Here is a 70,750-nt window from a genome sequence, read left to right as displayed (position 1 = left end):
CTAGCCTCCTAAACTGTGAGAGAACAAATTTCTGTTTGTTAAAGCCTTTCACTTATGGTATTCCTGTTATAGCAGCACGAGATAACTAAGACAGTTGTATTAACTGATCTTCCTTGTAGGTGTGTGGACATTATCCTATCACTGACAGCATCGTACTTCAGGATAGATCTTTGAACATTCTTTTTTTATGATGAATGCAATTTCATTCCTTTTCAATTTGTCACTTCCCTGGCATAGTAGACTGTATGATTGTCAGATTCAAATTGGCCAATACCAGTCAATTTCAGCTCAGTAATGCCTAGGGTATCAATGTTTGTGCGTCCTGTTTCATTTTTGACGACTTTCAATTTTCCTAGATTCATACTTCGTACATTCCACTTCCAATTATTAATAGATATCTGCAGCTGTTTCTTCTCATTTTGAGTCATGCCACATCAGCAAATGAAAGTCCCAAAAGCTTGACTCCATCCACGTCATTAAGGTCGACTCTATTTTGAGAATGCAGCTCTTCCCCAGTTGTATTTTGAGTGCCTGCTAACCCGAGGGGCTCATCTTCCAGCACTATATCAGACAGTGTTTCACTGCTATTCATAAGGCTTTCACTGGCCAATTTTTTCAGAAATAGACCTCCAGGTCCTTCTTCTTAGTCTGTCTTAGCCTGAAAGCTCCACTAAAACCTGTCCACCATGAATGAGCCTGCTTGTATTTGAAATACCAGTAGCACAGTGTCCAGCATCACAACACACAAGCCACTACAGTATGACAAACTGACAGACGAGTGGTGAGGGGATCTCATATTGCCAGAAAATAAGTAGTACTAACTCATACACACACACACACACACACACACACACAGAGAGAGAGACATACACAACGATGGGGTTAGTCAAAGGGAGAAATATAGCTAGAATGATTTGAGCAACAAAACAGATCACAGAGTAATGGGTTATCCATGTGTGCATACCAATATGAATAAACAATTGATTAAATAAATAGAGACAATACCCTCATGCAGAAATGTAAATAATTCATGTATTACTGCCATGTCAAGGAGGTAGAACATAAATCCTGCCCCCCCTTAAGTGTGTGGTGCACATAGTGATTTCCTTCCAAAGAGCACAGTATGGGAGACAGTGAGAAGAGTAAGCTTACAATGGAAAAATCTGACAAACACTTCCTCAGTCAGACGCTCAGGGTCAACATCAACAGTGATATGTCCCTGTTGTTGAAACCATGTACCCTTGATATGATGTGATGAGAATGACAGTTTGCCTCAGTGGTTTTCCTCTCAAAATCCCATAACCATTTAACTGTGAGAAAAACATCAGGCAAACCCAACTGAAGTGCATTCTACAAAATATCTTCAAAACTATCATGATCTTCAAAAACAAGGAAACTCTGAGAAACTCTCACAGATTAGAGGAGTCTAAGAAGACATGACCACTAAACATAAGGTGGCGTTCTGGATGAGACCTTGAAACAGAAAAAGAGCAGTAGGTAAAAAACTAAGGAACTCTGAACTTGGTATTATTAATGGATCAATATTGGCTCATGAGTTGTGACAAATGCATCATAGTGTTGTAAGATGTCAATAATACCAAAAACAAAACCCAAACCCACTGCCGTCGAGTCGATTCCGACTCATAGGGACCCTATAGGACAGAGTAGAACTGCACCATAGAGTTTCCAAGGGGCGCCTGGTGGATTTGAACTGCCGACCTCTTGGTTAGCAGCCATAGCACTTAATCACTAAGCCACGAGGGCTTCCAAGATGTCAATAACAGGGGAAATTAAAAGCGTAGGGTATATGGGAACTCTGTACTATCTTGATAGCTTTTGATAAACCTGAATCTATTCTAAAACTAAAATTTCATTAAAAAAAGCCTTCTCAAGGGGGTGGGTCAAGCAGAGTAGAGGACACCTTTAATAGGGCACCATGATTGGACTGGATATTTTCAAGAGTTCCCTTTACCCAGAGGTGATCTCCGAGTTATTGTGTGTGCGTGTGTGATGTTGTTAGATGCCATGGAGTCAGCTCAGACTCGTGGTGAGCACATGGACAACACAACGAAACGTTGCCTGGTCCTGCACCACCTTCGTGACTGTTGACAAGTTGGAGGCAATTGCTGTAATGCCTTCCAACCTAGGGTGGTCATCTTCCAGCACTGTGCTGGATAATATTCTGTTGTGATTCGTAGGGTTTTCATTGGCTAATTTTCAGAAGTAGGTCACCAGGCCTTTCTTCGTAATCTGCCGTAGTCTGGAAGCTCTGCTGAAACCTGTCCAGGCCAAAAACAAAACCCATTCTTGTCGAGTTGATTCCGACTCATAGTGGCCCTATAGGACAGACTAGAACTGCCCCATAAGGTTTCCAAGGAGTGACTGGTGGATTCAAACTACCGACCTTTTGGTTAGCAGCTGAGCGCTTAACCACTGCGCCACCAAAGATGATCCAGCTGATATTTGAAATACCAGTGGCATAGCTTCCAGCATTGTAACAACATGCAGGCCACAACAGTACAACAAACAGATGGGTGGTGGGTGTGTGAGATAGATGTGTCTACATGTGCACTCTTGTCTCTTAGACATTATAAATGTACATTATGAAATCTCTGCTAAGGAGTTTACAGTACACCCTTATTGAAAAAATAATAAGCGTGAATGTACGAGAGTGTCCCCAGAGCATTGTAGACCAGCGTCTGATGTTGCAGTAGAATACACCCCAGCACACATCTCTTTGGCTGCGTAATTGCTGTGCTGCCTGGTAGTTAGACATAAATAGCAAGTAGGTCATGTGGGTGACTTTACTTGGTGATGCTCTTTTGTCTTTTTTCATTAACAAACTGGTGTTTTTCCAGGATGGTAAAAAAAAAAAAAAAAATGGAGTTATCATTGCTGGTGGGCAAGCAAAATGGTGCAACCATTCTGGAAAACTATTTGTCAGCTATGTAAAAAGATAAACATACACTTACCATACAACCCACCTCTTCCACTTCTAGGTACTTACCCAAGAGAAATGAAACCATATGTCCACCCAAAGACTGGACATGAATGTTTACAGCAGCTTTATTCTCAACGGCCCCAAACTGGAGACGATCCAACTGTCCATCAACTGTGAATGGATAAAGTGTGGTGTATCCATAGAATGGAATACTAGTCAGCAATAAAAAGAAATAAACTATTGTTACGTGTAACAATGCAGATGAACCTCAAAACCATTATGCCAAGTGCAAAGAAGCCAGAAGCAAAAGGCTCTAGGATTCCATTTACATCTAATTCTATAAAATGCAACCAATCTATAGTGTCAGGAAACAGATCAGTGGTTGCCTGGGACCAGGGTGGAGGGAGGGATGAACTGCAAAGGGGCATAAGGAAACTTTTTGGTGCGTGGAAACGTTCTGTACCTTGATTATAGTGGTAATTTTACAAGGATATTCATTGAATTGTACATTTTAAATGTATACCATTTATGGTCTATAAATTATAGCTCAACAAAGCTTTTATTTTTTTTAACTTGAATTGTCTGGGAAGCAGTGAGTTTCTGTTCATGGTGATGGGAAACTTGGCATCAATGAAGGGTAATGGCTGCACAATGTGATTAATGTAATAGATACCACTTATGGGGTTGGGTGTACACCTGAAAAACATGGAATTGGCAAATGTTGTTTTATATATATCTTTACAACAACAACAAAAGCTTGAATTATTTGAAGGATGCTTTTCTAAACCCCATAGCCTGAAAGAGAAGGTAATATATATTAAACCAGACCTGATAGTGTGCCAGGCAATTTTCACACATTTGCCATCTCATTTGATTCTCCCAACTCTCTTAACAGAGTAAGAATTGTTAGCCTGGGTTTAGAGATGAAAAAAACCAAGCTAAAGAAAGATCAGGGACTTGTCCACAAGCCGATGAGTGGCAGAAGCGGTATTTGAACCTGCCTCTAGCTCCAGAATTCTTGGTCTGCCCACTATTCTCTGCTGTCTTCCTGCCCTCTGGGGAACTCCATGTCTGGTACTCTTTCTACTGGCCACAGAAGAAAGCACATTTCTGCAACCTGGGCCTGATGTCCTTTCTCCATGCTCTACCTTCTTTAAAGGTTTGCCCAGGCCAATAGACTCAGAATGTGTCCTGGGCATTTCCCACCCTAATCTCAGAAGATGAGTCAAAGATGGCTGCTGTCCAAGGTATGGGGGAGTTCCTGGGTAGTGCAAATGATTAACACGCAACCAAAAGGTTGGAGGTTCGAGTTCACCCAGAGGTACCTAGAGGAAAGGCCTGGTGATCCACTTTGAAAAATCAGCCATTGAAAATCCTTTGGAGCACAGTTCTACTCCAGCACATATGGGTTCACCATGTGTTGGAACTGATCAGACAGAAATTGGTTTTTCATTGGTCCAAGGTGTGGGGATTCCAGCAGGTGGAGGGAGAGAGGCCAGGCCCAGGCCTGCCTGGCTTCCTGGGATGGTAGGGGGGAGGTGTCTGCAGGTATGGAAAACAGAACCCTGGAGACCCTGGACCAGTGGTGCTGAGAAAAGCTGGCATCCGGACTCCTCTATTTTTCATCCCAATTCAAACATCAGCAAATCCTATTGATTTGTGTTCAATCTCCTGTGTTCAAAATATAACCAGAATCCATGTCCTTCTCTCTACTTCCACTGCCCCTGGCCTGGCCCAAGCCCCATCATCCCTTCCTGGATGGTGCCTCTGTCTCCTCACTGGTCTCCCCTTGCTCCCTGCAGTCTATCGTCCACATAGTGGCCAGATTGATCCTGTTAAAACATGTGCTTCCTTCATGGTCAGATCATGTCACTCTTTCCCTGGGTGATGTAGACAGTTAATGTGCTCATCTGCTAACCAAAAAGTTGGCAGTCTCAGTCCACCCAGAGGTATGTTAGAAGAAAAACCTGGCAGTCTACTTCCAAAAAACCAGCCAGTGAAAACCCTATGGACCACAATAGAACATTGTCCAGTATAGTGCTACAGAAGATGATCCCCTTAGGTCGGAAGACACTCAAGGTACATGGTGGCCACCATTGACCTCAAGTATTCCGATGGCTGCGAAGAGGGTGCAGGACCAGGCAATGTTTCATTCCGTTGTACATGGGATGACCGTGAGTTGGAGTCCACTGGACAGCAACTAACAACAACGATAGGTATGTAATGGTATCCCACTGATATTTTAATTTGCAGTTTCTTAATGACTAATGGTGTTGAGCATCTCTTCATGTATTTATTTACCATCTGTATATCTTCGTTGGTGAGGGTTCTGCTCAGATCTTTTGCCTGTTTTTAAATCGGGTTGTTTGCTTTTTTATTGATGAGTTTTAAGAGTTCTTTATATTTTTTATACACAAGTCCTTTACCCAACATGTGATTTACAAATATTTCCTCCCAGTAGGTGACCTGTCTTTTCATTCTCTTAACAGTGCTTTTTACCAAGCAAAAAATTTTAATTTTAATAAAGTCTGATGTATCAATTTTCTTTCATAGATTGTGTTTTTGGTGTTGCATCTAAAAGCTCGTCACCACACCTAAGGCCACGTATATTGTCTCCTATTTTTTTTTTCTTGTAACAGACTCTGGAAAACATCAAACTCAATCATGGTGCCCCTGGTAAGAGTATCTTCTAGCCTATCTGACTCCGCCATGAAAAGAGGATTTTCTCATTTAAATAAACTACAGAAATGTGACCAGGAACACCACAAAATGAACCTGAAAGATCAATCACTAGAAAAAGACATCACATCTGGTAAAGTAAAAGGCCAGTGAAAACAAAGGAAACTCTCAATGAGATGGACTAGGACTAACACAATAGCTGCAACGATGGACACAAAAATACCAACGATCCTGAAGATGGCGCAGTACCTGGCGACGGCTTTGTTCTGTCACATGGGAGGTTGCCATGAGTCAGAGCCAATTCAACAGCAACTAACAACAACAAAAAACATAACTGATTTGTAATTCTTTTCTTTAAAATGTTTCACATACATCATCGCAAGCAAATGTACACATTATATACGTAATTAGAAACAATATTTTCTTTCGTAGTCACATTCCTGAGTTTTTACTACCTTAAATGTGAACTATCTAGGTTCCTTTCTTTCTTTTTTTTTTTTTTAATAACATTAAAAAACAGTTAAAATAATTCAGCTGCTGTTTATCCAACAGAAAGAAAAAGAAGGCATCACACATAGAGCTCCTCTATGCACAACCTTTCCACCAGGAGTTATAACAGGCTACCCATTCCCTGCAGCTATCTCTCTCCCTTTGTGGGTGCCCTCAAGCAGAGTCTCAGGGCTGTGGGTAGGAGCCAGCACTCCTGGGGCAACCCGAGCTCCGCCACCTGCTGGCAGGCAAGGTGACTTCAACTTTGTTTTTACTTGGTGATCTCCAAGTCTGGGCACAACCTATCTACTCTTGTGAAATTTTATCAGAGTATGGCCAAAGGCTCTTCATTCAGGCTGTGTTTAGAGTCTGAGCAGGAACCCTTAACCCAGGAGAGGGAGTAAGGGCAGGCAGGCAGGGATTGATTGGGAAAATACAGACACCAACTGAAAACTGGCTGGCGTTGCATTCTGCATGCCGAGTCTCTCCTGACCTGGCACATCCAGCCTCCCCCCACCGGACTGAAGAATCAGGGTCCAAACTGGGGGGTAACATCTGGTAGTCATACACTCCTCCCTAAAGCCTCTGGGTATATCTGCCCTGTGCTCTGAAGCCCTCTGCAGCTGAAGGAAGGGGAGTGAGTGGCAGCCTGTGTAGAGTAGGGGAGGTCGGTCAAGATGACTGTCCATCCCCATAAGAGCTGAAGTTGACCAACAACTTAACAGCATTTTGAGGACTGGCTTGATGAGTAGCACAGGGCCAGGCAATGGCTTTTACCAACACCTTGAATGGTCTGTGAGTCAGGGCCGCTTATGCTAACTTCTGTAACAAACAGCCATCCAATCCCAGTGGTTTAGCATAATGAAGTTGCATGTACTGCCTGCATCACAGTCCCACGTGAGTCAGGCAGCTCTCCTGGGGGCACTACTTCCAAGAAAAGGCTCAGTGTTTGTAACGGTTAAGGCTGTGTGTCAACTTGGCTGGGCCATGATTCTCAGTGGTTTGGCAGTTATGACGTAGTTTGGCAGTTATTTAATGATGTAATCACCTCCATGATGAGATCTGATATAATGTAATGATGAGATCTGCTATGAGGAGTCAATCGGTTGGAAGAAAGTTTCCTTGTGGTATGCCCACATGCAATATATATGGGCTTTCTTGCAAACCTTGTTGGCTTTTACTTTGCTCTGGATCCGCATTCAGCGTGTCGTTATCTGAACTCCAGTTCTTGGGACTTGAGCCAGCAGCCTGCCATCTGACCTGCCCATCTTGGGCTCGTCAGCTCCTGCAGCTTTGTGAGTCAGGAGAAGCCTCCAGTCTGACGCCTGACCCACGGACTTGGGACCTTCCCGCCTGAACCAGCACTCTGGGTTTCTTCCACATGGGGATGCTGAGATCTTAAACATGTGGCTGCAGAAGTCACTGCAGAAGGGAAGAAGATAGCCAGAGGATGGTGCAAGGATGTTTCCAAGGCTATATTTCTTCTGCCCACTTTCCAATGGCCAGAACAAACTGCGAGGGAGACTGGGAAATGTAGTCTTCCTTTGTGACAGGAAGGAAGCAGTATGGTAAACACTTGGTGTTCTCTACCACAGATAAGGACACTAATTTTGTTACCAAGCCTGCAAATGTTAGGATGCTGAGGATGACCTGACAGATGGGATGGAGATTCGGCCTCCAGAATTGGGATAGCTGAACTGGCTGGGACAATCACTTCAGTCTAACAAGATAGCAGGAGAGTTGGCTTAGCAGCACACAGGGCAAAAGTTGGGGACTTACTTGACGGTGAATCTGGTGTGAATTAATGGTGGAACTCCTTAGGGGAACTCTTCAGAGGGGAGGGTGAAGCGAGGAGCGGCATCTGGAATTGTAAATCCCACTGTCGTATCATAAGAAGTGCTATAACCCTACAATGATGAACAGAACAGGTGTCATGTTCTGACCTAGACACACCTGACCCTCTCCTTCATCCCTGTCACAGGTCTCAGGCCTGAAGTTGCACAGAGAGCTGGTCTGAGTCCAGATATTGGTGGCAGCCTCTCTCAGCATCCTCACTTCCACAGCAGAAGTAAGATCAGTCCGCTGGTGCATCTGGGTTCATCTCTTCTTTCTTACATTCATTTTCCCTTTGCCTTTTACTCCCTCTGCTCAGAGTTATTTTATACTGTTTTGTATATTTATCTAAGCCATCTTCAATCCTGCCTAGGATAAGACAGGATGTTATAATAAACGTAGTAGACCTACATTTGGAGTGTTGGCGATATTGAGAAGTTGCCCTTCTGATCAGGCATGGACCAGTAACTTGAAATTTGCCTCCAAAATTGGAGAGCACCAAGAGACCAAAGAAAAGGTACACAACTCCAGTGTGGTGGTGAAGGAGTCTTAATTAGGGAGATTTACATGTTGGGGGTGGACATACCAAGGCAGGTGGTCCTGGGTGGCCACAGGACTAAAGCAGTTCTCCATGCCCAGCAGCAGGGGTCTGGAGGTTTTACAGTGGTCAAGGACAAAGGTGGCCCAAGCCAGACAGCTACGTAAGACTGCCTCTGCAAGGTCACATAACAGAGGCTTGGAAAATAGCAGTGAACAGAAACAGGAGTGAACTAATGGAAAGCATGACAGCAGCCATGTTTGGCCTCGAAAAGCCTATTTTCCCCTTCACCTTCCCATTTCTTATTCCCATCGCTCCTCTCCCAAACAAGCTAGCTTTAGATGGTGAGATGGTTAATTTTATATGTCAATTTGGCTAGACTATTGTCATGGATTGAATCGTGTTCCCCCCCTCCAAATATCTGGCAGCTTGGCTAGGTCATGATTCCAAGTATTGTATGATTGTCCACCATTTTGTCATCTGATGAGATTTTCCTATGTGTTGTAAATCCTATCTCTATGATGTTGATGAGGTGGGATTAGCAGCAGTTATGTAAACTCAATCTACAAGATTAATCTACAATTTAAGCCAATCTCTTGAGATATAAAAGAGAGAAGTGAGCAGAGAGACAGGGGGACTTTATACCAGCAAGAAAGCAGCTTCAAAGCAGAGCGCGTCCTTTGGACCCAGGGTCCATGTGCCTGAGAAGCTCGTAGACCAGGGAAACATTGATGACAAGGACCTTCCCCTAGAGCCAGAAGAGAGAAAGCCTTCCTCTGTAGCTGGCACCCTGAATTTGGACTTCTAGCCTCCTAGACTGTGAGAGAATACGTTTCTCTTTGTTAAAGCCATCCACTTGTGGTATTTCTGTTACAGTAGCACTAGATAACTAAGACAGCTATGGTGCTCAGTTGTTTGGTCAAACACTAGTCTAGATGTTGCTCTGAAGGTATTTGCATATGATTAGCGTTTACAATCAGTTTACTTTAAATCAAGCAGATTACGCCTCCATTGGGCATCATCCAATCAGCTAAAGGCCTTAAGAGTAAAAACTGAGGATTCCCAAGAGAGAAGGAACTCTGTCTCAAGAATTTAACATAGACATCCTGCTGGAGTTTCCACCCTGCACCTGGCTCACGGATTTTGGACATACAGCCTCACAATCATGTGAGGCAATTCCTTAACATAATCAAAATCTATGTCTCTCTCTATATATATACACATACACTTATGCATATATATAGACAGAGAGTATATATACATATACTTATACATATATATATAGAGAGAGAATTTATCTCCTATTGGTTCTCTTTTTCTGGAGAACCCTGACTAATACAGATGGGTACTTGGGTGTGTGTGCATATTAGAGGGAGATTTAGCTCAAAAGGAGCCACCTTTTTGGACTTTGATCTCCTAAGTAGACTTTTGTGCAACTATTGAAAAGACCCACTAAACATCTGTCAGTTTGTCATACTGTGGTGGCTTGCATGTTGCTATGATGCTAGAAGTTATGCCACTGGTATTTCACATAGCAGCAGTGTTACCCAAGGTGGATAGGTTTCAGCAGAGCCTACAGACTAGGAAGAAAAGCCTGGTGATCTACTTTTGAAAATCAGCCAATGAAAACCCTATGGATCACAACAGAACACTGTCCGATACAGTGCTAGAAGATGACCCCCCTAGGTGGGAAGGCAGTCAAAATACACAGTGGCCACAATAGACTCGAGCATACCAACGATGGTGAGGACGGCACAGGACCAGGCAACGTTTTATTCTGTTATGTACAAGGTCACCATGAGTCAGAGCCGACTTGATGGGGACTAACAACAACTAACAACCTTAAAAAAGCAAAGGCCTAGAAGCCAAACAATTTTTTTCTAGATACAAAAGCTGGGGCTTTTGGAAGAGGAAAAAAAAAAAAAATGATCGGAAAATCTTATAGTTAAAGGCAAAACTAGAGAGACAGTAAAAAGATCAGTGATTGTTAGGAGCTTAGGGGGAGGGAGGGCAGGATGAGTAGGTGGAGCACTGAACATTTTTAGGGCAGTGAAATTATTCTGTATGATACTGTAATGGTGGACATAAGACATTATGCTTTTGTCCAAACCCATAGGACTGTACAACAGAAATGATGAACCCTAATCTCAAGTGCTACGGCTGCTAACCAAAGGGTCAGCAGATCAAATCCTCCAGGCGCTCCTTGGAAACTCCATGGGGCAGTTCTACTCTGTCCTAGAGGGTCGCTATGAGTCGGAATCGACTCGACGGCACTGAGTTTCCTGGATTTAGTGTAAACTAAAGGAGCCCTGGTAGCGTAGTGGCTAAAACACTTGGCTGCTAACCAAAAGGTCAGCAGATGGAACCCACCAGCACAGGAGAAAGACGTGGCAGTCTGCTTCTGTAAAGATCTACTGCCTTGGAAACCCTACAGAGCAGTTCTACTTGTCCTATACGGTCACTGTGAGTCAGAACTGGAACTGACTGCACAGCAATGGGTTTGGTTTGAATGTAAACTGTGTACTTTAGATAATAACGTATCAATATTGCTTCATCGACTGCAACAAATGTACTACACCAATCCAGATGTTAATAACAGGAGAAACAGTGTGCAGAGGGGAGAGGAAGTATATGGGAACTCTTTTGAAGTCCCTGGGTGGTACAAATGGTTAAAGCACTCAGCTGCTAACTGAAAGGTTGGAGGTTCAAGTCCACCCAGAGGCACCTCAGAAAAAAGGCCTGGCAATCTACTTCCAAAACACCAGCTGCTGAAAACCCTTTGGGGCACAGTTCTACTCTGACGGACATGGGGTCGCCATGAGTCAGAATCTACTTGATGGCAACCGTTTTTTTCTGTACTTTCTGCAAACTTTTTCTGCAGACCTGAAACTGCTCTAAAACAAAAAGTATATTTTAAAAAAGAAAAAACTTATGGTTTACGCCATTAACCATCAAGCAGGCCTGGTTGCACCAGGAGCGAGGGCCTTTTTCACACCCCCAAAGAAGTAGGCGTTTGAGCAGTGGGCCAGTAGGGGTGAATCAGGAAATAGCCCCAGAGGGGCAGGCTTGCTGCCTCAGGGGAACCTGGGTCCCAGGAGCCAGGCTGAGTCCAGTTGTGACGAAACAAAGGAGCTGGGTTTGGAACAGCTGACTTTGTGGCTGTGTGATCTTGTTAGCTGCACCTGCTCACCTCTGGGGGCTACACCCCACTCTTGAGGGGCCCATTGAAGTGGGCAAGGGACGCTCTTGTGTACCCCAGACACCTCACCATCTGGTCCTCTTGATTCCGGCTAATGTTCAGAACCACTTGGGACACGCAGGCTCAGAGTTCCCCGGCCCAGGCAGCAGAGTTTCCAGGGCCTTCCAGCTGATCTGGGGCCCCCCCAGCCAGTGATGCAGTGTCTCTAGCAGGCTCTGGTGGGCAGCTGCCCTGGTGGCTTTCTGGCCCAGGTGAGTCATCAGAGCCTGGTGTCAGAACTGGGTGCCAGGTGCCTTAGTTCTCTAGTGCTGCTATAATAGAAATACCACAAGTGGATGATTTGAACAAAGAGACGTTTATTTCCTCCCAGTAAAGTAGGCTCAAAGTCCAAATTCTAGGCGTCAGCTCCAGGGAAAGGCTTTCTCTCTCTGTCAGCCTTGTCAATCTTCCCCGGAATAGGAGCTTCTCCGTGTAGGGACCCCAGATCCAAAGGACGCACTTTGCTCCCGGCACTGCTATCTTGATGGTATGAGGTTCCCCCTCTCTGCTTGCTTCCCTTTCCTTTTTATCACTTGAGAGATAAAATGTGGTGCAGGCCACATCCCAGGGAAACTCTCTTTACATTGGATCAGGGATGTGACCTGGGTAAGGGCGTTGCAATTCCACCCTAACCCTCTTTAAGATAAAATTACTATCACAAAAATGGAGGACAACCACTCAATACTGGGAATCCTGGCCTAACTAAGTCGACACATATTTTGGGTGGACACGATTCAATCCATGACACCAGGTTAGGGGGTGGGGCACATCTCACCTTCCCTGGGGACATTTCACAGAGTCTGTGGGGGGCTCACTCCAAGCCTTGCTGCTTTTCTCATTGGCCTCACCTGTTCCAGCCCCCTGGGGAGGTTAGAGAGCCCTTCCTTTCTTTGGCTTCCATGATGCCCTTTTTCCTGCCTCTCCTCCAATTCCTCTGACCAGCTCCTCTTTTTCTGGCTGCACTGCAATGTCAGCCGGTCCCAGCCTCATCTCTCTTTACACTTTCTGGCTCTTCCTAAGGAATCGCATCCATTCCAGGTGACCTTGCAGAACTGTGTGACTGCAGCTTTGTGGCTAAAATTTCCTTCTCCTTCCTTTGGAGGTACATTTCCTTGTCCAGGAGACGGCTGCCAGGAAGGAATTTTATTAATAGATTTGCCTTTGAGTCTGGGAAACGAAAGACAGCCACCCCAAGTTAGCGCCATGCCCCCGTTCCCAGCACCAGCCTGGCCCTTTCTTTCGTGAGGCTTTTCCCATTTGTCAGAGCAAAGAAGTCAGTTATGGTGGAGAAGCCTGTGTCTCCATGTGTGTAGGTGGGGTCCCCAGAGTGACTCTTCCACCAGCACCCCATGTTCCCATTCTTGTGCCTTCATTCATCCTGGCCTTCATCTCACCTTTTCACCATATTCCTCCTGTTGCTCCAGACATAACAACTTACTAGATGCCCCATTGTTGACTGCATACCCCACATCCATGCCCCTTCCTAGTATAACCCATACATCCCTTCTGGAACCCTTCCCTCCCCTGAGCACCCCAAGTGCTTTGGGGGAAACTGATCGTACCTGCAGCTTCAACAGGGTGCCTTGTTGAACCAACCCAGATGGCACTTTCCATTCTCCTGTCCCAGTCGCAGGTTCGGTGGTAAACCTCTGACCCAAGCCAGCTCAGTCGAGATGAATCGCAGCACCCCTGCTTGGCATGCTGGAATCAGCCCGGTATAAGTTTCTTAGAGCTGCTGTAACAAAATACCACAAACCGGATGGCACATAAGGGCAGAAATGTATTGTCTCTCAGTTCTGGAGGCTGGAAGTCTAAGATCGGAGTGTCAGCCCTCTTGGTTCCTTCTGAGGCTCTGAGGAAGAACCTGTTCCTGCCTCTCTCCTAGCTTCTGGTAGCTTCAGGTGGCTAGCAGCTGCAGCAACACATGGTGTCCTTCCTCTGGCTCCCTGTCTGTATCTCTCCCCCTCTGTTATAATGATACCGGTCATATAGGATTAGGACCCACTTACCATATAGGGTTTGATCTCACGTTAACCTACCTGATGACATCTTCGAAGACCCTCTTCCATACAGGGTTACGTTCACAGGTATCGAGGTTAAGACTTCGACATATCTTTTTGGGGGGGCATGATTCAGTTCATAACAGACCTCCTTTCTCACTTCATTGGACGTGATTGTGGGAGCATGAAGGCCCATCTGTAGCTGGATTAAACTGTTGTGAGGATTAAAGCCCACTCCAAAATGGGATCATAGCCCATTGTTGTCAGCTCCTGTGGAGTCAGTTCTGACTCATACTGACCCCATGCACAACAGAACAAAACACTGCCTGGTTCTGCGCCATCCTCACAATCGTTGTTATGCTCGAGCCCATTGTTGCAGCCACTGCGTTAATCCATCTTGTTGAGGGTCTTCCTCTCTTTCGCTGACCCTCTACTTTACCAAGCATGATGTGCTTCTCCAGGGACTGGTCCCTCCTGATAATATGTCCAAAGTACATAAGACAAAATCTTGCCATCTTCCCTTCTAAGGAGCATTCTGGCTGTACTTCCAAGACAGATTTGTTTGTTCTTCTGGCAGTCCACGATATATTCAATATTTTCTGCCAACACCATAATTCAAAGGTGCCAGTTCTTCTTCAGTCTTCCTTACTCATTGTCCAGCTTTTGCATGCTTACAAGGTGATTGAAAATACCATGGCTTGGGTCAGGCATACCTTAGTCCTCAAAGTGACATCTTTGCTTTTTTGACACTTTAAAGAAGACTTTTGCAGCAGGCACAGGGGTTAGGATTCACAACACATATTTTTAGTGACACAATTCAATACATGCCATTAAGTCACTTGCTCAAAACCATACAGCTAGAAGAAGTGGAGTCTGGATGGAAACCCAGGCAGTCTGATTCCTGAGCTCACATTCTTAACTGCCATGTGGCCTCCCATTCAATGTCTTCATTCTGGAGTTACACTCATTTCTGTCCTTAGCAGAGCCCGCGTCAGTCCCGACTCACTTGATCTTGACAGTGTTAATAATAAAGTCATTGACTCTGGCACACTAAACAGAAGTTTCCATTCCTTTCTTCCCCAAGTCTCTGAGCACAGCCTTTGCAATGTTTTACTTTGTCTTTTTTCAGCCTCTGTCTGCGTAACTTGTAAAACAAACAAGTGAAGCACCCATCATTCATACTTTATATGAGTGAGTGGACCACCCTCCCTCAGTCAGCTCATTATCTCTTGCTTTTCGGCCTTTTCTCCAGGTTGTCAGCTGACTTCTCTTTTGTGGAAATGTCTCATGGGTCATCCCAACTCAACGTCCAGGTCTGGATGCTCCTCTAGCCCAGCACTGCTAGCCAAAGGATATCCAGGTTCCAGTTGCAGAACTCATTCCTGGCCTTAGTTGTTGTTAGCTGCTGTCGAGTTGGCTCTGATTTATGATAACCTTATGTATAACAGAATGAAATCTTGCCTGGTCTTATGCCATATTCGTGATCCTTGAGTCCATTATTGGGCTATTGTGCCTGTCCATCTCATGGAGGGTTTCCCTCGTTTTCACTGGCCATCTACTTTACCAAACATGATGTTCTTTTCTAGTGATTGGTGTCTCTGGATGAAGTATCCAAAGTGAGTTAAGTCTCACCATCCTTACTTCTAAGAAACATTCTGGTTGTAATTCTTCTAAGACCGATTTGTGCGTTCTTTGGCGGTCCCTGGTATAATCAATATTCTTTGCCAACACCACAGTTACAACACGTCAGTTCTTCTGTCTTACTTTTTTATTATCCAACTATCCTGGCCTTAATAAGGCAGAAAACTAGAATCTCTGTTTTGAGACATTAAGACGGTATTTTCAGATAGGATCCTCAGATTTAACAAATAAAAATACAAGACACTTAGTTAACTTGAATTTCAGATAAATAATGAGGACTTTTTTTTGTATAAGAGAGAATGCCCGCATTCTGTCTGGCAGCCCTGATCCAAGAGAGAAGAGAGGTGAAGGTGAATTTTAGAGTTGTGAGCCGGAGCAACAGAGCACTTGGGGTGAGAAGAGCTCAGCAGTGCTTGGTTAACTGGCTAAGAAGAGGTCAGAACTGAGGCAGAAAATGGTGAGTGTAAGGAGGAGGAAATGGAATGTGTGGCTAATTGGCTCCATGGAACCATTGCCTCCTTTGCTGTGAGACCAGAACTGGATGGTGCCTGACTGACATTGGTGAACATTTTGATCAAAGATTCCATAGAAGAATCCTGATCAAAAGGGGGAAAATATAGAGCAGAATTTCAAATTCTCATGGAACCCAGACTTTGATGAACCCTGAAACTATTGCCCAGAGGCACTCTTTAAACCTTAAACCAAAAATAACCCCTGAAGTCTTCTTTAAACTAAACAATAAGTTTAGCTTAATTAGTAAAGAATGTCTGCCTTGGGCATTGTGGTCTGTTGAAGAACTATCTACATGTGATCAAATTGACAATCGCAACTTGAAAGGTAGGAAACTTAGGGGGCAGTGAGTTTATGTTAATGGGGGAGGAATAATTCAGAAAAGGGGGGTGAGAATGGTTGCATAACTTGAAGAATGAAATCAATGTCACTGAATTGTACATGTAGAAATTGTTTAACTGGTGTATGTTTAGCTGTATATATTTTCAACAACAAAAAAAAATTAAAAAAAAAAGAAAATGGAGATTCCGCCCTGACAACCCCCCTTTACATGGTGCTCAGCCTGAGCACAGTTGCTTTAAGGGGCAGAAATCACAGTAGCAAAAACAGAGCGAAATTTGGAGGTGTAAGTTGACCTAATATACTTTGTGCTTGGAGCTGCCTAGCAGTGACACCTTGTGGCCCCACCTACTGGCCAGAGGAATTCTGTTTCAGTCATATCTAGGATATAATTTTCTTCCATTATAACTCATCATCATTCATGTAACATGTTTGTACTGAGCACCCAGGCATTAAATAGTTGCTGCTGATACAACTATAATAGTTAGGAAACACAGACCGAGTCATTGCCCTCCAATAGAAAATTCTTCTGTTACCTTCCTTTTTTTTCTTGATTTCTCCATTGTAAAATTCCTCACAACCAACAAACCACTGGTCGTAAACAAGCATCGTGTGCTATTTGTCCATTGCAAGAGTTTCTCTTGCAATGAAGTCCTGTATTCCATTTCCCAAGTATTGCCTCAGTCATTCCAGTGGGGACGGGAGATCCTGGTGTAGAAGGGGTTGATCCTGTCAACTGATCTTATAGCAGGTAAAACACTGATATCCCAGGCCTAGTTTCAGGGCCAACAGGAAGGTTTAGAAAAGCTCCAAGGAAAGGTTATTTGTTGCATGTTTCACAAGCGATACAATCCTTTGTCTCACACTGGAATTAAATTCTTGGTTTTCGGCTTACGTAGCATGTTTCTTCCTGTGCCATTTACAAAATACAAGCGTCAAGGTCTGTACTTGGAGGTTTTTGAAGAACAGAGAGAGAAATAAAATGCCAGACTCACATCAGTTTCAGTAACTGACCAACCTCTGAGAGATTTATCCTGAGAAAATAATTAAACTAAAAAAAAAAAAAAAGCTATGAAGGTGTGTTAATTGAAAAACTATAATACTGAAAAGTAGGAAATAATACAACTGTCCAATATAAGAGAAGGCTAAGTTCATTGTATTATTTCCCTGGATAATAATTAAAAATATCTAGACTGATCGAGGAGAGACCTGATGGCGCAGTGGTTAAGCGCTTGGCTGCCAATTGTAAGGTCAGTGGTTTGAACTCATCAGCCACTCCGCGGGAGAAGATAGATGTGGCAGTCTGCTTCCGTAAAGATCTAGAGCCTTGGAAACCTAGAGCCTTGGAAACCTTATGGGGCAGTTCTACTCTGTCCTATAGGATCTTTATGAGTGGATATAAGGGCAATGGGTTTTTTTTTTTTTTAAACATTTACATGAATATACAATTCACACATACGTATCTATCTATGAATACACAATAATGAAGTAGCAGTTAAGATAGTAAGATAGAGTCTTTTTTCTTTGCTGTTATCTATTTTTATAACATTTAACATGAGTTTAGAAAGAGGTACATGAGGTGGGAGGAGACGAGCTGAAGGAGTACGTGTTTCCGTTACAGTTAGGATGTTTCAGTTGGAAGTCCCGTAAAACGTAACTCAGCATGGTTTACACAATAGAGGGGATTTCTAGCTCATTGGACTAAAATGTCCAGCTGTGTGTGGTACAGGCTTCAGGTACAGCTCAGTCAGAGCTCTGGCTCCACTTCTGTGACTGTTCGTTCTGTCCCCTCCCATGTGTTAGCGTTGTCCTCAGGCTGGCTTTCCTTATGGCCCTGGATGAGGGAAGTGAAGTCACAGGCTTCTCCTTTAAAGATCTTTACTCTCCCAGGGAGAGAGGTGGCATCCTCTCTTACAACCTTTGAAGGAGAATCCTAGCTTCATTCGAATTGGCTCACCCGCAGGGGCAGAGGTTGCGTTTGTTTCGAAAACTTATTGTAATAGGAAGGGCAGTATTATCCTGATTGGCTAAGACCAATTAAGGCCCACCCCTGGAGCTGGGGTGGGTTCTTTCTGATCCAAACAGCATTTAGGGAGAGGTGTGGCAGACACCGGAAACCCTGGTGGGGTAGTGGTTAAGTGCTACAGCTGCTAATTCAAGGGTCAGCAGTTCAAATCCATCAGGCGCTCCTTGGAAACTCCATGGGGCAGTTCTACTCTGTCCTATAGGGTCTCTAGGAGACACCTAGGGTAGTTCGGTGTCCACCTATGCCATTTGTATGCAGCAGATTGTCATGAAAAGCAGGAAGTGCGTTGGAAGACAGTTGAGAATTTAATACATAGTGTCTTGGTGAAATACTTTAAATGTCTCCTTTCCCTCCTGAAACGATTTTGGTCATCACAGGAAAAAATTCCAGATGAAGTGGAGATAAAAACGTAAATCAACTAGAAGAAAATATTCTGGAATATATTTTGGTGTGTGTGTATGCATATATTATATATGCATTTGTAATATTGGCTCAAAGAATATCTTGTTAAACAAGACATAAAACACAAAAGCCACAAAATAAAAGGCTGGTAAAGATTTGACTACATCAGAATTTAAAACCTCTGTGTGATGACACCATAAACCAAGTTGAAAGATATGCGACAGTCGCAAAAGGACGAATACTGCATGATCTCACTTATAAGAAATAAGCAAATGTATAGAAACCAAAGATTATTAGTGGTGTCTTAGTTATCTAGTGCTACTATAACAGAAATGCCACCAGCGGATGGCTTTAACAAACAGAAATTTATTCTCTCACAGTCTAGGATGCTAGAAGTTGGAGTTCAGGACCCAAGCTCCAGTCTTTGTGTCATTTCTGGGAGAAAGGCCTGTTATCAATCTTCCCCTGGTGTAGGAGCTTCTCAGCACAGGGATCCTGGGTCCAAAGGACACGCTTCTTTCTTGGTGGTATGAGATCCCTCTCCTTTCTGCTTACTTCTCTCTTTTATTTCTTAAAAGAGATTGACTCAAGATAAGACCTAATCCTGTAGATTGAGTCCTGCCTCGTTAACATAACTGTCTCCAATCCTGCCTCATTAACATCATAAAGGTTAGGATTTACAACATATAGGATAATCACATCAGATCACAAAATGGAAGACAACCACACAATACTGGGAATCATGGCCTAGCCAAGTTGACACACATTTTTGGGGGACACAATTCAGTCCATAACGAGTGGTTACCAGGAGCAGGGGGGAGGGGGAAGGGGCAGTTATTGCTTAGGGGACACTGAGTTGATGTTATTGGTGGTAGAATGATTTGGAAAAGAATATTGAGAATGGTTGCACAACTTGAAGAATGTAGTCAATGTCACTGAATGATACATGTAGAAATTGTTGAGATGGTGTACGTTTTGTTGGGTATAATTTCATCCCATTAAAAAAATAAATAAAAAAGCAGATTAGACACAGAAGTGAGCACATACTTGGGAAGACAGATGCCGCGGGAGAATTGTCTACAAGCCAAGAACACCCAGGGATACCAACAAGGAAGAAATCGACAGAGCCGAGACCCTGATTTGGAATTTCAGCCTTCCAGAACTCATGACAGCCTTAAGTGTGTCAGAGTAGAAAATAAATTTTGATTCTTTAAAGTGACCCACTTGTGGTATTTGTGTTAGAGCAGCCCTCGGAAACTAAGAAGGAAACTAAGACAAGGGCGTTCCTGCACATGGGTTGTTGCTGGCCTATGTCGGGGGCGGGCCAGGAGGGGTCGGGAGTTTTTGCCCTAGGAGTGGTTGGGTGACTACTCCAGCTCCCCTGCCCCTCATGGGACAATTCTGAGGCCTGTTCTGTGGGCCTTTGCAGAGGACCCCCAGTGGAACAGCATCCGGTTGCCCACAGTCGCATTCTGCTCATCAACATCAGCTTTCGTGGCTTTCCAGCCCTTTATCTCTTGCTTCTGCAGTTCCATCACTGTGTTTCCTGAGACCATCTCCTAAAATAAGCTACTTGTACCAAATCCTTGTTTCAGGGTCTACTTTTGGGGGAACCCAAACTAAGAGAAGCAGCTTAGGCTGTACCTTAACCAACCCACAAAATATGTAAATAAGTACTGCAAAGCCACAAGATAATGTCAAACAACCCAAATAAAATCAAAACCAAACCCAGTGCCGTCGAGTTGATTCCGACTCATAGTGACCCAATAGGACAGAGTAGAACTGCCTCATAGAGTTTCCAAGGAGCGCCTGGCAGATTTGAACTGCCAACCCTTTGGTTGGCAGCCGTAGCACTTAACCACTATGCCACCAGGGTTTCCAACCCAAATAAAAATGGACAAAAATATTAATAGGCAATTGGCTGTTGTTGTTGTTGTTAGGTGCCGTCAAGTCGGTTCCGACTCATAGCGACTCTATGCATAACAGAATGAAACACTGCCCGGTCGTGTGCCATCCTCACAAACGTTGTTATGCTTGAGCCCATCGTTGCAGCCACTGTGTCAATCCACCTCGTTGAGGGTCTTCCTCTTTTAATTAAGGTTGACTCTACTTTGAGGGGGCAGCTCTTCCCCAGTCATCTTTTGAGTGCCTTCCAACCCGGGGGGCTCATCTTCCAGCACTGTATCAGACAATGTTCCGCTGCTATTCACTGGCTAATGCTTTTCAGAAGTAGACTGCCAGGTCCTTCTTCCTAGTCTGTCTTAGTCTGGAAGCTCAGCTGAAACCTGTCCTCCATGGGTGACCCTGCTGGTATCTGAATACCGGTGGCATAGCTTCCAGCATCACAGCAACACACAAGCCCCCACGGTACGACAAACTGACAGACACGTGGGAGAGGCAATTGGCAGTAGAGGAAAAACAATTGGCGGATAAACATGTAAGAAGTTCAACCTCACTAGAAATTGGCCTACTGTAATTAAACCGGCATAGCCCAGTAATGAAAAGCACTGATCCTGAAACCCGGCTATCTGGGTTTGCATCTGGCTCTCATACTGTCTCACTCTATGACCCTGGGAAAATTATTTAACTTCCCTATGCCTCAGTTTCTCCATCTATAAAAGTGGCAAAATAATAATGCCTACCCCTTAGGATTACTATAAGGATGAAATGAGGAATATTTAAATTTTTTTCTAGACACTTAAGAGCAATTTCATTATTTGCTTGGGGGAATTTTTTAATATTACAGAGAAAAATATTTCAGCTGAGACTCCTGATAGCACCTCACTTGGTTGAACAGGTTCACAATAATAGACGTAAATAGATGTCAGCCCTCTAAACTTCTTTTATGCCCTGATAAATATTTATCCATGTCTTTTTTTTTTTTTTGATAGGTCTGTCCGAAGTCTCGACCCTGAAGTCTCGACCAAGGCGGGAGGTGGAGAAGGACATCTCCAAGTGCAGCTGGTAGACCAAGGGTGTGGACTTGCTGTTCCTATACAGAAAACATTGTTTCATTTTTATAGTTTTTCATCCAGAAATTTTATACACAAATAGCTTTAGGAAATGAGTTGCAATTCTTCCCCTTTCTCTTTCCACTCTGGGTTCTCAGTGTCCATTCTTCCAGCTTTTCTGTCTCTTCCTGCCATCCTGTCTTTGCTTTTGGGGAAGCGTTGCTCATTTGGTCTCATATACTTGATTGAACTAAGAAGCACTTTCCTCACGTGTTTTGTTTGTTTTATAGTCCTGTCTAATCCTCGGCTGAAAGGTGGACTTCAGGAGTGGCTTCAGTTCTGAGTTAGCAGGGTGACCAGGGGCCACATCCCAGGGGTTCCTCCAGTCTCTGCCAGGCCAGTAAGTCTGGACTTTTTTGTGTGAATTTGAATTTTGTTCTATGTTTTTCTCCTGCTCTGTCCAGGGCCCTCTGTTGTAATCTCCATCAGAATGGTCGGTGGTGGTAGCTGCGCACTGTCTAGTTCTTCTGGGCTCAAGCTGGTAGAAGCTGTGGTTCACGTGCTCTATTAGCCCTTTGGACTAATATTTTCCTTGTGCTTTTGGTTTTCTTCATTCTCCTTTGCTCCAAACGTGATGGGACCAATAGATTTATGTCAAATGTCCACTTGCCATCTTTAAGACCCCAGACACTACTTACCAAAGTAGGATATAAAACATTTTCTTTATGAAGTATGTTATGCCAATTGACCTAGACGTTCCCCAAGACCATGGTCCCCAGCCCTCAGCCCCTCAAGGGGTTTGAATGTGTCTGTGAAGCTACTACGACTGCCTTGGTTATGTTGTCTTGACTCCCCCTAAATTGTGTGTTGTCTTTCCCTTCATCAGAGTTAACACTTGTCTACTACCTAGTTAGTGGTTTACCCTCCCCTTTGGCATAACCATCAAAGATTGTTTTTTTCTGTGTATAAACCTTTTCTTGGGTTTTTATAATAGTAATCTCATACAGTATCTGTCCTTTTGTGGTTGACTTATTTCACTCAGCATAATGTCCTCCAGATACATCCATGTTATGAGATGTTTCGTAGATTCATCATTTTTCTTTATCATGGCGTAGTATTCCATTGTGTGTATATACCATAGTTTGTTTATCCATTCATCTGTTGATGCGCACTTAGGTTGTTTCCATCTTTTTGCTATTGTGAATAATGCTGCAACGAACATGGGTGTGCATATGTCTATTCGTGTGATGGCTCTTATTTCTCTAGGGTGTATTCCTAGGAGTGAGATTTCTGGATTATATGGTATTTCTATTTATGGGTTTTTAAGGAGGTGCCATATTTTCCAGAGTGGAAAACATTCGCACCAGCAGTTCCAATCTCCCCACAATGTCTCCAACATTTGTTATTTTCTTTTTAATTAGTTTAAAATTTTTAAGTACTTAGGACAGTGCCTGGAATACAGTAAGTACTATATGGGTGTTTGCTAATAAAGAAATAAAATGCCATTTCACCTAAATGTTGGCAAGTGTTTGGAGAAACAGGCTCTCTCATACATTTTTAGTTGAAGGGCAATTTAATAGTATTCATTAAAAATTAAAATGCCTGTATATTTTTTGGTACAGAAATTCTACTTCCTTGTAACTGCCCTAGAAAAATGATCCTATTTGTGTGGAATGAAGCTCACGCAGTTACTTCCACTGCAGCTTTGTTTGTAATAGTAAACACCGAAACTAACCTAAATGTTTACCAATAGAACAACGCAATTAGAGGTTGCAAACTGGTGACCCCTGGGCTAAATTTGGCCCGCAGGTGTGTTGTGCTTAGCCTGAACAGTGTTTTAAAATCTTGACTTGGTTGCCAACATTAAAAACTCAGGAGATTCATGTTGTAAAATACAGATTTCCACATGCTCGTGAAACACTGAAGTTCTGTATCCATTAATTCAAGTTAACGATCCTTGGGCCAAGCAGCAGCTACTTCCGCTTGGGACAAGGGAACGACTGAAGCGAGCCATAGAGTTTTCTTTTTTTTATTGTACTTTAGGTGAAGGTTTACAGAGCAAATTAACTTCTCACTAAACAATTAATGCATATATTGTTTTGTGACATTGGTTGCCAACCCCAACGACATGTCAACACTCTCCCCTTCGCGACTTTGGGTTCCCGGTTACGGGCTTTCCTGTCCCCTCCTGTCTTCTCATCCTTGCCCCTGAGCTAGTGCGCCCATTTAATTCATAACGTTTTCACTGGCTGATTTTCAGCAGTAGATCACCAGGCCTTTCTTCCTCGTCTTCGTCTGGAAGCTCTGCTGAAACCTTGCAACACGCAAGCCTCCACTGACAGACTGGCACTGGCTGTGTATAAGGTGTATTAGCCTGATTCGAACCCAGGTCTTCTGCATGGAAGGTGAAAATTCTAACACTGAACCACCACTGAAATACATGAAATACATAGAATGAGGTAAATACAGTGTAGTAGATCTATACGTCGTGGTGTGGAAAAATTACCAAGACATATTGTTTAGTGAAAAAAAGCAAGATGCAGAACCATGTGTACAATAAGATGCCATTTCTAGAAAACAGCATATTATATACGTACATGAGAATGTGGACTCCATAAGACTCAGGAATTTTTGTCTGTTTCGTTCATTGCTGTGTTCTCAATGCTTAGAAGAGAGGCTGGCACATGTTAAGTTCTCAGTACATATTTGTTGAATGAATAAACCAAAAGCAAACCCATTTGAGAGGGCCCTGAGCAATACAAGACGGATCCTGCCCACAAAGGAGTCTGGGAGAGAACTAGAGTATCTCACTGAGCAGTGATTTGAGTCAGGAAAAACGTACCAAATACCTGATGTCATGGTAACATCAATTGGAACCCATTAACAAAGATAACCCCCTCCATCACAGTCAGCATGTTTTTTCTGGGGTCCCCTGCACATATCCTTGCATGTAAGTACTAAGTATATAAACCCCCACCCCGAACTGCTGTGTGTGGGCTTCTAATCAGGTGATTCGGCATGACACTGTCCATCTCGGAAATCTTGGCACCCACCTCTGCCTGTAAATTCCCAAATAAAAGTTCCCTCTGATCAACCCGGCATTTTCCTGCCACTTTTTTTTTTTGAAATCTGACTTGTGCCCCTCAAAGCCACTCCTGCTGCTGGTCTCGTGGGGCGAGACCCACTGCCATCGACTCCATTCCGACTCACGGTGGCCCCATGTGTTCCAGAGTAGAGCTAAGCTCCGTAGGATTTTCAATGGCTGTGTTCTAATGGAAGTAGACCACCAGAGTTTTCTCCTGTGGGGCTGCAGGGTAGATTCAAACCGATGGACATTTTTGTTCGTAGTTGAGTGCAAAATGTTTTTGCCACCCAGGGACCTGTTGAAGACACACGTATAAATGCACAGAAGAGGCTTTTGGAGAATACACGTTAAAAAATCAATTGCCCTTGAGTTGACTCCAACTCATGGTAACCTCGTGTGTCAGAGTAGAACTGTGCTATACAGGGTTTTTAATTGCTGTTTTTTTTTTTTTTTTTTTTTCCAGAATAGATCACCAGGCCCTGGAAGAAATGTGACTTCTGAGGCATCTCTGGGTGGACCTGAACATCCAACCTTTCAGTTAGCAGCCAAATATGTTAACCATTTGCATCACCCAGGGACTCCACACACTAAAGAGAGTGATTAATTCTGTCAAGGGAGGGCTAGTGCTCAAGGAAAATTTTTGGTTTTGTTTTGTATAGTTTTACTCTTTTACAAGAACACAATACTGTATTACTTATATAAATTTTTAAGAAAGGCAACAAAGCACAAAATATGATAGGTGATCAAACCAAGATTCAAAGTTAGTCTCAACTGAAACCATCCAAGGAAAAATGAACAGAGTTAAAAATAAAGTTCCACATCGATGAGCAAAAAAGGCTAATTCTAAATATTTAACCCCCAGCTCAGTAATAACCAGCAGGGTTGTTGCCGGGTGGAAACCGCAGGTTTTGCTCAGTGAGACTCCTTTTAGCCAATAAACGAGAGACGGAAGTGGGAGGTCATTGTACAAGGAAAGGAACAGTCGGGGATGCTGCTGCCAAGACTGCTCAGTTGGGGCAAGAAGGAAGGTTACTTTTATGGGGGTTACTAGCAGAAAGTTCATACAAGTCACGTCAGCAACATTTTTTTTTTTACTTTTTTTTAAATAACTTTTATTGTGCTTTAAGTGTAAGTTTACAAATCAAGTCAGTCTCTCACACAAAAACCCATATACACCTTGCTACACACTCCCAATTACTCTCCCCCTAATGAGACAGCCCGCTCTCTCCCTCCACTCTCTCTTTTCGTGTCCATTTTGCCAGCTTCTAACCCCCTCCACCTTCTCATCTCCCCTCCAGGCAGGAGATGACAACATAGTCTCAAGTGTCCACCTGATCCAAGCTCACTCTTCACCAGCATACCTCTCCAACCCATTGTCCAGTCCAATCCATGTCTGAAGAGTTGGCTCCAGGAATGGTTCGTTCTGGGCCAACAGAAGGTCTGGGGGCCATGACCACAGGGGTCCTTCTAGTCTCAGTCAGACCATTAAGTCTGGTCTTATGAGAATTTGGGGTCTGCATCCCACTGCTCTCTTGCTCCCTCAGGGATTCTCTATTGTGTTCCCTGTCAGGGCAGTCATCGGTTGGAGCCGGGCACCATCTAGTTCTTCTGGTCTCAGGATGATGTAGTCTCTGGTTCATGTGGCCCTTTCTGTCCCTTGGGCTCATAATCGCCTTGTGTCCTTGGCGTTCTTCATTCTCCTTTGATCCAGGTGGGTTGAGACCAATTGATGCATCTTAGATGGCTGCTTGCTGGCGTTTAAGACCCCAGATGTCACTCTTCAAAGTGGGATGCAGAATGTTTTCTTAACAGATTTTATTAGGTCAATTGACTTAGATGTCCCCTGAAACCATGGTCTCCAGACCCCAGCCCCTGCTACGCTGGCCTTTGAAGCATTCAGTTTATTCAGGAAACTTCTTTGCTTTTGGTTTAGTCCAATTGTGCTGACCTCCCTGTACTGTGTACTGTCTTTACCTAAAGTAGTGCTTATCTACTATCTAATTAGTGAATGCCCCTCTCCTACCCTCCCTCCCCCCTCTCGGAACCACAAAAGAATGTTTTCTTCTGTTTAAACTATTTCTCAAGTTCTTGTAATAGTGGTCTTATACAATATTTGTTCTTTTGCAACCAATTTCACTCAGCATAATGCCTTCCAGGTTCCTCCATGTTATGAAATGTTTCACAGATTCCTCACTGCTCTTTATAGATGCGTAGTACTCCATTGTGTGTGTGTGTGTGTGTGTGTGTGTGTGTGTGAATATACCATAATTTATTTATCCATTCATCCATTGACGGGCACCTTGGTTGCTTCCATCTTTTTGCTATTGTAAACAGTGCTGCAATAAACATGGGTACGCATATATCTGTTCATGTAAAGGCTCTTATTTCTCTAGGATATATTCCACAGAGTGGGATTGCTGGATCGTATGGTAGTTCTATTTCTAGCTTTTTATGGAAGCGCCAAATCGATTTCCCAAGCAGTTGTACCATTTTACATTCCCACCAGCAGTGTATAAGTATTCCAGTCTCTCCACAGCCTCTTCAACATTTGTTATTTTGTGTTTTTTGGATTAATGCCAGCCTTGTTGGAGTGAGATGAAATCTTATTGTAGTTTTGATCTGCATTTCTCTAATGGCTAATGATCGTGAACATTTCCTCATATATCTGTTAGCTACCTGAATGTCTTCTTTAGTGAAGCATCTATTCATATCTTTTGCCCATGTTTTAATTGGGTTGTCTTTTTGCAGTTGAGTTTTTGCAGTAACGTGCAGATTTTAGAGATCAGGCGCTCACATCAGCAACATTTTTAATCATACTACGCAGGAAACCCTGGCGGCATAGTGGTTAAGGGCTACGGCTGCTAACTGAAAGATCAGCAGTTCGAATCCACCAGGCGCTCCTTGGAAACGGTGTGGGGCAGTTCTACTCTGTACTGTAGGGTCACTACGAGTCGGAATCAACTCGACGGCAACAGGGTTTTTAATGGGATTTACATATGACATCAAGCATCTCAGTTCTACTCTGCCCTACAGGGTCGGAACTGACTCAAAGGCAATGGATTTTCATCCAATGCATGTTCAGAAAATGGCAGTTAAACCCCACCCAGAGTCGGGAAAGTTACTATGTGTATGTGGTACTTAATGAGCTAAAGGATTAGCCAGAATATCAACATGGCACCTAAACCGGTTTCCACCGATTTCCTCTAGTTCTGGGCAGCAGTTAAGGGGAACCAAATGTTAATGTAAAGCTAGCTTGAAGCAGTGCAAATTTCCGCAGCCTGGGGACCTCTGTTTTAGGATAAGGAGTTAGCTCCAGACAGCAGTGAAATCCAGCCCACTCTGGATTACCATCCCTGGGGCTCCACCCACAACCACAGTCTTTCCCTAGTCCAATCAGATCTTCAGTTTTCTTGTTTTCCAATTCTGTGTTCACAAGTTCATGAAGGCCCTGCACAATGAACACAGGCGAAGGTGTCCAGCTTGGTTAGGAGTTTTTAAAAAAGGATAAAGAAAAAGAAGCAAGAATCTGGGATAGGTAGCAAGGGCAGACAGGAAAAGAGCTTTAAGGTCCGTGTTTGGAGATCAGACATTTCTCCCTCAAAGGGAGGGCAGGACTGGCTCAGGCAGACAAATTTTCAGAGGCATCATGAATAGACAAGTCTTCACGGATTCAAAGGCGTTCAGAGCCAGGCAACACCCACAGGGGCATTCTCAATGCTATGTTTGGAAGCACCCTTTGCCACCCCAGGTCTCTCTGTCATTAACAGACTCTGATCCTCAAGGTTTGTGGGCAAGGAAATGTCACTGTCCCCAGGGGCTGGATGTTCAAAGCTGTTCAGAAACAGCAGGAGCAAAGACACACGTGGAGCGGCATGTCAGACCCTGATTGGTACATACCGTACCTTTGAACTGCCTCGGCAGGGTTAAGATGCCGGGACGGCTAGGATAGGTGTCGTCGGCTGAAAACAAATTGCCCATCACAAAGAAAACTATATAAGCGCCCAAAGTCTGACGGCTCTGGTTGGCCAGGATTCCCCGCTCGGGTGTGAGCGCGGCCGCAGTGGGCTCTGCCCGGGTGGCAGGGTCGCTCGGTGTTTCACAACCCAGGCCTTCTCGCCTACACCAGAACGGGTTTTTTGTAAGAATCTAACACTAAAAAAAAACACTACTGCTCTAAAACTCGGGTTTTCCACGCTGCGTGTGCCGGACTAGAACATGGAGAGACTGGAAAGCCCAGGCGGGGCGCGAGCAGCCGGTCCTCACCCTAAAGGGCCCCCAGCACTTCCGCCGGAAGTCTGCCTCACAGTGTCAGGGTGCATCGGGGTCACCGGTCCGCCGAAATTCTCGGGCCACGCACGGACGGCGCCGGCGCGGTACGGCTGGCACTTGGCAGTTAGACCGCCTCCGCGGGGATCGTTGGCATCCGGGCTGGCCCAGGGCCATCGGCCTCTGTGTCTGAGCCTTCCTTCGCCCTTGGATGTAGGGCCGCAGCCCCAGCTCTACCCCACCCGGGGCCGGGGCGCCTCCGGGCCTGCGGGGTCCCGCGCCCTTCACCCGGGCTCCGGTCCCCGGGGAAATCTCGGGCTAGAAAGTGGCCGCAGGGACACCCTTCTGTCCGGTGTCCAGCGTGGGCGCCCCAGGGATAGGGCAAGACCCGGGACTCAAGGCTCCTAGCTTATTTCTTCTTAATGAGCCGTTTCTGCCGAAGTCTCATAACCCGGTCACCCTGCGGGGCTCAGCACCCCTCGACTTTCACCAAATTCTTAGCCACAATGCGTTTCTAGTTCTGCCCCGGCTCCTCCGCTGTCTTATTATGTGAGTGATTCATTGATCTTTCTCTCCAGCCAGATCCAGCCTGCTTGGCAAACCAGGAATCATGTTGCCTGCAGCTTTGGGTGCCACCTGCCGTGCCAGGCACACACTGTTGCACAAGAGGAGAGGCCATTTGAATTCTCTGTGACTGTTGGGAGGAGAAATGCCAGAGCTGCCGGCTGAAAATTATCCAACCAAGAGCAATATGCAGGCTGGGGCCCTGAGTCATGCCATGAGAATTGCTGTTCCTACTTTGAGTCCTCCGCCCTACAATCACATGAAAAGGAGCCCTATGTCACATCGGTTAAGCACTCAGCTGGTAACCAGAAGGTTGGCAGTTGGAACCCATCCAGTGGCTCCAAGGGAGAAGAGACCTGGCAATCTGCTCCTGTAAAGATTACAGCCTAGAAAACCCTATGGGCCAGTTCTATACTGTCCCATGGGGTTGCTATGAAACAAAAGCTGACTCAACAGCACCCGACAACAATAACCCCATGAGTAGTTTCTGGTTTGGCTTTCACAGTCAGAACTCCTGCCCAAAATCACATCTACTAAGGCCAAAAGTAACAATTTCCAGTTTATCAAGTACCTTGGTTTATGGAGAAGAATTCATGTATTCCCTTAAAGACATGTCAGTGCTTCTGGCACACACACGCGAAAAACTGTGAATTAAGTCATGGAGGGAGCACAGGGTGTGTGGTGGCACAGGTTCCGTTGGCGCTTCTGCTTATCCTTTCTGCCATTATCAGCTCATGGACAGTTTCAGGTGAAGGTGGTGATGGTTTGGTTTTTGGGATGCTGGGTCAGGTCACCGCTAAAGACTAGTTTTCCTGGGTCTGTGAATTGACCGGTCTTTGGTGGCACAAATGGTTTGTGCTTGACTACTAACCTAAAGTTTGGCGGTGTGAACGCACCCAAGCAGTGCCGTGGAACAAAGGCCTAGCAATCTACTTCCATAAAGATTACAGCCAAGAAAGCCCTGTGGAACAGCTCTAGTCTTTAACACAGGGGGTCACATGAGTTGGAATTGACTACCGTGATGGGTTTGGTTTTATGTGTGTGTGTTGACCGACTCTGGTCCCGACGGGTGATCCCTGATAGTTGTGGCCATTGTCTTGGAGGGATATGTGGGGGGACACAAAGCCTGATTCTGAGAACAGCCGTTAACTGCGTGTGGGGGATGCTTGTTCCAATGACTTTGTCTAGTAGAATCATTGGGTACCTTCTGTATCAATATCTATGCGAATATTTATATTTAAAGAAAAATGATTTGTTGCTGGGGTGGGAGGGTAGTTGCATTCCCCTCCCTCCCGCCGCCACATATGCTTTATTTTGGAATCTCCCAGCCAGCAGTGTCCCAAAAGCAGACTCCAGCATTATATTGGGAAATTCTAAACAGACAAGGCTCAGGACTGTTGAGGGCCCCACCAAAGAGTAACAGGGCTCCAGGGTGTGTGCTTTGAAGGTTGTCATTCAGTGTGGGGAGCCACTTAGGTAGTTGGTGTCTGAGAATATGCGCCTTGGAATGAATCCCTCAGCAGTGGATGGTCACTGTCCTTCTGTTGTAGCCCCCAAGATGGAGTTCCTGGTTCTCTTCTCGCTCTACCTGGCTCTGCTGCTGATTGGTGTGGCTCTGATCTGCATCTGTGCGAGAACCCAGTACTTGGATGGCCTGGTCAGGGGAGGAGCACAGGTAACAGTGATGCTTGGATACCACTCAACTCAACTCGCCAGGGTCCTGACAGGACAAAAAGGGGTGTCATTTTAATACATTTGTTCCTGTAGTCTTTTATTTATGGCAATTGTGGTATATTCAGAGGTCTCACTCTCTCTGGTTACTGTTGAAAGTAATCTAGTGATGATTCTTTGCAGTTATAAGATAACATTCTCAAGGTGGACAGTTTTCCTCTGCATTTGATTGCTGTAATGAGACGTGGATGTGAGCATTGTCTGCCTGGAGGGTCCCGATGGATGAAACTGGGGGCGGGGGCGGGGGCGTGTATGGTCAGAAAGCTGAGTGTCAGGCCGCCCACCTTCTTCCTTCAGGGATCAGAGTGAGCCAGAGTGGGGCAAGCAGCCCTCAGGAGGGGTTGACATGGGCGAGTGGCTGGTGATCTGGGGGCAGGCTCCAGAGCCTGGGCTTGAACTAGTGTTACTGATCCATCCCCTCCATGCCCCTCCTTTTCCCTGAAGACTCTGACATGGAGCCTCCTTTGGGGTCAGGGTAGAAATGGAGGAGTTGGTAGTTGAGGAATGTTCTCTTTATTCCCTCTTAAATCTCTTCTCTGTCCACATGCTAGCACAAAACTTAGTAGTACCGATATTGCCATTTTTACATGGAGAAAGGAGCCCTGGTGGTGCAGCAGTTAAGCACTCTGCTGCTAATGGAAAGGTCGGTGGTTTGAACCCACCCAGCAGCTCTCTGGGAGGAAGGACCTGGCAGTCTGCTCCCATAAAGATTACTGCCTTGGAAACCCTATGGGGCAGTTCTGCACTGTCACTCAGGGTTGCTGTGAGTTGGCAGCTACTCAACGGAACATAACAACATACATGGGGAATCTAATTTGTTTGGGAATGGGAGGATTGAGAAATGCAATCGAGCCTTTCTCTTTTCTTTTATTTCAGATACTTTCCCGTATAATTCCGGAATGCCTTCAGAGAGCCGTGCACAGATTGCTCCATTACCTCTTTCATACACGGTATTTATATTTCAGAAGGAGCCCTGGTGATGCAGTGGTTAAGTGCTCGGCCGCCAACCAAAAGGTTGATGGTTTGTACCTTCCAGCCACTACGAGGGAGAAAGATGTGGCAGTCTGCTTCCGTAAAGATTACAGCCTTGAAAACCCTGTGGGGCAGTTCTGCTCTGTCCTATAGGGTCGCTATGAGTTGGAATCAACTCGACAGCAGTGGATTATTTTTTTTTAATTTCAGAGTTTAAACATTACCCTTCTTTTCTGTTCTGATGGTTAATTGTTGTCATCCCCTAGCTCTGGAAGCTCCCTGTGGTTTCCAGCCTCGTGGGGGAAGGACACTGGGAAGGGTCAGAGTCCTAGGTTCGGAACTCCACTCCTCCACTGTGTGGCCACGGGAGGAGTCACTTCTTCTCTCAGGGCTTCATTTTCTGCAGCTGGGGAGTGAGGGGAGGTGGAGTCGAGGGTTTTGGAAGTCCCTCTCGGGCTCTCAGGTGACACACCTTGGCCCGTCTGCTCCGTGCACTTGTGGAGCAGCCTTCCTGCATTGCCTGGTTAAGGTGATGTGACCGGCGGGACGGACATGCTGCCCCATCCAGAGGGTAGGCACGTCCATACTCATGATGAGACCCACGTGGACACCAAAGTCGAGGTAACCAGGAAAGCAGAGAGGAGATTGGTACCTTGTGATTGTCATTTGAGCAACCACTAAAACAATGTCAAATGTGCTGGAAAGTGAGATGTCGTAATAACAGTAATGGAGGTCTCCAGGTAGCACGAACAGTTAAGTGCTCGACTACTAGCTGAAAGGTTGACTGTTTGAACCCACCCAGAGGCACCTCGGAAGAAAGTCCTGGCAGTCTGCTTCCAAAAGGTCACGGCCTTAAAAACCCTGCACACATGGGGTCACCACGTGTCAGAATCGACTCGACGGCAACCATGGTAACGACAAGGATAGTAACGATATTTATGAACACTTATGTTCTTTACGCACATCATTGGCTCGTTGAACTCCCGCAGCAACCTTCTAGGCAGACGTGATTGTGTGAGTTCCAACGTGAATGTTACCATTTCTTTTCAGATGGATGTACATTGAACAAGAAAAAATTCACATAGCTGGAGCTGCAGTATTTTGTAGTCCCCTGTGGCCATGATAGGGGTCCCTGGGTGGTGCAAATGGTTAACATGCTCAGCTGCTAACCGAAAGGTTGGAGGTTCGAGTCTACCCAGAGCTGCCTTGGAAGAAAGGCCTGGCACTCTATTTCTGGAAAAAATCAGCCATTGAAATCCTTATACAGTGCAGTTCTACCCTGACACGCATGGGGTCGCCATGAGTCAGAACTGACTCAGCGACATCTGGTTTTGGTTGGCCATGAGGCCACCTAGGAGTGACCAGAGGGAGACCTGACCAGGGTTTTTGTAGCTGCAGCCGAGTGGTCCTCCGTGACTTTCTGGCACCACACTCCCTGGAGCTGGCTGGCTGTCAGCCTGGCGACCAAGCTGAGAGTCACCCACTTGGTCCGCCAGCAGCTGCACAGACGTGCAGGGCACGATGGTGTGCAGTGGAGGGTGGGACGGAGGCGGAGGAGTGAGAGGGAGACTGAGCGGGAAGAGAGGAGGACAGCTGAGGAAGGCAGGGCCGCGGAGGAGGGGAGCCCACCTCTCCCTCTGCTGCGTCGGCAGAGCTCCCGCGCCCCGTCGTGCACTCACGTGTGTTCTTGAGCTTCCTCAGCTTGATTAAAAGGAACGTCGTTCTTGGCTGCCTCCATCCGGGCTCCACAGTGTGCCCAGCTCTGTTTGTCAGTGAGTTCCCGGTGAAATCCCGGTCTGGGTGCTGGACGCTACAGTGGGAACCCCATTTCCGTGGGTTTTGAGGGAAGTGCACCTCTCAGAATATGCTAAGCATTTGGCTGCTCTGCAGGAGTCTCGTTGGTTTCTCAGAGCTGATTTTTATGACCCACAGTGTGGGGCTACTTACCAGGCTTCTTGGAGGACAGCTCCAGCTCTGGGAGAATATAATAGATTACCCTGCCCCCGCCCCCCATGCTGGGATGCCAGGAGCACAAGGGAATTGAACTGGGGGAGTGGGCTTTGGTAGACAGGGCCCTCAGAGGAGAGGCAGCATGGTGAGTCCAGGCAGGCTTTGCCATTTACCCAGCTTCGTTGTGAGGGAGAGTTGGGGCTGTGGTTTTGATGGCCCAAGGAGGAGACGACACAACAGGAGGAAGGACCAGCCTTTGGAATGAGATGGGAAGGTGGGTCCCAGCTGCCCCCCAGGCCCTTGAGTTCCAGGTGACCTGGGGAGGGTGGGGCTGGGGAAGGAGAAGGACAGAGAATAGTCCTGAGACAGAATTCTGAGTCAGATGGCCAGATGGGGACCCAGAACCTTTTGTGGGGAGATCCGAAATGGCTGTGGCATGGAGGCACCCAGTTTGTCCACTCACGCTGGCTCTAGAGGCCTGTCCCCCCATCTGACCCAGTGAGGATCTATGTGGGGTGGAGGAGGGTCTGGGCTGAACAGCTGCGGGTGGGGCAGGTGTTGGCTAAGGCGGCAGTCTAAGAATAGAGGATGGTTGTAGGCAATCTTGGAGCCCTGGGAGCTGCTAGCCAAAAAAGTCAGCAGTTGAAATCCACCAGCCGCTTCTTGGAAATCCTATGGGGCAGTTCTACTCTGTCCTGTAGGGTCATTATCAATCAATTCCACGGCAACAGATTTGGTTTGGTTTGTGGGTAGGCAATCTCACGTGTTGTAGGCTACCAATGTAGGAAATAAAATGGGTCCTGGGGAAGGGGAGTAAATTACAAAGACATCTATCATCATTTTGCTAATGTGTGCCTGAATACCAGCCAGAGTGGTTTACATCCTTGACTTTGATCAAGTTTTTTTCCCCCAAAGATTTATGAGACACTTAAACAAAAATGTTTGTAGTTATTGGTTGTGCCATTTGGGAGCATTCCAGCTTGATAGTAACAAATGCTAGATGTATCCCATTTTACCCATACTAAATGTTTACTGTAAGTAATATTTAGAAAAGGAACCATTATGTCTTATGCCAGCCCTGACATGGCAGCTTTGCAGCCTTGGCCGTGGTAATTAACTTCTCTGGACTTCTTTTCTAATTAGAAAAAAAAATGAAGAAATTGGACTTTTAATTTTATTTTTGGTGAAAGTTTATGCAACAAATTAGGTTTCCACTTAACAATTTCTGTGCATATTGTTCAGTGACATTGGTTACATTGTTCTTAATGTGTCAGCATTCTATTTCCATTCTGATCTGTTTCATCTAGCTTCTCTGCCCTCCCCCCCTTCTCATCTTTGCTTTATGGTAAATATTAACCGTTTGGTCTCATATCGATGATTATTTAAAGGAACACAGTACTCACTGGTGATACTGTTTATTTTATGAGTCCATCTATTATCGGGCAGAAAGGTGACCTCCAGGTGGACTAAGTGTTTTCTAAAGAACCTTCAGCATTAGAAATTCTGTGATGTTTCAAATCTGGGAGGCGAAACAAAACGCTGTGGACTATATTATTCTGTAGTTCCTTCCAGCTCTTAAATTCCACATGAATGGTGACCATCCCGTGTATTGACTATCAGACGGGTGGTGACTACCCAATGTACATTTTCATATATTGGGTTTTATTAAAAGTGAAACATGCTTATAGGTGCTAACCCTTTGAAGAGATTCACAAAAATAAGAGATACAGTGAGTACAGGGTTTTGACATGTCTACTGATAGTAACCAAAGGGTCGGCAGTTCGAATCCGCCAGGTGCTCCTTGGAAACTCTATGGGGCAATTCTGCTCTGTCTTATAGGGTTGCTATGAGTGGGAATCAACTCGAGAGTGCTGGGTTTTTTACTGGGACTGACAGTAATAGCCACAACAGTGAATTGAAGCATACCAACGATCATGAAGATGGCACAGAATCAGGCAGTGTTTCTGCTATATATAAAGTCGCCGTGAGTCGGAGCCGACTTGGTGGCAACTAACAATTTTTAAGTAGAAATATTTAAAGAGTGGGAAAATACTGACACGTACCTGGTTCAGTAAAAAGAAATAGACTCTAACGTTGAGACTTTGGTTCTAAAGAAAGATAATAATAGATGATATTTATTGAGTGCTTAGTATGTGCTGTGCACTATGTGAAATGTTTCGTATAATTTCCTATTGAATTCTTCCTATTATCTCAAGCCCGAAGGAAGTGGTTGGCCCTTGGCTGCTTTCCTTGGTAAGGTTTCTTCGTGGAGAATCCGAGTGAACAAGCCATGTACCTGTCTTCTTTCAGAAACTACACCTTCATTATCCTGCACCTCGTCTTGCAAGGGATGGTTTATACTGAATACACCCGGGAAGTATTTGGCTACTGTCAAGAGCTGGAGTTCTCCTTGTATTACCTTCTCCTGCCCTATCTGCTGCTGCTTGTAAACCTGTGCTTTTTCGCCCTAAGTTGTGTAACCAACCCTGGTAAGTTGAGGCTCTTTGTATGTAGACTAGTGACATCTAGTTAGGTGCACGCTCTAAGTTCTCTGCACAAGATTCAACATGTAGTGTGTTCATTATCTGACACTTGTGGGTATTTTCTGGTTTGATTTTTTTTCTTCTTTGACCCATGGGCTATTTAGAACTGTTTAAAATAAGGTGCGCCTGACCCAAGCCGTGGTATTTTCAATCGCATCATATGCATGTGAAAGCTGGACAATGAATAAGGAAGACCGAAGAAGAATTGACACCTTTGAATTGTGGTGCTGGAGAAGAATATTGAATATACCATGGACTGCCAAAAGATAAACAAATCTGTCTCGGAACAAGTACAACCAGAATGCTCCTAAGAAGGAAGGACGGCGAGACTGCGTCTTAACATACTTTGGACGTGTTGACAGGAGGGATCAGTCCCTGGAGAATGACATCATGCTTGGCAAAGTACAGGATCAGTGGAAAAGAGGAAGACCCCCAACGAGGTAGATTGACACAGTGGCTGCAATGGTGAGCTCAAGCATAACAACGACTGTAAGGATGGCCAGGACTGGGCAGTGTTGCTATGAGTCGAAACCAACTCAACGGTACCTAACAACAACAACAAAATTTTCCAGTATACTTTTTTTTTAGTTTGTCTTTTTGATATATATTTTCACTTATTTGTGTTATAGATAGAGCTGTGATCTGAAGAATACTGTCAGTCAGGATAAAACCAAAAACCAAACCCACTGCCTTTGAGTCAATTCAATTCTGACTCATAGCTACCCTATAGGGCAGAGTAGAGCTGTCGCATAGGGTTTCCAAGGCTGTAAATCTTTAGGGAAGCAGGCTGCCACATCTTTTTCCTGCAGAGTGGCTGGCGGGTTTGAACTGTTGACTTTCTGGTTAGCAGCCAAGTGCTCTAACCACTGTGCCACCAGGGCTTCTATCAGTAATGATACTCTCAGTAAACACCCAAATGTCCACCAACTAGTGAATGGGTAAGTAAAATGTGGTCCATCCATACAATGGAATATTATTCTACCATAAAGAGAAATGAAGTTCTGACACATGCTACGACATGGATAAAACTTGAAGATAAGTCAGTCGCGAAAGGACAAATGTTGTATGATCCCACTTACATAAATGTCCAGAAAAGGCAGATCCATACAGACAGAAAGTAGACTAGGGGTTGCAGAGGGCTGGAGGGAAGAGGGGGAAATGGAAAGTGACTGCTAATGGGTACGGGGTTTCTTTCTGGGGCGATGAAAATGTTCTAAAATTAAGTGTGGTGATGGTTGCACAGCTCTGAATATACTAAAAGCCAGTGAGTTGTATGCGTTAAATGGTTGAAGCATATGGTATGTGGATTATATCTCCAAAAAGCTCTTACAAAAATGAACTATTTAAAATGCTAAACGTAGCTATTTTACTTGTGCTGTGTGGGAACAGGTTTTGTGAACATCCAGTCCATAACATTGTTGCTAGAAACTGACATTTGTCCTTACTTTTTTCAGGAACCATAACAAAAGCAAACGAATTACTGTTTCTTCAAGTTTATGAATTTGATGAAGTGATGTTTCGGAAGAATGTGAGGTGTCCCACTTGTGATTTAAGGAAGCCGGCGCGATCCAAGCACTGCAGTAAGTGTGGCACTATCTGCCCCAGCCGCCTGCCCCGCACGGAGGACCACGTGTGCTTTGTCTGTAAGGGAATATCCCATAAATCTAAAAGCAGAGCCATTTGTCTCCCAGACAAGGGGCAGCCACTACTTGTGACTGGGGGTGAAATCTGTGTTCTGGTATAGTTGCGTAACCCTCAGGCCTGGACATGACAGCCCTGCCTTTGCCACAAGGCAGGTCAAGCTGCCCAGGAGAGGTTTCTGTGGGGTAGTGTGCTTGCCGTTGGTCCTGGTGCTGCCCAGTCTCCTGGGCAGGGCTTGGGATTCTAGGCTAGCATTGTCCAATAGAAGAATAACGTCAGCCACAGACGTGATTTTAAATTTTCTAACAGCCACCCATTACAAAAGTCCAAAGAACCAGGTGAAATTAATTTTAATAATATACTTTATTTAACCTAGCGTGTCCCAAATATCATTTTAACACGTGGCCAATACAAAGATTATTCATGACCTAGTTTATATCCTGTTTTTCCTATTAAGTCTCTGAAATCTGGGGTGTATTTTACATTCGATTTGTTTCAAATGCTAGATTTTCACTGGCAACACTTCATCTGTATATGTATTTCCCAACACTTAGAGTTGGAAAAGTAGATTCATGTACCCACGCTATTCCAAACCTTCTGAGAAGTTTTCCCATAGCTGACTCGAGGACCAAACAGTCATTTTCCCTTACTGTCCACAGCTACAGTAACAGAACAGTTTGTCATTACTAGAAGAATTGATTTAGCTTAGAAGCAAAAACGTCAGTTCCAAAACTATGTCTATCCAAGTTAAGTAAATTAACTCTTGTGCCACCTCAGGTCCCCTGGGTGACACGGATGGCTTGTGCTCAACTACTAACCTAAAGGTTGGCAGTTCAAACCCACCCAGCAGCTCTACAGAACAAAGGCCTTGCAGTCTTCTCCCATAAAGGTTATGGTCAAGAAAACCCTGTGGAGCAGTTCTACCCTGTAACACATGGGGTCACTGCGAGTCAGATTCGACTTCATGACAGTGGGTTTGTTTTTTGTTTTGGTGCCCCATCAGCATTATTCACGTTGAGTTCTAAGGTAGCTTGCATACGTTAAAAAGCAACTCTAAATTTACCGGTATCAACATCAAGTATCCTTTCAGATTCTCTGTGTAGCCACATGTCAAATGCTCAGTACCAGACAGTGCAGTGCTCGGAGCTTGGCAGCAGCTGCCACATCCTCCATGTGTGCCGCCACTGGGCTGTGTGTAAAGGTCTCCGCAGGTGTGCACAGGGCCATGGTCTCATCAAGGGCCAGCTCAGGTGTGGCTCCCTCATTCTGTGCAGGGGTGTGTAACAGGTGTGTGCATCGTTTTGACCATCACTGTGTTTGGGTGAACAACTGCATCGGGGCCTGGAACGCCAGGTACTTCCTCATCTACCTCTTGACGCTGACAGCATCGGCGGCCACCATGGCCAGCGTGATCACTGCGTTTCTAGTCCAGGTGGTGGTCTTCTCGGATCTGTACCTAGAGACCTACATTGACACCCACGGACACTCCCAGGTTGTTGACACCGTCTTTCTTGTTCAGGTAATTATTCTGTGGGGTGAGCTTTCTGACCTCAGGTTTCAAAATTGGAAAAGGGACATTTATGTTTCCAGTAAAAACATGATGCCATTCCTTCTTTAAAAAATTGAGATACAATTTACATTCTATAAAATTCATCATTTTAAAGTGTACAATTCAGTGGTTTTAGCATATTCACAAAGTTGTGCAACCATCACCACAATCAATTTTAGAACATTTTTATCACCCGAAAAAGAAACCCCATACTCTTAGCAGTCACTCCCCATTTTTCCCTTCCCTGGCCCCTGGAAACCACTAATCTGCTTTATCTATTGATTTGCCTTTACTGGACGTTTCATTTAAGTGGAATCACACAATATATTGCCTTTTGGTCTGGCTTCTTTCACTTAGCATAATGTTTTTAAGGTTTATCTGTGTTGTAGCATGAATCAGTACTTCATTCCTTTTTGTGGCTTGAATAGACATTTCTCCAAAGAAGATATACAAATGGATGATACGTACATGAAAAGATGCTGTCTTGGTCATCCAGTGCTACTGTAACAGAAATAGCACAAGTGGATGTCTCTAACAAAGGGAAGTTTATTCTTTCACAGTCCAGTAGGCTAAAAGTCTGAATTCTGGGTGCTGGCTCCAGGGGAAGGCTTTCTCTCTGTGGCTGTGGAGGAAGAGCCTTGTGACGCATCAGTCTTCTCTTGGTCTGTGAGCATCTCAGCATGGGAACCTCAGGTCCAAAGGATGAGCTCTGCCCCGGCGCTGCTTTCTCGGTGACATGAGGTCCCCATGTCTCTCTGCTTGCTTCTCTCTTTTATATCTCAAAAGAGATTGGCTTAAGGCACTAGCTAATCTTGTAGATCTTATCAATATAACTGCCACTAATCCATCTCATTATGTCATAGTGATAGGATTTACAACACACAGGGAAATCACATCAGATGACAAAACGGTAGACAATCACAAAATACTGAGAATCATGACCTGGCCAAGTTGACAGATATTCCTGGGGGACACTGTTCAATCCGTGACAGGTGTGCAGCATCGTCAGGGAAATTACGCATTAAGTCAAAGCCACGTGAAATACTGCTTCACCCCTGGTGCTTTCCCACTGATGACCTGAAGGGCTCCTTCAGCCTTTATAATAGCCATGCTAATAGGTGGGAGAGCTCTGGTGGTACAGTGGTTAAGTGCTGGGCTGCTAACCAAAAGGTCAGTGGTTCGAACCCACCAGCTGCTCCATGGGAGAAAGATGTGGCAGTCTGTTTCCGTAAAGATTACAGCCTTGGAAACCCTTTGGGGCAGTTCTGCCCTGTCCAATAGGGTTGCCATGAGTCAGAATCAACTCGATGGCAGTGGATTTGTTTTTGGGTTTATTATTAAGATTAAAAACAAAAACAGAAAATAAAAAGTATTGGTAAAAATGTGGAGAAATTGGAACCCTCATCCATTTCTGGTAGGTACAGAAGTTTGATGGTTCCTCAAAAAGTTAAACACAGGGGGACCTCGTACCACCAAGAGAGCAGCACCAGGAGCAGAGCGCGTCCTTTGGACACCGGGTCCCTGTGCCTGAGGAGCTCCTCAACCAGGGGAAGATTGAGGACAAGGACCTTTCTCCAGAGCCGACAGAAAGAGAAAGCCTTCCCCTGGAGCCAACGCCGTGAATTTGGACTTGTAACCTATTAGACCGTGAGAAAATAAATTTCTCTTTGTTAAAGCCAAAAACAGAAGAAGAAAAAAAGTTAAACATGGAATTACCATATGAACCAGCAATTCCACCCCTACATGTATACCCAAAAGAATTGAAAGCAGGGACTCGGACACTTGGTACACCAATGCTCATAGCAGTGTTATTCACAACAGCCAAAAGGTGGAAGCAACCCAGATGTCCATCAACAGACGAATGGATGCACCAAAGGTGCTACACAGATGAGTGGAGTATTACTCATCCACAGGGAGAAATGAAGTTCTGATACATGCCACCACATGGATGAACCTTGAAAACATTATGACGAGCGAAATAAGCCAGACACAAAAGGGACAAATATCATATGATAGCTCTTATATGAAATATCTAGAATAGGCAAATGCATAGAGACAGATGAGTGGTTACCAGGGGCGGGGAGAAATGGGAAATGAGTTCTTGCTTAATGGACAGAGTTTCTGTGGGGGGTGATGAAAAAGTTTTGGAGATAATTAGTAGTGATGGTAGCACAGCATGGTGAATATAATCAATGCTACTGAGTTGTACACTTAAAAATGGCTCAAATGGCAAATTTTATATTTTACCACAAATTAAAAAAAAAAAGTGGTATAGAAGTGTTTAAAGTGAACAGTGGAAGCTACAACCCCCCCAACATTTCACTCCCCAGAGGTAACCACTTGTATAGTGTGATGTGTATATATTCCCAGGCTTTTTTCTCACGTGTATTCATGTAGCCAGCCAGCCTCACAGAGTCCTTTCTCTTTTGTTTTTACACAAAGGACCACAGTGATTTGCATCTGGCCTTTTTCACTGGGCAATTTGGTATTACAGACGTCTTTTCCAAATCAGTACCTAGAAATTGACCTTATTTTTAACAGCTCGTTATTATTGTGTAGCATGAATATCCCAGAGTTCATTTCACTTTTCTGCTGAGGACGGGTACTTGATTTGTTTCTTTTAGGATTGGGCGGGGGGTGGGGACTGTGAAAATCAATGCTACTATGAACGTCCTTGTACGTGTATTTTGGAGAGGTATTGGTCTCTTCTGTCTATCTGGACTTTATTTGATGTTTGAACTAAAGTCTACATTTATTTATTTGTTTATTTTATACATTGCTAATTATCATAGAAGGAGCCCTGGTGGCACAATGGTTAAAGCGCTTGGCTGCCAACCAGAGGTTGGCAGTTTGAGCCCATCAGTGGCTCCATGGGGGAAGAGACCTGGCGATCTGCTCCCATAAAAACTTACGGCCTAGGAAACCCTATAGGGCAGTTGTACTCTGTCTCGTAGGATTAACTATGAGTTGGAACTGACCTGACGGCACACAACTGTCATACTATCATTTCCTGAATACACTTTCCCTTTTTCCTTCAATGGAACTGAAGCCAGGAAGGGTTTGAATAGATAAAAAGGAGAAGGAAGGGAATTTTCGGAAGAGAGAACACTTCACATATCATATGTTAAACTCTTGGACATACTAGGATTTTTCCTGGGCTATCTGTCAGTGCTGTTTATGGTTCTGATTTATGTTCAGTGGGCCAGACAGCTCTGCTGGTGGTGACTGAGGAGGCGGCTGGGATGTCCTCATGGGTGGAGCCAGGGCTAGTGGGTGCTGACCCGCAAGTGTGTCACTATCCAGCTCCTGACTGTACTCCTTCTTTGCCCCCAGTACCTGTTCCTGCTCTTCCCAAGGATCGTCTTCTTACTAGGGTTTCTTGTGGTGCTCAGCTTCCTCCTGGGGGGCTACCTATGCTTTGCTCTGTACCTGGCCGCCACCAACCAGACCACTAATGAGTGGTATAGAGCTGGCCGGGTCCTGTGTCAGCACTGCCGCCACGAGGCCCAGCCCCCACCCACAGAACCCCGAGTTTTCCAGAACACTTACTCCCATGGGGCTTGGAGCAACCTTCGAGAGATCTTCCTCCCTGCTGCACCTTACAAGAAAAAGAAGAAATGAGAATGGAAGAGTGTTACTGTCTTTTAAATACAGTATATATTTATACATATGGATACTTATTTTCTAGGCATGTTCTTTTGTTTTCTGCTTTGTGTTTATGAATCGGCTTTCAGTGGGTAAGGAAGGGAAAGGAGGACGATTGTTTGTTGAGTGCCTGATCTTTGCCAGGTGCCAGGTCAGGGCCTGGGGTGGAAACCCACTGGCTCATCCTCTGTGCACTCAGCCTATTTGAACTGAGCATCACCGAAGGCCTGGTGCCGAGACATCAAGAGGTGACACCTTAGAAGTTTCAGCTAATGCTGCTACCTTGTCTGCCACCCTAGACTCTAGGCCCCCGGACCAAAACAAACCCAAACCTGTGGATGTGGAGTTGATTCCGACTCGTGGTGAACCCTTGTGTTGCAGAATGTAACTTCCCGTAGGGTTTTCTTGGCTGTAATCTTCACGGAAGCAGATTGCCAAGCCTTTCTCCCATGGCACACTGGGTGGGTTTGAACTACCAACCTTAGGTTAGCCACTTGGAAACTGCTTGTGCCACCTGGACTCCTGGACAGGAGTGGCCCTATGGCTGTGTTTCCTGAGTGCAGGAGCTTCTCAGCGGGCTGGGCCTGGCTGGGCCCTCTTTTATGCCCTTCTGAATTCTTGATATGTCGGAATTGAGTCAGCGGCAAGGGGCTTTTTGGTTTTTGGATTCTCCCTCCCACCACCCCCAGGGGAAGCCCGTGGCTTCTTTTTCATCTCCTTAACCACACCCAGTATCCTCACCCAGCCCACCCTTTGCCAACATAGCCCTCATACACAAGCTTATGCTTGTGCTTGCAGCCTCCTGTCTGCCCTCCACTGGCCCCTCTGGCCACACTAAAGTCTTTTATGCCCCATTAAAAAAAATCCAAAACTAAAGCCCCAGTCAGTTAAGTGCAGGATGAATACCTGCAAAGAGGTTCATAGAAAGTGCTGAGAGGTTTGGGGTGGGGTGGGGTGGGGTGGGGTGGGGTGGGGTGGGGTGGGGTGGGGTGGGGTGGGGTGGGGTGGGGTGGGGGGTGAGTTTTCAGAAGCAGTGAGCAGGTAGGCTGGCCTTGCAGGATTCCTAAGATTTCTTGGCCTCCCAGGCCAGGCCCAGAGGTCAGCATCCAGAGACCCAGATTACCCTGGAGGGGAGTGGGGGTCAGGGACCCTGAGGACAGGTACTGGGAGTCAAGGGTAAGAGGCCACAACAGACACCACATGTCACAGCACCCCTTGGAATTAAGAAACAGATGCCATCTTTCAAATGAGTTGCTGAGGCCCCGAGGGAACCCAAGTCTGCCTCCTGAGTCAGGGCCCTGCACCCCAACCGTATCCGTCCTAGTGGAGGCTTTGAACGCCGCGCAGAGAAGCTAGGGGAGCCAGATTGTTTTGTGAATGCAGAGCCCCTGACCTGTAGAGCGTTCCCTCGTGGGTGCGGTACCACCCGCTCGCCACTCCCCGCTCCGTTCTAGGATGCTCCCCGGGCCCTTCCTGGGCGGGAAGGAGGCCCCCTGGCCCGGGGGCGGGGCCTACCGCCCTAGCCCCGCCCACGCGGCCGAGCCGCCAGGGGGCGCCCTCCCGAGCGCGTTCTTTGCGGGGCCCGGCTTGGCCCCTGCGCGTTGCCGTCGCCGCGACCGGCCTTCCGCCACCGTTCGGCTCTGCCGCGTTGGGTTCCCGCGGCTCCAGTGGCGCTGTAGCTGGGCTCCCGGGCGCCGGTTCGCCGGCGGCACCGGCGGCGGCGATGGCCTCCTGAGCGGGCCCGGAGCAGGGAGCGGCGGGCGCCCGGGTCGAGGGCGGTGGGCGCGCGGAGGCCGGGTCGCGGCCCTTTGTCTCCGCGGGCGGCGGGCGGAAGTCCGACGCGCTGCGGGCGCCCGGCTCCGGGGGCGGCGGCACCATGAGCGACATCCGCCACTCGCTGCTGCGCCGCGACGCACTGAGCGCCGCCAAGGAGGTGCTCTACCACCTGGACATCTACTTCAGCAGCCAGCTGCAGAGCGCGCCGCTGCCCATCGTGGACAAGGGCCCCGTGGAGCTGCTGGAGGAGTTCGTGTTTCAGGTGCCCAAGGAGCGCGGCGCGCAGCCCAAGGTGCGGCGGGGGTGCCGGCAGCCAAGGACCGCCCATCCCACCCGCGGCAGCCGCCTCGGCCCTTTGCCGCCGGGTGACTTTGCTCACCAGTTCCCCGATGAGCACATTAGTCCTCCTCTCTCTCTCTCTTTTTTTTTTTTGCCCTCTCGGTGGCAGGTATTTGCCAAAACAAAAACGTCTTTCGCGCCAGGGCTCCATTGTCGGCTGTGATCACCTTGCTCCTTCCTTCAGCCGTCTTCTCTGGAGTCCCCAGGCGTTGCTCAGCTGCGTGTCTTTCGCAGCAGGTGTGGCAGCCGTGTCTCCATGGTGCTAAAGGAAGAGGCTTTGGGTACTGCCCACTCACTTCGCTAAAAAATGTGTTGTCCTGTTTTCAAGAGTCACCCTGAGGCTCCCAGGATGGTGTCTAATGATGTATCATGACTTTTTCTGAGATTAACCGTAGTTGCTCCTCCCTGGGACCTGGATTTCAGCAGAGTGAAAAGTAGTGCCCTGGAGAATGTAATGTATTTGTTGTTTTCTTACTGTGTGAATTAATAAACATCTTAGAGCCAGATTTCTTACCGCTTCTCCTGGATTTGTTTTGCAGAGACTGAATTCACTGCAGGAGCTTCAGCTTCTTGAAATCATGTGCAATTATTTCCAGGAGCAAACCAAGGACTCCGTCCGGCAGATTATTTTCTCGTCCCTTTTCAGTCCCCAAGGGAACAAAGCTGATGACAACAGAATGAGCTTGTTGGGAAAACTAGTTTCCATGGCAGTGGCGGTGTGCCGAATCCCCGTGTTGGAGTGTGCAGCCTCCTGGCTCCAGGTAAAGCCACTGGTTGCCATCAAGTCAGTTCTGACTCATGGCGACCCCATATGTGTCAGAGTAGAACTGCCTTCCATTGGGTCTTCAATCTCTGGTTTTTCGGAAGCAGGTTGCTAGGCCTTTCTTTCGAGGCATCTCTAGGTGGACTCAGAGCTCCAACCTGTAGGTTAGCAGCCAAGCACATTAATTATTTGTACCACCCAGGGACTCCCTAGCTCCAGGTACTTCTCTAGAAATAATCTATCTCCTGAGTGTCTCTGATGAGGAATTTAACGTCAGGAATTTTCATTTGATTGGATTTCTGAAGAGGCCTTTTCCACATGTTTCCTCTTTGGTCATCATTGCCCTGCTCCCCAGCCTTATATTTATATACGGGTATTCTTGAGAAAACAGTGGTTTGTGATGGTAAAAGATTCCATCTTCCCATCTTTAGAACATAGATGAAAACTATGTGGTAGGATTTTGAAAATAGCTACACGGTAGACTCAAAGATAGTATTTTTTTTAAAGATCATTATATATCAGATTGTGGCAATGTTTACCTGTTATTCCAAAAAAAAAAAAAAACCCAAACGCATTGCTGTTGAGTCAATTCCAGCTCATAGCGACCTAATAAGACAGTAGAACTGCCCCATAGGGTTTCTGAGGAGCTGCTGGTGGATTCAAACTGCTGACCTTTTGGTTAGCAGCCGTAGCTCTTAACCACTGCGCTACCAGGGCTCCTGTTATTAAGAGACTGTTCTCTATACAGGTAGGTCAGTAAGCACGTGGGTTTTATGTTACTGTTTTGTTATGTGACATTAAGGAGTTCTGGTGGAATGGTTAAGCACTCGGATGCTAACCAAAAGGTCAACAGTTCAAACCCACCTTTGGCTTCACAGGAGAAAAGACCTGGTGATCTCCACGCATAAAAATTACAGCCTTGGAAACCCTAGAGGGCAATTTTACTCTGTCCTATACGGTTTATAAGTTGAAATCGACTCGACGGCACACAAAAGCATCGTCACCAACAGCAGGGCAACATTATAAGGTTGATGGCTCTTCTAGTGGATATGGAGCCCTGGTGGCACAGTAGTTAAGAGCTTGGTTATTAACCAAAAGGTCAGCAGTTCAAATCTACCAGATGCTTGTTGGAAACCCCATGGGGGAGTTTTACTGTATCCTATAGGATTGCTATGAGTTGGAATTGACATCAACAGGTTTGGTTTGGTTTTTGGTCAGTGGATGTAAGAGCCTTCTGGAGCATTGTTAAATATCAAAGGAAAAAATAGGTATTTGGAATTGATTTAGTGTTAGGTGATATCTTGGGAGATGCATTTTGTTTTGTTTTTCTGCTATACAGAATATCTGAAAAATTGGTAATCCATTTAGAATAATTATCAATCAATTTTTTTTTTACTAATCCGATCCTCAGCCAAGCTAACAGAATTTTACTACCATGTTTTTCCTTTTCAATTTAATTAAACTCTTTTCTTGTTATTTGTAGTAAACCTCAGTGGGGTCCGAACCTTAATTTTCACCGATCCAGTTTCTAGGGCATATGAATTGATCACGTATTGTATTTAACCCCAGGATTACCTTTATTCCTTGACAACCTAGTGAAACCAAGTTTAGCATTTCTGATTCCTCATACAAGGTTTCCATTTACCTCTTATGCGCCAGCATTTTGGCCAAATGAAAGCAGACGTCAGTGGCAGGAAATGGTCTTAGTGGTTTGGGTCAGGGTTTGCCATCCTGCGACTAGCTTCCTTCTGAGGATAGGCAAAGAAGTTGGAGTGGCGTTGTAGAGGCAGGTGACAGCCTGAATGGCGTTGCAGAGTCAGGTGACGGCCTGAATGCAGTCTGGCCTTGCCCTCTCCTCGTAGTTCCTTCTGTGGGGCCAAGTCAGGGCCCTGGAGCTGTAGCATCTTGAACAGTTATTGAACATGGCAGCTGCTACCAACTGGCAAATGAGTGGAAAAAGGCAGGGGAAGGTGATGATGTCAGACTCAAAAGTATCATAGAAGCTTGCTGAGAGGGATGGAATTATATAAGAGAAATTCAGAAATACTACTCTAAACACACATTTTAATCATGTGGTTGTTCACAGGCTCCTAAATCTCTTCTAAGTGGGAACAACTGTAAATTTTTACCTGTGGAGTCTTGCTTTGAATTCGTAGGTTGTCATTTCTTTACCTGACATCAGAAATGATCTTTTGTAAGTAAACTTCAAAGCAGGAGGTTTATCAGACTTTTTCTATAAAGGGCCAGATAGTAAACATTTGAGTCTGGCCTGGTGTCACAGCAAGAACAGCTCTAAATAACAAGCAAACCAATGAGCATGGCTGTGTTTCAATAAAACTTTATTTACAAAATCAGGTGGTGGGATAGCTTTGGTCCGTGGGCTTTGGTTTGCGGCCCCCTGCTTTACGTGCTTCACATCTTTTCCCCCTTGTGGAAGTGATTCTGCCAGCTCTGGTGGTCTTCACCATGAGTACAGAGCTATAGTGGTGGCTCATAACACCTTTGCAGTTACACAGATTGTGGCTTCTTTGCAGCGGACGCCTGTGGTCTACTGCGTGAGGTTAGCCAGGGCCCTCGTGGACGACTACTGCTGCCTGGTGCCAGGATCTGTGCAGACTCTGAAACAGACCTTCAGTGCCAGCCCTCGCTTCTGCTGCCAGTTTGTGACATCTGTCACCGCGCTTTATGACCTATCCTCAGGTAAACTTTAAACCGGTTTTCGCCGTTAAAGAGGCCTCAGCTGACTGCCAGTTTTATACCCAGGTGAAGTGTCCAATGAATGCTTTGGCCTTTTCCTCTCTGAAGTGTGTGTTTTTATTGTAGGCCAAAAGCTAAAGGTAAGTGTGAGCTACCTAGGCTTATGCAGTTTGCTAAGCCGGAGCTTTCCTTAGTGGTACCCTGACTTGGAACGGTAAGAGGAGCAGACGACCCCCAAAGTCAGCGTCTGGTGTCTGGGTGAGATGTGGCTTCATGTCTATGCCCTGCTGTTTGAGTCTGTCTTTCTAAACGTTTGACTTACTTTTTTATCCCCTGATTCTTATTTTCAGAAATTTCAAAACTGGAGAAAAGTTGCAAGAATAGTACAACAAGCACTCATCTACTTCTCACCCAGATTTATCAGTTATAGTGTTAGCATTTTGCTAGGTATCACAGGCATGTTTTCCTTGGACTGTTTGAGAGTTGTTGCCAATATCACATACGAAATGCTTAAGCGTGTATCTCACGAGAGCAAAAATACCCTCTTACATGCATAACCATGATATCATTATCACACCTAAGAAGTTTAATACAGGTAGTCCCTGACTTAACAACAGGGTGCCGTTCCAGTGACTGTCATAAGTTGTAAGCTCTGACGTAAGTCGAATGCCTTACTGTTTTTTAGTTTGCATTATTATTGCCATCAGTATTTTTATAAAGCTGATGTTTATTTGTCTTTGGGGGTTGGCATGAAAGTGATAACATCAGCAAATGACATGTGGCAACACTGTACGTAGTACATATTACTAACAAAAAGACGTTAAAAAAAATGGTCACAGCATGGTTTGTCGTAACTTGAGTACATCATTAGTCAAGGACTAGCTGTATTGATGGAATTGTGTAATACATAGCTTATATTCAGATTTCCCCAATTATCTCAATAATACCTTTTATAGTCTTTTTTCCCCCCTTTGAGCGATGCAGAGAATTCTGGGTCCGATCAGGGATCTTGCATTATACATAGTTGTCATGGCTCTTTGGTTTTTTAAAAACCTAGAACAGCTCCCCAGCAGTAAAAAAAAAAAAAAAATCTTATACACCATTGACATTTTTGAAGCGCTCAGGCCTGTTATTTGGCAGAATGTCCCCCAATTTGGATTTGTCTGGTTGTTTTCTTATGAAAAGATTGACGTTAGACATTTTTGGCAGTAGTGTTACGTAGATGATGTTGCATGGTGCTGTGTCAGTTTGCTTTATTGTTGGTGATGTTTTTGAGTCCTCAGCTGGACGCAAATCCAGGTCCTCAGGGAGCCCGTTAGATGGCATGTAGCTTCTCCCGAGAGAAGCCCATGTCCCTTACCCCTGCCCAGCAACAGAGCCCTCAAAAATGACAAGCACTTCATGCAGACTCTCAGTCAAGACAGGAGCCCTGGTGGCACAGTGGCTAAGAGCTCGACTGCTAACCAAGAGGTCTGCAATTCAAACCCACCAGTGGCTCCATGGGAGAAAAGACCTGGCTATCTGCTCCCATAATGATTATAGCCTTGGGAACTCTATGGGGCAGTTCTACTCTGTCATATAAGGTCACACTATGAGTTGGAATCGACTCGATGGCATTCAGCAATGACAACAATCAAGACAACACATAGCAAGTGAACAGCTCTGGTTGAATTAGGGCCAGAGTCATACTCTCCGGAGAAAAGGCCAGTGTCTCCTGAGAGAGAACCACTGGAAACCATATACCAGCACGGGTCTTGCTCACACTGCCCTCTCCCTTCCCGTGCTTGACATTGGCTCACTCACTCACTCAGCGGACTGGAAGGGGCTCTTGTTCTTTGCTATGAGCTGTGGCATGCACACAGCCAGCCTGTGGGCATTGCATGCCCCTCCCAGCCTGGGCAGTGCTGCTTAATGTTAGAGGGCAGGCCCTGAGCCAGGCCCACTACATACTTGTGATGAGGCCTTGGGCAAATGACCCAACAGCCCTGCACCTCAGTTTCCTTGTCTTTTATGTGGGCATAATACATGGGCGTGTTGGAGGATTAAATAAGTTCATCTGTGGAAAAGGATGTAGACTAGTACCTGGTGCAGAATCACTGTCAACAGTGGTTTTTACATCATTGTTCTCTGCTAGGCTGTAGAACAGGCCATGGGAGGGTAGGCTGATGCTTAAACGAAAGCTCCAGGCTTGGGGCTGAGGATGGCCTTGGCAGCCTACTGATACTGCCTGAACTTTGAGCAGCTTTCTGAAGGCCACCTTAGCTGTCACTGGGTGCCATGGTGGAGACACCAGACAGGAACAAATTCTACTCAAGAGGGTAGTTTTGGACATAAAAGATGTGGGCTTGGATTTAAATTGGCACATAGGGACGAACTCTTTTCAAGGCCTAATGGAGTTGTAGGGGATTTTTGGTTTAATAAATACTTCCGGGGCTCCCACCTTGGCCTGGTAGTTCTGGGCACTGTGGCTGTAACAGTGAATGAGACAGAGTCTCAGTGCTCACAAAGCTAACGGTGCTCCAGAAAAAGAGACAGAAAGGAGACGAGCCTGTGAGCCCGGGACATGAATGGCAGGAGGTGAGTCGTGTGGAGTCAGTGGTCCAGCCACCCCCCTGCAGAGGCGGAAACCTTTCTGACCTGCTGGGTCTTTGCTTGCAGATGACCTCATCCCACCTCTGGACTTGCTCGAGATGATTGTCACCTGGATTTTTGAGGACCCAAGGTTGATTCTTATCACTTTTTTAAATACGCCAATTGCAGCCAATCTACCAATTGGATTTTTAGAGCTCACCCCACTCACCGGACTGATCCGCTGGTGCGTGAAGGCGCCCCTGGCTTATAAGAGGAAAAAGAAGCCCCCGCTCACCAACGGCCATCTCAGTAACAAAGTGACGAAGGACCCGGGCGTGGGCCTGGACAGGGACTCGCACCTCTTGTACTCCAAGCTGCATCTCAGCGTCCTGCAGGTCCTGATGATGCTGCAGGGCCACCTGACCGAGAAGAACCTGTATGGGCGCCTGGGCCTCATCCTCTTCGACCACATGGTCCCACTAGTTGAGGAGATCAACAGGCTGGCAGACGAGCTGAACCCCCTCAATGCCTCCCAGGAGATTGAGCTTGCGCTTGACCGGCTTGCACAGGCTCTGCAGGTGGCCATGGCCTCCGGGGCCCTGCTGTGCACGCGAGGTGGGTGCTTTCTTGGCCAGGCCTTCCTGGGGCTCTCGTGCCACCCCCGTTTTCTGCTGCTTTTAAGGCTGCTTTTCCTCTCGGTGAGCACAGGGGAGGAGGGTGGGGTTCGCCAAACATGACCCACTAGAGCAGCCTACCCCATCCTTGCACCCGCCTCCGCCGGAGCACTCCCGTGCTGTCACCATGTCATCTGTGGTGGTCCCAGTCTTTCTACCCAGGACTGGGAACGCCTCCAGAGCATGGGTACTTCCCCAGTGGGGAGCCGTTCTTCTTTCTCGGCAGTCATTTTTAATTGAAGCATCATTGTTGTTGTTTTGTGCAGTCGAGGTCCATTCTGACTCGTAGCGACCCTATGTGGCAGAGTAGAACTGCCTCATAGGGTTTTCTAGGCGGTAATCTTTATGGAAGCAGATTACCAGGCCTTTGTTCCATGGAGCTGCTCAGTAGGTTTGAACCACCCACCTTTCAGTTAGTAGCCGAGCACTTGACCATTGTACCACCAGGGCTCCTTGATGCATCATTTACATACAACAAAATGCATAGATTTAAGTGCGGAGTTTTGACAGGTTATGTACCCATGTAACCACTCTCCCAAACAAGGCATAAAATAGCCCCATCATCTGCTTTGGGGGTTCCTACTTCTCTGTTTAAATGTTTGAACTCTCCCAGGAGACCGATCCCGGCTGACATCACACATGGGTTTGCTCTTTCACTGCTGGCTTGCTCACAAGGGCTGCCTGTGGCCCATGTTATGGTCAGTGGTGATAGATTTCCCATCTTACTCCTGCTTTTAGAATGCTTGGAGTACCTGCCTTCCTCAGGACCTGGATCTGGAAACCAGGAATCAGTTCTTTCTCCCCTCTCGGTTTTCCGTAGGATGCTGAGCTGATGACCAAGCACAGCAGCTACATTTCTGCAGGGTTTCAAGGGAGAACAGTGGGGAGTGGTGGGGTGTCTTTTTGAGATGAGCGGCGGACAACATTCACAAAACCGGAAGCTCCGCTGGGCTGCACCCTGCCGCCCCCATCCCTTACCTGTTGATCTGCTTCAAGCCCTGCCTTTGGACTGTGTCCCAGCCATCTGGCAAATGGCCTGCAGGGTTGCCCCTTTCCCTAAGTGACTTTTCCTGTTTTAGGCCTAGTTTGTTAAAACAAACACAGAAGAACAAGAGAACACAAACTGTTTTTAAGTCGTGCTAGAAAAATGTCGTGTGATGAATTGTTACCTTGCCAGCATCCTTGAAAAGAAAGCTAGCGTCTAGTCACCTCATTGTCTCTAGGCTGTTACTTAACTGTGTGTCTCCTTCATTTCAGATGACCTGAGAACCTTGTGCTCCAGGCTGCCCCATAATAAGTAAGTGCCGTCTTACAGCTTCTGGCTGGGCTGGCTGGGCTGGCAGTGCTGGGGGTACAGGGGGTGGGTAGCAAGTATGGCGGGCCTCTTTGTCCCGGGCTCCTTGGGGAGAGTTGGTCTGTAAGGTTATAAGAAGCCCCTTAAAGACTTGGTGATAAATGGGAAACAGATAATGGGATAACCCCCATGAGAGGAACCCTAAGTAGAGAGTAAACGTGGGAAAAAAGGGGCCATCTTAATGGGAGTCAGGGAATGAACCCCGAGTACGCTCGACACATCATTTAAAGCTTACCGAATTAGCAAACACTTACTTCCTGGTGAGATTGGCCATCACTTACTCTGTTGGTGACGTGATTCGTGACACGTTGGAAGGTTCTGCAGAGCGTCGCTCGAGGGCACAGGGTGTCGGTTAAGTAGGCGCTTGGCGTCAGGGCCGGGGTTCTAGCGCAGCTCTTGTTATTTGCTGTGACACTTGGGTAAGCCCTTAACGTCCCTTCGAGCCTTGGTTCCCCCCTTATAAAATGGGGACAGTGACTGTTAGCTGCTGTTGAGTTGGCGACCCCATGGGCAACGAATGAAACGCTGCCCTGTCCTTCGCTATCCGCGTGTTCGGTTGTGGAGCAGACCCTTGTAAGCCATAGGGTTTGCATTGGCTGATTTTCAGTAGATCACCAGACCTTTCTTCCTAGTGCATCTTAGCCTGGAAGCTCCTCTGAAACCTGTTCAGCATCCTAGCAGCACACAGGCCTGCACTGACGGACGGGTGGTGGCCGCACGTGAGGTGCGTTGGCTGGGACTTGAACCTGGGTCTCCTGCATGGAAGGCCAGAATTCTACCACTGAACCACCTGTGTGCCCATAGGGTTGTAGTAAGGATGAGATGAGTTGGTGTTTATAAATTTCTTAGCATGGTCCCTGACAAGTGGAACTCGCTCTGTAAATGGTGGTTATTGTTTTAAGTTTAGGAGAGCAGTAAGAATAGTGGTGAAAACCAGGAACTGGATGGTCAGCGAATCCTGATAGGTTTTCATGTCTGGCCGTGCTGTTTACTGTGTGCGACCTTGGGCAAGGTCTTTCTCTCTCACTGCCTCAGTTTTCTCATCTGTAAAATCAAAATAATCGTGGTATCTGCCCCATGTCTCCCACCTTGGGACTTTTGTGAGGATGAAATGAGTGAAAATGTGTGAAGCACTTACAACAGTACAAGGTAAATAGTAACTGTCTAGTAAGTGTTAGTTGATGTCACTGTGATTGTTATTTAAGTAACTTAGGAATTTCACTTCTGTAGCTCTATCGTTAGAAAAGAAGTAAAAAGCTGTTGCACAAAAATGTTTCATGCGGATACAGTATTAAAAAGAAACCAAAGCTGTTGCCATTGAGTCAGTTCTGATTCATGGTGACCCTGTGTGTCACAGAGTAGAACTGTGCTCCATTGGGTTTTCTTGGCTGTAATCTGTATAGAAACAGTTTGCCAGACCTTTTTCCATGGAGCTGCTGGGTGAGTTTGAACCACCAACCTTTAGGTTAGCAGCCAATCACAAGCCACTTGGGCCAAGCAGGCTTCTAATGCAGTATCATTAGTAACAGAAAACGGGAAACAACCTGTCAGTCAGTGATACAAGGTTACCTAATAAATCAGGTGCACTACCTCATAAGGATAGAACGTTGTGTATCCATTAAAAGTAATCCTTGTGATAAAGGCATCAGAAACATAAAGCTGAAGGCAAATGCGCGCAAGGGCAGGGCTTGCAGGAATGAGAATATTGAGTTTTGTTGTTGTGTGCTATCAAGTTGATTCCAACTCATGGCAACCCAGTGTGATAGAGTAGACCCCACAGAGTTTCCTAGGCTATAATCCTTATGGGAGCAGATCGCCAGGTCTTTTTTCCTGCGGAGCGACTGGTGGGTTCAAACTGCTGACCTTTCAGTTAGTAGCCTAACACTTAGCCGTTGTGCCACCAGGGCTCCAGATACTGAGTTAGGGTGGTAGAATCGTTAATATCCTTCTTTCTTCACGCTGTCACGCTGGCCTTTCAATGAGGAATACTGGGGCTCCAGGGCTGGTGTGGGCAGAGGGTGAGTGAGCCCGGCCCAGCGGACTCAGAAAACCCACGTCCTCCAAGGCAGCGGATCAGCCAAACGCAGACTCATGACTGGTAGTGAGAATGACTACAGCCCGAGAGGCCTGGCGGAGTCCTTAGGGTGGTCGGGGCCCGAAGTCCAGGCTGAGCTCTGCGTGGGTTCTGTATGGGAGAGCAGCTTAGAGTGGAATGGCAGGACAGGTGTGACCACGAGAAGCAGAGTGGGTGGTGTCTGGTGGGGTGGAAGGGCCTGGGTCAGAACTCTGACATGCTGTCCAGAGGGCCTTCCCCTCAGGAGCTCATTTGAGTTTTTTTTCGTGCTCTAAGAAAGTCCCCAGGCATCTGAGGACACACTGTAAGTTAGTGTAAGTTAGTTTTCCCTCTTGCCGTAATCCGTTTGTCACAGTTCCCTTCTCTGTACTTTTCATTTAACGTTTTCAGCTGCGTTAACGTAACGACGGGGTGCATGTCTTCCGTCGTCACCTGGTTGTTGTTAGCTCTGATCACAACGGGATCAGACTGTCGTGATCTAGAGAGTCTTCACGGGCTGAGTTTTGGAAGTAGACCGCCAGGCCTTTCTTCCTAGTCCCTCTTCGCCTGGAAGCTCCAGTGAAACCTGTTCAGCGTCATAGCAACACGCAGGCCTCCGCTGACAGACAGGCGGTAGCTGCACATACGGCACGTTGGCGGGAATCAAACACGGGTCTCCACACAGAAGGTGGCAGTTTACCACTGAACCACCACTGCCCTCTATCATCAGCTTAAGAGTGTGATAAGCAGGGGTCTCTACCAGGATCCCCTCAAGAGCTTTGTCACACCATCCACTCCAGGAAGCCTGTGCTGCTTCTGCCACGTATCAGGAGAGCCGCTGGGACCCCGGAGCACACCACTGCCTGGAGGGGGAGAGCGAGAGCAGAGAGCAGTAGGGAACCCTTGTATGATTTTCGATTGTCTCATTAGTTGTCTTCCCGACCAGACCGGAAGCTTCTTGAGATGCTGTCTGTCTCTGGCAGAGTTCACAGATTCAAAACACCGACACACGGCCAGAAGTTTACCTCTGCCATACTCCCTTCTTGGGTTTATGTATTTATTTTTTATTGCATTTCTTACCCCAAGCCCTAAAGAAATAGTTGTTGTTAGTTGCCATCAAGTTGATTCCCACTTATGGTGACCCCATGTGTGCAGAGTAAAATGGCTCCATAGGGTTTTGAAAGCTATAACCCTTCCGAAGCAAATCACCAGGGCTGTCTTCTGAGGCGCCCGGGTAGGCTCAAACCACGAACCTTTTGGCTAGTAGCTGAGCACTTAACTGTTTGCACCACCAGGGACTCCCTAAAGAAATAGTATAAATGAAAAGGGGCTTGGGGAGCTTTGGACCCTAAAATGCATCAGCTTCCTTCATGCTTGCTCCTGCTGGGGATCTAAGCACCAGGCCTTGTGCTTGGGGGCTGGAGGTGAGGGCCCGTCTGCAGAGGACACGACCCCTTCTCGCAGAGAGCCCAGAGTCTGGTGGGCAGAGGGTGGTTCGGGTTTACTGAGGGCGACGTAGTCCCAGACGGTGGCATCACTGTGCCCACAAAGTAGCACAGAGAGGCCAGCCTCAGGGAGAGGTTGGAGGGGGTGGCGAAGGGCATGAACAGGCTGGATCTGGTGATGTGGAGGGACTGTGGGGGCATCCCTGGCACAATCTGAGCAGAGGGCCTGAGCGGGTCGGGAGAGGAGCAGGCAGAGCCCGCTTGCCTGCGTCCCAGGCTTAAGATGGGGAGACGAGGAGAAGGCAGGGATGAGGGGAGGCCGTATCCTGAGCGGGGAGCCAGGGAGGCCTTTCCAATGAGGGAAGGACATGGCTCGACTGAGGCCAGGGAAGGCTTGAGGTGGTAACAAGGGTCAAGGCTCTCTGATGATAATCCTGGGGTGGGGTATTAGAAAAGGGGAGACCGACAGGAGTTACTCCCCAGGGAGTTTCCTCAGGGACCCAGGCTTGGTAGTTGACATCGAGTTCCAGAGGGAAGAGGTTCTCCAGCTGCTGGGGCCACTGATAGCCTGGGCCATAACGAGAAGGCAGACAGGAGGGGCAGGGTCACTTGGGTTTGAGGGGTCATGTGGGACCCCTGGAAACTCTGGTGGTGTAGTGGTTAAGAGCCATGACTGCTAACCAAAGGGCTGGCCGTTCGGATTCACCAGGCGTGCCTTAGAAACCCTATAGGGCAGTTCTACTCTGTCCTATAAGGTTCCTATAGGTTGGCATGAGTCAGAATCAACTTGATGGCAATGGGTTTGGTATTTACTTTTTTGGTGGGACCCCTTAGTGGAAGGGAGTCGGGAGGGAATGGGGAGGGCATGCCTGCGTTGGTGTGGTGTGATAGCAGGAGCTGGGGGTGAGGAGGCCACCACACTGGGTTGAAGATTCAAGGCAAGTGAGCAGGCAGGTCTGAAGCCTCACGGGACAGGGATGTGGTGGGTCCCACCAGGTCGGTAAGGACTGGGACCCAGCCTAGGCCACCTTGAAGGGCAGGACCTGTATGGGATTCTTATTTTCCATATCATTTTAAAGGCTGGCTTTCGCGTGGCTTAGCTTGGAATTCAGTCAGAGTTCAGTCAGTAAGAAGGACTTTGAGGAGATTGTGCCTGGTGTCCTGTTTGCCCAGGAAAGGGCCTTCTGGGTGGATAGCCCACTGAGGCCTATGTCGTCCAGGCCATGAGGCACAGCGCCGGGACCGCTGCAGCAGAGCTGCAGGAGGACTAGAGACCCCTTGAGCCCCCTGCATGCTGCCCGCTCCCCCTTGACCTAGTCTCCTGTGTGATCCCAGTGTCTCCCCAGCCACTCTCTCTGCTCCGGCTCCACATGGGTTCATCTGAGTCTTGCTGGTCCTATGAAGGCCACCTCTAGCCCCCCCCTCTGCTTTCCCTGCCATGAGCCCTCTCTTCCTATGCCTATACCTGTCTAGAAGGCTGTCTTGTCCCACCTGGTGTCACCGAGTCTTCCATTATGGTGCCTCTGCTGGACCGTGTTTCAAGGGCAGCCCCATGTCTCACATCTGTCTCGCCGTCTCTCCCCTGGGTGCCTGGGACAGAGGTGGTCAAAGCTGGCCCCCAGTGCATGCTTAGAAAGGGTTCTTTTCTTTGAGCGCAGCTGTCCTAACCTTCTCTTTGTCTTTGCAGCTTGCTCCAGCTGGTTATCTCAGGCCCTGTGCAGCAGTCTCCCCACACAGCGCTCCCCCCCGGGTTTTACCCTCACATCCACACCCCTCCACTGGGCTACGGGGCTGTGCCGGCCCACCCCGCTGCTCACCCCGCCTTGCCCACGCACCCCGGGCACACCTTTATCTCAGGCATGACGTTCCCCTTCCGGCCCATCCACTAGGCCGACCTCTTGTGTGCCACCGCGTGGCAGTGTGCCTTCTGCGCCCGGGCTGGGAAGCCCTCCAGAGGAAAGGATGGCCGCTCCATAGAGGAGGACCTTGGAGAGACAGCCAGGTGTCTCCTTCTTGCCGGCCGGTCTTGGTGCAGAAGTTCTGAGTCGTCGTGGTCCAGGTGCCTCCTACCTTGGTCACATTCTTAAAAATCCAGATTGGATGGCCCTCTACAGAGTGATGTGGGTGTTTTTTAAAGTCTGCCCCTCCGCAAGCCTGCTGTTCAGAGGTGCTCCAAGCCTGTGTGCGAGTGGCACTTCTGGGAGAAGTGGAGTGGGTGTCTGGCTGCCTTCCTCGTGAAAGTTGTGTGTCCCTGCAATACAGACAGTCTCTTCTTACAGCTCCGTGAGCTCAAAGCTGGTACGTGGTGATTGCAAGTATATACACAGCGCTTGGCGCTGTTCAGGGAAGCCTGTCAGGATGTCCCCTGTCACCTAGGAAAGGAACTTCTCTGTTTTATGGAGGTCTCTAAATTTTCCTTTCATATGTTCAAATAAATTTTTTTCTAAACAGTTTGCTAGCCTTGATGGAATGTATTTTAAAAACTTAGGGAATGCAAGCTGTGGTGGTTTTCTCCGCAGTCTGCACAGACTTATGGTAAGAAGATGGAGGACATCTTTCGTCACTTTTGACAAAAACACCGCGGACACCACGTCCCTGCCCTGTGCCAGAGAATCTGGCGTCTGCTGGCCCATGAGAGCTTGGGTGTGTTTGCTTCAGGTACAGAATACAGCCCTCAGGAGTTTTTTTTTTCTGTTACATAATGGGAAGTTACCTGCTTTGAGTTCTCCTTTATTCATTTCAGGAGAAGAGAAAGGTATCAGGAGCCATGTCACTGTGGCACCCTTAGTCTGAAAGGGAGAAATGAGAGCTGGTCCCAGCAAACAATGTGGCCTTCTGGGAGAGTTAAAGGACTAAGATTAACCTGAAGGGATGAGATTTAACTTTATAACTTACTAACCCTTCTGTTCCTTGTTGAAGACAGTGACCTGGAAGACCAGACACCACACCAGGTTGTCAACAGATTCCCGTTTGTGTGTGTGTTTTCTTTTTTAAGTCTGGAATTTAAGACACGCTCAAGATGAGGAGTCCCTGGGTGGTGCAAACAGTTAATGTGCTCATCTGCTAACCAAAAGGTTGGAGATTCAAGTCCACCCAGAAGTGCCTCGGAAGAAAGGTCTGCTGATCTACTTGAAAACAATGAACCATTGAAAACCCTATGGAGTACGGTTCTGCTCTGACACACACGGGGCGCCACGAGTTGGAGTTCACTTGACAGCAGCTGGGCGAGATAAAAACATGACGTGGTTGGGAGGCCCACGGGTGCTTTCTAAGGGATGTCGAGCCCACGGCTTCCTTGGGCACTTGAGGTTCCCGTGTTCTCACCCCATATTCCCAACAGCCACAACCAGGTGCAGGGGCGGGCCCGCTGTGTGACGCCTCTTTGGAATCTGTTTGAAAACCATGAACTATAAAGAAAGTGCTCTTTTCTTTGGGTTTGAGTCCATTACCATTGGTTGAGTCTGTTTCCTGTTTAAGTGTCAGTCTGCTGGTGTCAGGGCAGGAACTGAAGTAAAGTGCCTGCTTGCATGGCTTCCTGTGGGACACAGGTGTGAGGCTGGAGAGATGAGCACTTAGCTGTGCCTTGGTACTTAAGTCTGGTTTGGGCTGTTTCTGAAAAGGCCTGGAAAGAAGTTCTCCCAGCTTTGTTGTTAGAGAAGGTCTTTGAGTGGTGCTCTCCTGGCTCTATCTCAGAAGGCGCCCTCCACCAGATATTTTGGGGCTAGATAGGTGTTAGCTCCCCTCAGACACAAGGTGAGTTTTGCCAAAATAAGAAAGGAAAAACGTAGGAAATAAAGCCACTAGAGCCCTAGACTCCTTTTTGTGGTATTTGTAGCCATGTGTGAGTAATTAGGAAACCCTAGTGGCGTAGTGGTTAAGAACTACAGCTACTAACCAAAAGGTTGGCAGTTCAGATGTACCAGGCACTCCTTGGAAACCCTGTGGGACAGTTCTACCCTGTCCTATAGAGTTGCTATGAGTCGGAATCCACTCAATGGCAGTGGGTTTGGTTTTTGGTTGGTGTGTAATTAAATCAAATTATTAAAAACGTAAATACAGGTGAGCTGGTCAAACTTTCACCGATTTTTACTTCTTTATTAATGAAAATACTACCTATAGTTCCGTAATTATGTGCTGTCAGGCACCTGCTAAGTGTTCTGTATACATTAAAAATTGATCTGTGAGAAAATTTGCAGCATGTAAAAGTATACAGAATATATAAAGAACTGTGGATTAATGAAAAGACATTACAATTAAAAAAAAAAGTGAAAATGAGCATAAAACTTACAGAAGAGAAAATGTAAATGGTCACCGGATAGGAAAAGATTCTCTACCTAGCCAGGCAGTTGCAAATGAAGGCGAGCTGCTGTTTCTTCACTTACCGATCAGATTGGCAAAATAGAAAGTGTAGCCAGAGGTGTGGGGAGACGGTTATTCACACTGAGTGTGGTGGGTAAATCAGCACCTCTGGAGAAATTAAAAATCAGAACTGTCCTGTGACCCAGCAATTCCAGAAACAAGGGATGTTCACCGCAGTATTTTTTAAACAACAGCTTTATTGAGATATAACTCACCCTTTTCAAATACACGATTCAGTGGTTTTTAGTAGAGCCATAGAGTTGTGCAACCATCACCAGTATCTATCTGAGAACATTTTCATCATCCCAGAAGGAAGCCCATCCTGTTGAGCAGTCATTGCCCATTCTCCCACCCCCAGCCCTGGCAACGCAAATCTGCTTTCTCTCTCTATAGGATGTGCCTATTCTGAACGTTTTGTATAAACGGAATCTCACGTGGTCTTTTGTGAGTGGCTTTTTTCACTTAATGTTTTCAAGGTTCATCCATGTCGTAGCATGTTTCAATCAGTAGTTCGTTCCTTTTTATGGCTGAACGATCCATTGTCTGGATATAGCATTTCATCCATCCATCAGCTGATGGATATTTGGATTGTTTCCACATTTGGGCTATGGTAAATAATACTACTATGAACATTTTTTGTACAGGTTTTTGTTGTTGATCTTGTTTCTTTTTTTTTTTTAATTTTTATTGATCGTGTTTTTGCTTTGTAATTTAGGAGACCACACGTGTTGCAGAGTAGAACTGCTCCATGGAGTTTTCTTGTCTATAATCTTTGTGGAACTAGATCGCCACACCTGTTTCTTCCATGGTGTGCTGGGTAGTTTTGAACACTTGTACGAGTTTTTGTGAGGCCATGTCTTAGGCTGGGTTCTCTAGAGAAGCAAAACCAGGAAAGCGTATAAATATATATATAGAGAGAGATTTGTATCAAGGAAATAGCTCACGCAGTTGTAGAGGCTGAAAAGTCCCAAGTCTGTGTATCAGGATAGAGGCTTCTCTCAAATCACGTAGCCACAGGGTCTGGAGAACCCAAGATTGGCAGGTCAGAGAGCAGGGCTCCAGCTCTCAGGATATGAAGATCAATGAGATATGCAGATAAGCTGACAGCTCAAGTCCCAAGAGCCGGAGGTCAGGCAAACAGGAGGCACCCGCAGGATCCACGTCCCAAGATCTCCAGATAAGCTGATAGCTCAAGTTCCGAGGGAGGTCAGATGAACAGGAGGCACCCACAGGATCCGAATACCAAGATCTGTAGATAAGTTGATAGTGCAAGTCCCAAGAGCCGGTCAGACAAACAGGCAGCGCAGGATCTAGAGTGAGCAAAGCCAAAACTTCTGCTTATATTTGGATGTAGGCCACACCCCCAAGGAAACTCCCTTTCAACTGATTGGCTACTCACAGAGGATTCAGTCATGGGAGTAATCACATATAAACACTGAGAATCAAGGCCCAGCCAATCTTAACCATCACAGGCCATATCTTTTTAGTTCTCTTGGGTACATACATATATATATGTTGTTGTTAGGTACCCTGGAGTTAGTTCCAACTCAGTGACCCTGTGTACAACAGAACAAAATGCTCTTGGGCCATCCTCACAGTCATTGCTGTATTTGAGCCCATTATTGCAGCTGCTGCATCAATCCACCTGGTTGAGGGTCTTCCTCTTTTTCATTGACCCTGTTTTACCAAGCATGATGTCTTTCTCCAGACACTGGTCCTTCCTGATAAAAAATTTAAAGTAAGTGAGATGAAGTCTAGCCATCCTTGCTTCTAAGGACCATTTTGGCTGTACTTTTTCTGAGACAGATTTGTTCATTTTCCTGGCAATCCATGGTATATTCAGTATTCTTCACCAACACTGTAATTCAAATGCATCAATTCTTTGGTCTTTTTTATTCGTTGTCCAGCTTTCGTGTACATATGAGGCGATTGAAAACATCATGGCTTGGTTCAGGCACACTTTAGCCCTCAAAGTGACATCTTTTCTTTTTAACACTTTAAAGAGGTCATTTGCAGCTGATTTGCCCAATGCAATACATTGTTTCATTTCTTGACTGCTGCTTCCATGGGCACGTACATACGCACACACCCCTAAAAGTTGAATTGTTGCGTGCAGGATTGTTTCAGTAAGGAAAATCAAGAAGCAGCTTGACCAGCCATCCATAGAGGACTGGCTAACTAGGAGTTGTAAACTAAGCCCCTAGCACCAGACAGGTACTGGCCACAGATGAAGCTCTGAGGGTTAGATTCCAGGACAGACTGGGTACTGAGCAGACCCGACAGCATGTGGAGCTGGTCACTGACGTGTGGGCACCTGGGCCAAGGTGAGTGTTGCCAGAGTTTCAGAGTTTTCAACAGACAGTGGAAATAGGGTTTTTGTGTGCTTTATTTCTTAATTTGAAAAATCATGTCTGGAAGCTAATCTCTAGTGCTAGACGTCAAGATAGTGTTGGAGGGTGGGAAATGGAAGAGGCTTCTAGGTGCTAGCTACACGGGCATGTCCCGTTTGTAAAAATTGGTCAAGATGTACACTTACGCGCAATTTTCTGTATGCTATTATACTTTAGAAGTTCCCCCTCCCCTCCAAAAAAAATTCCCCAACACCATTTGGGCTAAACATATTTATGAGCCAGATTTAACCTATAGCCTTCCTGTTTTTCACCTTTGCCCTACTGACATGGCAAGATCCTCAGACTTTTCTAAGTGACAAAATTTTGCATAATTCGAATAGCATTCTGAAGAGTAAAATTCCATGTGGTAAAATTCTTTTTTTTAAAGACAAAATGATCCTACAGCTTCCCCATACCCATTGCTGTCGAGTCGATTCAGGCTTACAACAACCCTATGGGACAGAGTAGAACTGCCCCATAGGCTTTCTAAGGCTGTAATCTTTATGGGGGAAACCCTGGTGGCATAGTGGTTAAGAGCTACGGCTGCTAACCAAAAAGTCAGCAGTTGGGATCCACCAGGCAGTTCTACTCTGTCCTATAGGGTTGCTATGAGTCAGAATCGACTCGATGGCAGTGGGTTCTGTTTCTGGGTTTTAATCTTATGGGAGTAGACTGCCACATCTTTTTCCTGTGGAGCAGCTCATGAGTTCGAACCAGCAACCTTTCAGTTAGCAGCTGAGAGCTTACCCACTGCCTTATAACTTTCCTACAGGTATATGTATATAAATGTGTTAAAAAATGATAGACACCAAAGTGAAGACAGTGGAGACCTCTGGGAGAACACTGGAGATGGAGTGGGTGATGGCCAAGGGAGACTTTGTTTTTCTATATAGTTTTAAAGTTTCAATTTTGTTTTTAAACTTTTAATTTAAAAAAGTTCTGTGAGTCACAGTAAATGGCTACAGACTTGAACTAGCCCCTGGTCATTATAAGCAAGAGAAGGCCACTGTTGGCATTGTTGGCATGTTTACCAGGCAGTGTTGCACATATTTTCCTTTTTTTATAAGGATGTTTTCATGTGTTACTTGTCTAATTAAAGATTAATTTTTCTGAAAACTGTTATTTTAGAATGCCTGTTTCTGGTAGTGATGGACCAGGTTATTCAGACCAACCCTTCTGCTTAAAATAACAGAAAACGCTGGATAAAATACAGAAACATCTTGAGGTGTTGAAGGGCCGACAGGATAGGAGGAAACTACCAGGTCAAGAGCCAAGGGAAAGTAGCAACCTAGAGCAGTAAGGTGTACCCACAGGGTATTTGCCTGCATCCCAGCAAACGTGTGTTTTAGTTTCGGTGGCCTCAAAGGATTAAGGGCCCAAGGAGTCTCCGAGGAGCACCTCTCTACATGATGCTGGGATCCCAAGGGCTGCACCCTCAGTCAGAATTAACTGAAGACTGCAAGGAAGAATGCCTTGGCACTGAGCAGAGCACAGCAAAACACAAAAGAAAAATCTCGTGCCTGAGCTGTGAAGGGCATGAGCTGATCTTCACCCAACATGGCATCACTGGCTAATCCAGCGAACCTCCCTCTGTGAACTTAGTTCAAGAGGGTCCTCTGAGCTGTAGCTCTCCCGGGTGCTTGACAGAAGCCAATGCAAGCCCTCTGGAGGAAAGCCATTCATCCTAGGCCTCCAAAGTGTCCTGCGAATTGAGTTGTCAAGGACAATGAACAATATACAGTAAAAAGTAAATGAGGCACCATGATCAAGAACCAGCAGATGCAACCAGCACTAGAAGCAGATCAAGGAAGTCTTCAGTTGTCCGATTGTCAGAGTCAGATTATAAAACAATTATACTTCCGTTTAAGAAAATAGAAGACAAATGTGACACTATCTACAGAGGAAAAAGAAATAAAAAGTAACTTAGCAGACTTGAAAAAGACCCAGGTAGGAGTTCTGGAACAGAAAAAGAGTAACCAATTCAATGGGGTTGGTGGAAGCAAAATGGTACAACCCCTTTGGAAGGAAATTTGGCAGAGTTATGTATGTATTTGCCCTTTAACCTAGAAAACTACTTCTAGGACTCTACCCTAGAGACCCACTGGCAAAAATAACAACGTATGCACAAAGAAAGGTATTCATTGCAGCGCTATGCAGAAGATTGGAAGTTTCCCGAAAGATTATCAACAGGTTGATGTTTTATCATCCACATAATGGATTATTATGCCACTGTTAAAAAAAAAAAAAAAAAAAACCATATTCTGAGATGGAATAGCCACCAGGATTTATTTTTAACTAAAAAAAAAAAAACAAGGCCCAGAAAAGTATTTCTACCTTTTCCATAAGAAAAAAGGGAGGGGTATAGATAGAAGGAAGGATATGGCAAAATCTAATAAAAGTAGTTATTCAGGGGCAGAGAGAGGAATAGGATGAGGGGTCAGGAAAGGAAACAAGACTATCCAAAGTAGCTTGTTTTGTAGTTTTGACTTTGGAACCATTTAAAGGTTTAACCATCATTAAGTCAGACAGAAAAACAAAACAGTGAAACAGATGAAGTGAACTTGGCACCCAAATTGGTGTTGTGTTGACTACCCAGTTTAGTGTGGACTGAGTAACTGCCACCCATCTTCATAGTGCTCCTCCTGGTGGCCTTGGCCCAGGGCCTAGATGGGGAGCCCCAGGCTGGATGGCTGACAGGGGGCCTGTAGGAGGTGGTGTGATACATTCCCCAGGTCTTTATCCCCTTCCAGGAGTGAAGGACTGATCCTCCAAGATTCTAGGAGCTTGGCTGCCAGAGAGCCTCTCAGCTGTTGGCCCTCTACAGAATTGTCTCTGCTAAAGAGCAGCCCTTTTCCCAACATCACACCCTCCTCCCAGAGTAGCCCGTATCTCATGACTACTTGATGCAGCTTGTGGCAACCCAGAAGAATCATCCTGGCCTCAGAGCTCCTTGGGGAGTCAGCTGGGGCCTTCATTGAGCCTGCTTCCCAGTCCACAATCTTTTTTCTGCCTGATTCTACTTCCGTCCCTTACTTTCCGTTCCAGTCCACAAGTGGTGATTTCAGGAAACTTCATTAACAAGGCTCCTGGGTGCTAATCTCCATCTCAGGGCTGGTTTCCCTGGGAAACAAACCTTTCTTCACCAACAGGCCTAGGATGGTCCCCATCCTCAATGAATGCCCAATCTCTGGTGCAGGACCTGGACCTGGAAAAGAGGCTGTATGAGCCAGCATGGCGGCCTGGGTCAAGCCTCTGCTCTCCAGTCCTGGAAAGGTGTTGGTTACACTATCAAGAAAAGCCTCTCCGAACCCCTGAGGGAGCAGGAGAACAGTGGGATGCAGACCACAAATTCTCATAAAAAGACCAGACTTAATGGTCTGACTGGGACTAGAAGGACCCCGGTGCTCATGGTCCCCAAACCTTCTGTAGCCCAGGGCAGGAACCATTCCCGAAGCCAACTCGTCAGACATGGACTGGACTGGACAATGGGTTGGAGAGAGATGCTGATGAGGGGTGAGCTACTTGCATCAGGTGGACAGTTGAGACTGTGTTGGCATCTCCTGTCTGGAGGGAAGATGGGAGGGTAAGAGGGGGTTAGAAGCTGGCAAAATGGTCACAAAAAGACAGTGGAAAGAGGGAGCGGAATGACTCATTAGGGGGAGAGTAGTTGGGAGTATGTAGTAAGGTGTATATAAGTTTATATGTGAGAGACTGACTTGATTTTTAAACTTGCACTTAACAATAAAAATTATTAAAAAAAAAAAAAAAAAAGGAAGCTGCTCTGGGCTGCCCATTGGTCTCTGTGTTAGGACATTCCTTGAGAACTGATCTCCACTCCACGTATAATGAATCCCTTGAAGGAAGAAATTGGATTTGTCAATGAGTTTATCCTATTGGGATCATCCATCATCATCCATGGAAGCAGAAGTCAGGAAATCCAATGACATACTGCACTGGGCAAATCTGCTGCAAAAGACCTTTTTAAAGTTTTCAAAAGCAAAGATGTCACTTTGAGGACTAACATGCACCTGACCCAAGCCCTGGTCTTTTCAATTGCCTCATATGCCTGTGAAAGCTGGACAGTGACAAAGACAGAAGAATGGATGCATTTGAGTTGTGATGTTGGCAAAGACTAATGAACGCACTGTGGATGGTCAGAAGGATAAACAAATCAGTCTGAAGAAACACAACCAGAATGTTCCTTAGAAGTGAGAATGGCGAGACTTCCACTTGACTCACGGTGACCCCACGTTTTAGGGTAGAACTGCGTGCCTTAGGGTTTTCAGTGGCCTTTCTCCTGCAGTGCTACTGGGTGGATTCAAACCACCGACCTTTTGGTTAGTAGCTGAAAGCAAATCATTTGTGCCCCCCCGGGAACGTGTAAATGCTGGTGAAACAAGCCAGCAGAGGGAGAGGGTAAAGATTGAAGGAACGAGGGAGACCTCAGAGTGCGAGGTCTCCCAGGAGCAAGGAGGACGCAACAGGGTCCTCCAGTTCAAAGCAAAGCCTCAGCCTCCCTCAGGCACAGGGACAGCTCTGTGCCTAGGCCCTCCTAGGAGAGGGGAAGGTTCCCACCGGCCATGTGCAGGAAGGAGGTGTTTGTGGACCCTTATGCTCCTGGCTAGCAGGTGTTAGCCCAGTTCTGTAGATGGACGGTAGTACTTTCCCTCAAGTTACCTGGCTGGAAGAAGTCTCCTGTGAACCCAGTTTATTCTGTCTCCAAATCCAAGCTCTTCTTTCTTAATTGTAATTAATTTTTTTAAGCTTTATTCTGGTAGTATGTATGCTACAAAACATTTGCCATCTCAACCATTTTTATATGTACAATTCAGTGGCATTAGTACGTTGTCTTGTTGATGTCACGTAATACACACTATGTTTACTCCTAGGTACATTTATTGGCCCAGTGGATATCCTTTACCAACAGCGATTCTTAACTTTACACTGAACATCAAATCCTTAGTCGGACATAGCGCATCTCATCAATTCAGTGCTTACCGACAATGCCTATCACCTCCAGTAGCTTCTAGAAAACCAGCAAGCCGCTTGGATGATTCCCTTCTCACTCTGGGCCCATTAACCATGAGGCTTTCCTGAAACTACCCCGTGCATCTGGCCCGTTTTTCAGGGTCATTTCACCTTAAATCCCCACTCACTCCCCTTAAATAAGACATCTCTATGGATTAACAGGAAACTCTGGGGGTGTAGTGGTTAAGTGCTACAGCTGCTAACCAAAAGGTCGGCAGTTCGAATCCGCCAGGCGCTCCTTGGAAACTCTATGGGGCAGTTCTACTCTGTCCTATAGGGTCACTATGAGTCGGAATCTACTCGATGGCATTGGGTTTTTGGTTTTGGATGGACTTATAACTAATCAGCCCACCATGACACCTAACTCTGGTGGATCTTGCCTTTTGAGTTGTTGGGAAGGCTGTGATTCAGCTGTGGCTGTCCATGGCCTCAATGGAGGCCAGTGGCTTGTAGCTGGCAAGGTCAGGCTCTTTGCTGCACTTGTTCCCTGGAGGATACAGGTGTGTCCTCTGCCTTCCCGAGCTCCTAGTCCAGGGGTGAAGCCACCAGACAGAATGGAGGCTTTTTCTAGCAAGGACCAAAGGGGAAGCGCCAAATTTCAGTGCCTGGGGGTGGGGCGTGGGGCAGGAAGAATCCAAAAATGGGACAAGGGGACCACCACACATGAGACAGTAATGTGAGCTGAGTTCTGGCCTCTGGCAGGGAGACAGAAAGGAGGGGAAGGGCTGTGACCACAGGACAGCTGGGCATCCCCACACCCCACCTGTAGCTCTCCATCACCAGATCTTGGGGAGTGTCAGGAGAATTTTAATGTGATCTCTCCAGATGAGAGCCGCCTAGGCTATGAGGCCAGGAAAGCAAAGTGATGGGATAAGGAGAGATGGTCAGGGAGACTGATCTCCATGGGGAGGGGGGCCTGGCCCAGGCAGGAGGCAGCCGGGCAGTCCGGAAGGGGAAAGAAGCCAGGGAGGCCCTGCTGGGAACTGCTGGGGAATGGGCCTAGCTCTGCCAGGTGCACAAGGTGGCCCGGGTGGATCCCGTCTTGTCCCCTCAGCCCGCTGACCCTGCCTGCCTGTGCCACCGCAGGGATCCAGGAGGAGAGGTCCAATGTGTGCGTGTGGAGGGGAGGTCCATTCAGGGCCTGCTGGGCCCCAGGATGGGGCGTCCTCATTAACTGTCACCTAATTGAGTGTTAATTAACCACAACTTGAACCTGAGCCAGGAGCGCCCTGAGGCTGGGCCTGCCCTTCAAGGGTAGCAGGGACCCGGCTGGGGAGGCCCAGTCTCTGCTCCTCTCCCCGCATCCCCACACCTAGCAGCGGCAGTCGCCAACTCTGGCGGCCGCGCGCACACGGATGCCGCCCGGCTCCTGCCGCCCTCAGGCCACCCAGGCGCCCGAGCCGCGAAGGGTTAAGCCCACCGAGCTCGCGGCGGCCTAGAGCGGCGGCGGCGGCAGTGGCAGCAGCGGCGGCGGCGGCGGCGGCGGCGGCGGCGGCGGCGGCGGGGGCGCGGGGCGACGGGGGTGGCGGGGGCGGGGGACAGGATGCGGATGCCGGGGGGACTTCCTGTGCCGGCCCGCGCCCCCGCCCCCCGGCCCGGCCCGCGCCGACGCGCCAAGGGACCGACGCCCGGACGGCGGCGGGCAGACAGCCACGGGGACTCGGGCCGCCCCGGGAGCGGCCGGCACCTGTGGCCGCGGCCGGGCCGGGCTGACCCCGCCGCTCCGGGCTGAGCCCAGGTCCGGGCCCTCCTGCCCCGGGCCACCAGC

The 70,750-nt window shown here is 46.6% G+C and overlaps 2 protein-coding genes across 8 annotated transcripts; both read left to right on the top strand.

The window, feature by feature from the left end:
- Positions 1-29,005: 29,005 nt before the first annotated feature.
- On the top strand, positions 29,006-43,558 carry ZDHHC4 (zinc finger DHHC-type palmitoyltransferase 4). Of its 5 annotated transcripts, none has more exons than XM_049904344.1 (7): positions 29,006-29,151; positions 31,053-31,177; positions 32,110-32,183; positions 36,466-36,644; positions 38,153-38,278; positions 39,614-39,858; positions 43,222-43,558. In XM_049904344.1, exons 2-7 carry the CDS (start codon positions 31,061-31,063, stop codon positions 43,507-43,509), a joined length of 1,029 nt encoding a protein of 342 aa, XP_049760301.1. In that variant the 5' UTR covers positions 29,006-29,151; positions 31,053-31,060; the 3' UTR covers positions 43,510-43,558. The 5 variants fall into 5 exon arrangements, with proteins under 5 accessions (XP_049760301.1, XP_049760300.1, XP_049760302.1 ...); XM_049904343.1 differs by having other exon boundaries at positions 29,006-29,487; XM_049904345.1 differs by having other exon boundaries at positions 29,026-29,045.
- Positions 43,559-45,117: 1,559 nt separating this feature from the next.
- Positions 45,118-66,181, top strand: INTS15 (integrator complex subunit 15). Of its 3 annotated transcripts, none has more exons than XM_049904330.1 (6): positions 45,118-45,571; positions 46,188-46,409; positions 48,946-49,111; positions 51,767-52,294; positions 53,611-53,650; positions 59,725-66,181. In XM_049904330.1, exons 1-6 carry the CDS (start codon positions 45,410-45,412, stop codon positions 59,996-59,998), a joined length of 1,392 nt encoding a protein of 463 aa, XP_049760287.1. In that variant the 5' UTR covers positions 45,118-45,409; the 3' UTR covers positions 59,999-66,181. The 3 variants fall into 3 exon arrangements, with proteins under 3 accessions (XP_049760287.1, XP_049760286.1, XP_049760288.1); XM_049904329.1 differs by having other exon boundaries at positions 45,119-45,601; XM_049904331.1 differs by lacking the exon at positions 59,725-66,181 and adding an exon at positions 58,893-59,714 and having other exon boundaries at positions 45,120-45,601.
- The last annotated feature ends 4,569 nt before the right edge of the window (positions 66,182-70,750 follow it).

Source organism: Elephas maximus, chromosome 12, assembly GCF_024166365.1.
Source record: "Elephas maximus indicus isolate mEleMax1 chromosome 12, mEleMax1 primary haplotype, whole genome shotgun sequence".
Classification (NCBI taxonomy): domain Eukaryota; kingdom Metazoa; phylum Chordata; class Mammalia; order Proboscidea; family Elephantidae; genus Elephas; species Elephas maximus.
This window is presented reverse-complemented; position numbering and strand designations above follow the sequence as displayed.

Excerpts from the sequence above, each read along its gene's own strand:
- INTS15 (XM_049904329.1), top strand. The coding sequence starts at position 45,410 with ATGAGCGACATCCGCCACTCGCTGCTGCGCCGCGACGCACTGAGCGCC. Across the intron at positions 45,602-46,187 it reads AGCGCGGCGCGCAGCCCAAG|AGACTGAATTCACTGCAGGA; the intron begins GTGCGGCGGGGG and ends TTTGTTTTGCAG. Across the intron at positions 53,651-59,724 it reads TCCAGGCTGCCCCATAATAA|TCTGCACAGACTTATGGTAA; the intron begins GTAAGTGCCGTC and ends TTTTCTCCGCAG.
- ZDHHC4 (XM_049904341.1), top strand. The coding sequence starts at position 30,082 with ATGGAGAAGAATTCATGTATTCCCTTAAAGACATGTCAGTGCTTCTGG. Across the intron at positions 36,645-38,152 it reads AAGTTGTGTAACCAACCCTG|GAACCATAACAAAAGCAAAC; the intron begins GTAAGTTGAGGC and ends TACTTTTTTCAG. Across the intron at positions 38,279-39,613 it reads GGCGCGATCCAAGCACTGCA|GGGTGTGTAACAGGTGTGTG; the intron begins GTAAGTGTGGCA and ends CATTCTGTGCAG.